The sequence below is a fragment of the Scardinius erythrophthalmus genome (assembly GCF_964197995.2).
Source record: "Scardinius erythrophthalmus genome assembly, chromosome: 16".
Taxonomy (NCBI): domain Eukaryota; kingdom Metazoa; phylum Chordata; class Actinopteri; order Cypriniformes; family Leuciscidae; genus Scardinius; species Scardinius erythrophthalmus.
In genome coordinates, this window is record NC_138236.1 from 28,035,948 (window position 1) to 28,102,689 (window position 66,742).

The 66,742-nt window shown below is 37.0% G+C and overlaps 2 protein-coding genes across 4 annotated transcripts; both read right to left on the reverse strand.

Annotated features, from left to right (window-relative positions):
* Positions 1–2,492: 2,492 nt before the first annotated feature.
* On the reverse strand, positions 2,493–37,676 carry gask1a (golgi associated kinase 1A). Of its 3 annotated transcripts, none has more exons than XM_081388862.1 (5): positions 37,384–37,676; positions 19,102–20,457; positions 7,951–8,073; positions 5,937–6,040; positions 2,493–2,895 (listed from the first exon to the last, which is right to left on the reverse strand). In XM_081388862.1, exons 1-5 carry the CDS (start codon positions 37,387–37,389, stop codon positions 2,691–2,693), a joined length of 1,794 nt encoding a protein of 597 aa, XP_081244988.1. In that variant the 5' UTR covers positions 37,390–37,676; the 3' UTR covers positions 2,493–2,690. The 3 variants fall into 3 exon arrangements, with proteins under 3 accessions (XP_081244988.1, XP_081244989.1, XP_081244990.1); XM_081388863.1 differs by having other exon boundaries at positions 19,102–20,389; positions 37,384–37,648; XM_081388864.1 differs by having other exon boundaries at positions 5,947–6,040; positions 37,384–37,648.
* Positions 37,677–40,540: 2,864 nt separating this feature from the next.
* On the reverse strand, positions 40,541–52,870 carry entpd3 (ectonucleoside triphosphate diphosphohydrolase 3). The gene is made up of 10 exons (XM_081388425.1): positions 52,651–52,870; positions 51,240–51,362; positions 50,332–50,449; positions 46,878–47,037; positions 46,001–46,160; positions 44,496–44,723; positions 43,788–44,060; positions 42,057–42,167; positions 41,784–41,918; positions 40,541–41,255 (listed from the first exon to the last, which is right to left on the reverse strand). The coding sequence occupies exons 1-10, from the start codon at positions 52,705–52,707 to the stop codon at positions 41,064–41,066; spliced, it is 1,557 nt and encodes a 518-aa protein (XP_081244551.1). The 5' UTR covers positions 52,708–52,870; the 3' UTR covers positions 40,541–41,063.
* Positions 52,871–66,742: the final 13,872 nt, after the last annotated feature.

Sequence of the window (66,742 nt, forward strand, 5' to 3'; positions counted from 1 at the left end):
ACATCTTTTTCACCTGGGTATGTATACTGAATCAAACTTGCCTATAATAATAATAATAATAATAATAATAATAAAAATGCATTAAAGTAGGCTATATTTGTATTGTAGGTCTACTAAAAACACACTCAAGTACATTTTTAATACATTTAATAGTACGTCTTTTTCACCTGGGTATGTATACTGAATCAAACTTAAGTAGCCTATAATAATAATAATAATAGGATAATAATAATAATAATAGAATAATAATCTAATTCGGGCCTCACTGAACCATTGGGTTCCTCCAGATGCTGGCTTTAATATAAGAGATCTTCCAGGAACCACTTAAATGTTAAAAGATCTTCCAATAACCCTTTTATCGCATTTAAGTTCCTCTATTTTCCCCCAAAGCACTTCGAGGTCTCATGGTAATGAAAAGGTGACTCCAGAACCTCTGAAGTAAATACAAAGTGCTTAAAGGATCCCATAAGTTCCAGCAAGAACCTCAAAGATTGTCAGTGCTCCTCCAGTAACCCTACTATAGGAAAAAGAGCTTTGAGGCACCAAAATTACATTTTGAAGTTCCTTGAGTATCCAACAGGATACTTGAGGCTCCTTTAGTTTTTACAGTGTACAATGTTTGGTCAGTAACAACCATGTGTAAATATGAGTGATTCCTCTAATAGTGATGTTCTATTCTTGAACGAATCATTCTTTTAAGCAGGTAACTGTTGTGCGTTTCCCGTACAACAACGTAACTCGCTGGTTAGTAGTTAACATAGTACGATGCATCGTTGAAGAAATCAACTAACTATACACGACTGTTTCCCGAAACCTTATTGTCGCAAATTGGTCGTTCAACCACGTTGTTTAATGATGTCACGCACCTGTTGGAGTAATAACTTATTTTGATGTATCTGTTTGAGATCGAATTAATACTAGACGTTTTGCTATAAATTACGGACATGGCATCTGAGGACTATTTCTCATTTTTCTTAGTTATTTTGTTTTATTTCCAGATTCAATCATCATCTCGTCCACACATGTGCACTCTTCAAAAACAATGCCTTAAATCTCTTGACAAACTAAAAGATGTAAATCAATTTGTATGTATTCTGGATAAAAGACACAGGCTGTACTTAATGTCAGCTTGCTTATTTTGCTCACGACAAGGATTTATTAAGTCCACATGTCATGCAAACAAGAAACTATGCTTGTAACCACAGCTCGAGGACTGGTTTCGGGAAACACTGACTCGTTGAACTATGCTGGTAACGACGGAACTTGCGACCATAGTTGACTAATCATGCACCCCAGGCCGGTTCAGGCCTGAACTGAATCAAGCTTTTAGTTCCGGGTTGATAGAGCAAGATGCACATCCGAAGTAGCACACTCCTTGAGCCAATAAGCAATTTCAGATGGGTTATTGAACCAAAGAACTGGTTTGAAATGAACTAATAAAAAGTAAAACAACTTAATCCAGTAAATCACAAACTGGAGAAGTCACAGGGCCTTTGAATATTGTTTTTGACAATGGGAGGCCAAAAAGTAGTCAGAAAGGCAGAGAACCACTGGTCTAAATTATTATTGCTCAAACAACCATGTTTAACTGCAGTGTGTGTACAGTATGTGGCCTATAAGACCAAGACAAAAACCTAGAATTATGTATGACAACTCTGCATAGGACAGCACAAATTTAGACTCAGCAGTTTTGTTCACAACTGTGCCTTTAGGCACTGAGTGCCCTGTAGGAGCCAGCAGGAGATACCTGGATAGGGCTCAGTTTCACTCCACACCACAGTTTCATAGTCCTCAGCACCTATTCTAGACTGTGTATCAGCCTTCATTAAAGATTTAGCTTGTACAACATAATTCCATTGTTTTTTTAAGCTTAGCCTCATTTTTCATTTACAGATGCAGTTACCTTTTCTGAATGCACCACAGAAAGCCTTGCAAGACGTTCTAAAGCAAAGCTCCATTTCTTCCATGTAAATTCTGGTTTTGTCCAATGTAGATAAGTGAAAGATTTTGTCAATTGTTTGGCTTCTACATTTTTTTTTTTTTCAAGTTGTAAATGAGCCAAAGATTTTCGCATTTAATTCATTATGTTCCTTGCAATTTCTTTGTAACTGCTTCTGAAATTTACTTTGGTTCTACACCAATTTTTAATTTTTTTTTGTCAGCAACATTAGACTGAGTAACCCCTTCCACTATGAAATCTCATTAATCCAAAATCCCACTCCTCATAACTGTCCATTAAATATTACATATCTTCTAATTGGCTGTAACTGTGTGCCACCGGATAAATAGATAAAGATAAATAGCTTGTTGTTGAAATCTTATTGCATCGTGTCTGCGTAGGACATAGTGTAAGTCTCTTCACAGTGATGGGCCTCTGCATGAGTCCTGCTTTGCAAATGACCATCTGGAATCTCTTCTCTCATATACTGAGAGCATCAGTTAATCAAAGTTCAACACTGATTAGAGAAATCACTCAAAAATCCATGCAAATGCACTGCCTCCTCTCATTTAAGCTGTCTCCCATAGTTTGCATAACTTTGTAAACAGCACATCAAACACACTTCGAGACATGCACATAAATTAATCTGGGCGAACCAAATCAAAGCAAACAATTTCCATAAATCTTTTGTGTCCTCTGAGAATTCAGTAATTGATTATTTACAAAATGTAAGAATCTCTTCTTGGGAGAGTTATAGACCTCTGCTAAGTCTCAGTTTCTTCTCTTGTATATGCTGGATAAGGGCCTTGGCTCTCTGTTCTATGTGCCGGATGAGAGATTTGAGTCCGGACACCTTTCCTCTGCTCATCCAGAATTCCTGATCCACAGATAGGGAGCGAAGAAGCATCCTCTCCAGACATCCTGACTGCAGCACTGAAACAGCACGTTCCGGAAACCTGGCAATCAACAAATAGTCACAGTTAAGGCCTGTTCACATCAAGAATGATAACTATAAAAATAACTAGTGGCCACACCAACACACAATATCATACCATTTATTCTAAGAGTGCAGTTATATCATCTGCCACTTTAAGAGCTCCAGCTCTTTAAAGCAGGATGGATTCTGATTGACTATCAATGTTTTCATCATTCATCAGCTAAAAAATTTTGTTTTGAAAGTGATTCCAAAGATATTGTTTCTCTGTGCCGTTATCGTTAGTTGTGGTGTAAACCCTGCTTTTCTGTTATATTATATATATATTTTTAGAACCATATCTTTATCGTTCTCGTTATAGCTATCGTCCTTGGTGTGAACGGGCCTTTACACTGTTTTTACACAGTTTTGTACATGTTGATCAGTAGAAGGGCTTATTTTTTTCTAACAATACTGTAATTATAACAATATCCTTATTCTAAAATTTGAATCAGTAAACATAACTTTTCTACTTCTTGGCTTTTTTATCCAAATGTACTTGCAATGCATTTTACAGGGATATTTCCTCAGGGTCAACAGTGTGTTGCTCAAGGTCACAATGCTAAGAAGTCATGGTTCAAACTAGTAATAGTTAACACATTTTAACCAGTTTTATACTTGGCCACACCACTCTAGCCATATGTTTATACAATAACACTGTAAACCAGGGGTCTTAACCCCTGCTCCTGTGGCCGGTTGCACCAGCTGTGTGTACGTTGCTTACAAGCCTTGTTTTGACGTAAAGGGGCACTACGTTTTTAGCATTAAACTTAGTTGAAATGTAATATGTATAAAGTAAATATTTAAGGAAGTAATTAGCCTTGTCTATGAAACTGGGGTATATAATGTTATTAATGATTAAGTCGTTTCGTATTTCATAGGAAACATATTTTTATTGTTAGTTACATGATGCAAAATAAGTTAGAATAATGGATAAACAAAATTTCAAGGCATTTCTTGAATCAACTTCAAATATTTGCAGCCAGCTATTGGATTATTGAGGGTAAGCTCTAACTAATAACTAATGATCCTTGCAACGGAAGTGAATCAATCAAAACTAACTTTAGCTGGACAATAACTTTATTCTAGAGCTGCTGTAAAGCCAAACAATCATACATTTATCTGTTCGTATTATCACTGTAAAGCTGCTTTGAAACAATCTGTATTGTTAAAAGCGCTATATAAATGAAGGTGACGACTTGACTAAGCATTGCATTATGCGACTACAGATTACTTTATGCAGAGCTTATGACCTACTTGCTACATTCTGCCTTCAGAACAAATGGTGCAACCATATATAGTACAGAGTAGTTACACATTATCTAGTAGTTTCTAAGGGTACTTAAACATGACAAAAATATGCTTAAAAACGGATACGTTTTTTCTTTGAGTTTTCTGCGTACAGACGACACCGTTTTCAAAACTATCCTCATTCAAATCTGCTGGCAGGCCATTCGATGGTGATGAAACACTATAGACTGAACACGTAAAACGGATGTGCATGATGTCATCGTCTTTAGAGATTCTCGTTTTTGTTGTTTACATAGAGACTTGGACACTTTGAGTTTTCAGGCACCCAAAACGCTGTTGTGTGGCACCCAAAACGACCCAACCCGTCGTGTAAACGAACGGCCAAAACGCATTACGTTATAACATTTTTAGATGAAAACGGTGTCGTGTAAACAGCCCCTAAGCCTCTAGTGTTGACTTTAGCTCTAATTTAAGAACTTATGAATGACTCGTGCAACCCTACCCTGGAGAGCTACTATCCTGCAGAGTTTAGCTCCAACCCCAATTTAACACACCTGCACCAGCTAATCAAAGTGTTCAGGGTTACTTGAAAATTGCTGATAGGCGTGTTTGGAGAAGGGTTCAAATCCCGCTCCCGCAAGGGTCACAGTGATTTTTTCCAATTAAGACATGTTCCTGGATCAACATATCAACAATGAAGTTGATCCAGGAACATGTTGTACTTGGTGAAATCACGTTCACCATTTCTCTCAATTTCTTCTTCTTTATTCTTAACTTTGATGTTTACCGTGCATTTAGGCTATGTATAAGGTTCGTAACCTCCTTAAAACAATATTTGAACTCCATAACCTTAGACCTATTGCTTCACGTATTCTTGAACCAGCATATCATAAAGAGCATTCTGGGATGAGCGAACGACCCTGAGCAAGCGGAGCTGAATCTTCAGAAAGGCGCTTTCCGCTCCGGAGGAAATATTACAGCTGCGCTCACATGCTCACTTCCCATAAATCCTGATGTACTCGTTACATCATGAGAAGAATGGCATCTACGCTAATTTTAGTGTTTGTGTTTATCCCGAGGTTTTCCTGTAGCCTGCCGGATCCAGGCCGTATCCAGATCTGACGAAGGACCTTCACCTGGACCGATGACAACGCAGTGCTGAAGTGCCAACTAGTCTCTCCCTATGGAGGATCCCTCTACCACTATATAGATAAGGCGTTGTCGGGAAAATTCGTTTCACGTTCCTACCCCAAAGCAACAAAATAAAATAAAATTCTTTATCAAAATTTATAAGGAAAGACAAGTACTTTGTTTAGCCTTGGCTTGTAGGGAATTCCAAACCTGCGTATTTTCAAACGCACATAACTATAGAACCCATTCTAAATGCGCATGTGAACGCCATCAGCGTTTCTCACAGGTTTGCGTTTAAAGTCTGTGTAGAGAGAATGGTGTCGTCTTAGCGGCCCCTAATTTAATAACAAATGATCGTTGCGACGGAAGCAATTCAATCAAAACTAACTTTAGATGGAAAATAACTTAACTCTGCTATAAAGCCAAAACAATCTCTGTTACCTTAAATTATACGCTTATCTCTGTAAAGCTGCTTTGAAACAATCTACATTGTTAAAAGCGCTATATAAATGAAGATGACTTGACTGACTTGACTTGACTTGACTCTAGTTGGAATTGAAGTCTCCAGGAAAGTATCTTTCCAGGATCAGGGTTGGAGACCCCTGCTGTAAACAGTACGGTAGTACAAATATTAATACTTACTCATCAATACCTTTAACAAGTCTGAAGTTGAGATTGTCTTGTGGCTGGTGAGGTCTTCCTGCATTGTCAATAAAAACCAGTCTGGATGGTTCTGTCTTCCGAACCTATAAATAGAGGTTTACATAGACCATAACTTAAAACGATTCATCGTTATTTACTGGTATATTATGTGCAGAGGCCCCAAATTGTTTGAAAAATAAAAATTCTGTCAATTACTCACTCTCATGTCATTCCAAAAACCATAAGACTTTTGTTCAATTTTACTATTTTTAATGAAGCATGAGCAATTTCTAATTTCTTCAATGCCCACAGATTTGTTCAAGTTGAGCAGTTTAATCCAACTCTTCAAAAGAGACTTGATCGCGTTATCAAAAGAGACTTGATCGCGTTATAAGACTTCAACAGATTTAATTTAGGCTTTTATTCGCATAAACATTAATTAACACACATACATATAGAGCACATCAAATGTGGTAAACAGAAGCACAACTGTATTTGCTTGGCATGTGAGAACCAACCTTTTATTGGTTCTTGCAGAAGATCAAACGTGCTTGTGTGACCCACAAGAACAAACCTCATTGATTATTGTGCGTCAAGCAAGCGCATTTGAGCTTCTGCTTTGATGAACATTAATCAATTTTTATTTTAAAGACTAAATTACATTATCATATAAAGCCATAATGTCACTTTTGAAGACCTGGATTAACCACTAGATTAATATTGTGTTTACAATGTCTTGAAATTTTTTGAAGTATCACAGTTTTGGTTGTGTGGACTTTGATGGAGGGACAGAAATCTCTCAGGTTTTAATATCTATCATTTGTGTTTTGCAAAGGGCAATTGATGACAGAATTGTCTTTTTTGTTGTTATTGAACAAACCATTTAAGTCACACTTAATTATTATTGTTTTAATTGCATTGCATTAGACACAAAATATAAAACCAAGTGACACCTGATACCAAATGCTGGACCTCTTTTCTTTTTTCTTTTTCAATTCTGTTGAATTGCGTCAAGACTAAAATAACACTGAAACATCCTGTCTGCCAAAAAGTCAGACTGGCATAAAATATGACTTTTTCACTTCACATGCACGTTTAATTTCAGGGTTAGGGTTAACAAAAAAAGACAGCTTTTATGAATTATACTAGTTGCTGTGAGCTTCTAAGTGACAGGGAGATATTTCCAAAATTGTGGAATTTTTTTGTGAGCAAGCAATTTTAAAACAGATGACTTTTGGAGCTGCATTTCTCCAGTTCTCCGAACACTATCAGATAATGACTACAGAACCAATCTAAAGGCTCCCATGGAAACGGATTGCCTTGACTCATTGTAGCTGCCTCACTTAATATAGCTGGGTTTCTAACTCACAGTTTGAGTGGGAGCTCAAACTTCACATAGATCTCAAGAGCTGTTGGAAAGTTATTACTTTTGATATTGGAAAGCAGAATGAAAGGATTTTTTTATACTCTCTCCTGGTAGAAAAACGAATGCTTGCCAGCTATGTGACCTTGTTGTGAGACCAGTCAATAAAACTAGATGAATAAAAAAGGAACTGCTTCAAGTTTCACTGAAGCCATAGTATCATTATTTATCCATGTTTACTCTCTTCAAAGTCAAATGAACTCCAGACTAGTTTAAGGACACTTGAACAAGGTAAAAAGGATTTTACGTATATTTAAAAAAATATATAAATATATCCTTTATCCTCCAAATATATATAATATGAATATATATATATATATATATACAGTATATATATATATATATATATATATATATATATATATATATATATGCTTTATCCTCTAATATAATACAATGAATTACAAGTGCACTTATCGTGTACCCTTGAATAACTGTTTCTTTATAAATAATCCATTTCACATCTATAAAATATAGGACCCTTTTCTCCACAACTGGGAGATCATATCAGATGATGTGAGGATGTTGTGTGCTGCTTTGTATTGGTATGTTATAATCAGATGATCTGACAAATATCAATATTTCATTTACCAGGATGTGCACCAGATTTAAGTCCTTTGGGTTTTCACATTTGATATGCAGGAGGTTTTCTACACACAGGTCTGATGGGTCTGGTCTGAAACCACAGCAAGACCGGTCCAGTCTGTCATTCACCTAAAAAGCAACAAATGAAAAGAAATAAAATGCTCTGTAATCTCTGTTATATGAAAAATAGACGGTAACAATTCCAGTTTGGGGACCAATTCTCACTATTAACTAGTTGCTTATTAGCATGCATATTACTAGCATATTGGCTGTTTATTTGTACATATTAATGCCTTATTTTACATGACCATATTCTACATCCCTAAATCCATACCTAAACTTAACCACTACAACAACTACCTTACTAACTATTAATAAGCAGTAAAATAGGAGTTTATTGAGTCAAAAGTCATAGTTAATAGTGAATATGTGTTCCCTAAACTAAAGTGTGACCAAATAGACACGGTTAATCTCTCTTATACTATGTCAATAGACATGAATATAAGGCTTGTAAACTACATCTTCACTTTTTAAACTATTTGTAACTTAAAAATAAAGTGTTACGGTGAACTGTACTAATCCAAGAAAGACACAAGGAGATGATCAAACTGACTTTTAATGAACACTAGGTAAAACAAAGCACTACACGCTATAACATATGGTTAACACTAGAAAACCTACTAAGGAAAACGCAACACAATACACAAGAAAATACACAATGAGGCTAATTAACAGAACTGGAGACAGGTGCCTAACATAATCAGTAACCATAGAAACAAACAAGGATCGGGAACACAGGCAAACAGGAACAGAACAGAACCAAACCAACATACTTGTGACATTAAGGTTCCAATTTGTTTTGTTTTTTTCAGCAATGCCATAAAATCAATTTTGGTTCCCCAAAGAACCTTTCAGGTAACCATTTTTCCCCTAGTGCATAGAACACTTGAGTATTCTGAATAACCTTTTTCCACTATAAAGAACCTTTTGTTCAGTGGAAAGGTTCCATGGATGTAAATATCTTCATGTAACCATAGATGCCCACAACACATACTTGTTTAATCAGTGTTATTAACCTCACAAATATTCAAATAAGAGAGTTAACACAGAATTTTCAGTGTAAGCCTACTTTATACAATCATGAGTCCTAAGTACTCCGGATTATTTTCTAACCCAGAGTAGTATGAACAGTTTTACGACTCATTCTTCCTTTAACAAGGTAAGCAACTACTTTCAGGGCAGAGAGTATTAAGAGATTCCAGTGGTGATACTGTGGTTTATCTTTTCTCACAAGATATAACAACATTCCTCCTCTTTGGTTCCTGTGTGTCATGATACCACATTGTGGGTGAGGAGTTAAGGTGAGCTGTGACCCTGTGGTGCAGAAAGTGTGTTTTACCAGCTCATTCTGAACACCTTCCTTCCCCCTCAAACTCCACAAGCCATTCTGACATATCACTGCTATATTTCACATTGTAAAGTGAACCAGGTCTGATCTCAGAACAACACTGTTTATCCACTGAAAATGGATATTTCAATAGCTGGGTAATAATTCTGCTTTTAAATGTAATAAGTTTTTTTTTTTTCCTCATGGACTTAAAACTCTTAAAATGCTTTTTGTTTTGTTTTTGCTTTTTTTTGTAAAAAATAAAAATTGGTGCATGTCCATTGTTAATGTAATGACCAAAACCTGATTCCAATACATGCAATTAAAGGTAGTTCTGAGACAAAGCATAATTTATTCAAAAATGCCAATTGGTTTAATATATTGTATAGTCTTATTGCATGTATTGAAATTCATGTTTGGGCTGCACAATTATTTGAAATAAAACCGAAATGGTGAAATGGCTTATTGCAATTTTGTCATAATTTTTTACCCTTTTAATTTCATGGAGATTGTCTTGTTAATAATTCGCTCCAACGATTTATTAATTCGTTCCCTCGATTTGATTGAACTAAAACAAGGGAACGAATTATTACAATGTGGCCACGATTTAGTCATTCGAGGCAACTAATTATTATATTGTGCACATAATTTACTTAAAATGAGGGAATGAATTGGTAAAACGTCCTGACGTATTAATAAGTCATGGGAATGAAATGTTAATTAATTGCCACGATATAGGCCTACATTTATTTATTTTTTTCATGTGTGGGGCTCCATAATGATCAAAAGTGATTTGAGACTAGGGTGGAAGGGAAGATTATCAATAACAATATAAACTTTGGCCTGTTTATCACAAAACTTGTGTCATAAGTCTTGGAATACAGCAGAACATTTTTATTTTTAATAATTTGTTTCACCACATACTTTATTTTGAACTTGAAAGAGTAAATCACAGTCAATTGTTATGGAATGGACGGGAAAGAACACCTCTATGGAAAAGAGCACCTTGGAGCATTTTGCTTAAAGGAACACTCCACCGTTTTTTTGAAATAGGGCTTATTCACCTTCTTTCCTACATTTAGATAGGTGGGCAAATGCATTTTTGTCTCAGTGCATGCATTGTTTTAGTTTGACAGGGTCAGCGCTAGCTTAGCTTAGCATAATGAATGGAATCCTTTGTTGCCAGCTAGCATGTCCTGAGTAAAAGTGATATAAAAAATAAAAAAACCCAACCTAATTACTTCTTGTGGCCTGCGTATTCACAACGAGTACAAATAGCGATGCAGATTAACACTAGGCGATTTCCTAGGCAGATATTGACTTATATATTAAGGACTATATTAGGGGGAAGCACAGGCGAAGCACTGCTACTTGGGCGTGATATCTCTGCGCCCAAGTAGCAGTGCTTCGCCTGTGCTTCCCCCTTATATAGTCCCAAGTCAATATCTGCATAGGAAATCGCCTAGTGTTAGTCTGCATCGCTATTTGTACTCGTTGTGAATACGCAGGCCACAAGAAGTAATTAGGTTGGGTTTTTTTATTTTTTATATCACTTTTACTCAGGACATGCTAGCTGGCAACAAAGGATTCCATTCATTATGCTAAGCTAAGCTAGGGCCGACCCTGTCAAACTAAAACAATGCATGTACTGAGACAAAAATGCATTTGCCCACCTATCTAAATGTAGGAAAGAAGGTGAATAAGCCCTATTTCAAAAAAAGGTGGAGTGTTCCTTTAACTTCTTGTGTTTCATGGGGAAAAAATTATATAAAAATATATAAAATGAATACATAAAATCTATAAAGGTTTGCTATGACATGAGTAAATGACGATTTTACATATATAAAATAATCGTGTCTCTTTTGTGGTTATGTTTGCTTGCCTGGCTTTGTTTGGATTTACTTGTGGATACTGTTAAAGACTGTCTTGGATCTTGACGAAGAAGATAAAGATCCAAGACAGTCTTTAATAGGATCCACAGGTAAATCCAAACAAAGGCAGGCAAGCAAACACAACCATAACATAGATGAGACCGGACAAATGAGAACTGAAAACACAGGAACTATTATACACAGATCAACTAAGCTATTTAATAATGAACAGCTGAACAGAATGACGAAATCAAATCAGCAACCATCGTGACAAACAAATATAGTCCAGACGTAACAGAACCATGATTGTTAGTATAAGAAAAGTCTTTGTCGATTATGTTGAAAATGTAACCTTAAAAATAGATGCTTATGTCACTTGTCTACATGCTGATATTATACTCAGAATAATAAGATTTTAACATCAGCTCAGTGCCTGTGACAGCTGCTGTCAGTTAGCAGTATCAGAAGCAGACAGTCGTCAACACACATTGTGTTCCTCTTGCACATCATACTCAAATCTATGCTCTCTTTCTTTACACAGCCGGAACTGCGATAACCTTAGGGCTCGCTTACGTAATGTTCAAGCCCAGTACTGCCACTGAACCATGGTGAATGCCACAGAGCATTTCTGTCGAAGACATTTCCATGTCACAGCTTCTCAAATTTTGAATCATGTAACCTTTTGCTCAGAAACCAAGAAAACCATTTTTGCCATTGGTTTGAGTGATGTTGGGTTTACATATACAGAGATTTTATACATAGCACATTACTCTATTGGTAAAAGAAGATACTTCTGTTTTGCATTTTTAATGAAACAAAATTAACGAAAATATTGTAATTTCAAATTATTTTGGTAACACTGTTTTTCAATAGTCCACTTTAGTTCCTTATAGTTGATCTAACTATAAGTAACTTTCAAATGTCAACTTATTCTAACACCGAATTTCACCATAAAAGTCTGCTAATACACTAATGAGAGTTAGTTAACATGTACTTGCAAAGTTACTTACTGTATAGTTTCAAAAGTGACCATCGAAATAAAATGTAACCATTATATTTAGCGTATTCAAAATAACAATTTGATTAAAAAGCATCTTGCATCCTTCAAAAAGAGGCAAGGAAATCTAACGTTTTGTACGAAGGAGTTCACATGGTCCATGTCACAAATGTTTGTATTTGACCGTGAAGGAATGTGGGAAGTTAAACATATACTATTAATTTGACATCACCTTTTTTTTTTTTTTGTTGTTTTTTTTTTTTGTTGCAGATTTGGACCCTGTTGTACTCAGACTTTTAACCACTTACAAACAAGTAACAAAAATATTTGAATATTGCAACTCAATATATATTATAATATATTTAAGTATCCAGCTCCCGTGTCATAGAATCTGTTGAATAGAAACTGTGAAATTGAAAAATATCTTAAAGAGGAGAAAATATAAGCCATTATGCATCTTTAGCTTAATGGTTCTCAAATGGTTTTACTTCTATCCCGGGTACTCACTGATTATTTATTTTTCGGGGTTCAAGCACGAAATGCTGAAACCCTATTGTAATTATAAGGATTCGTAAAACGCATCGTGCAGGGCAAACCGTAAGGCCTAGAGACTTGAAACCTGACCAGATGGTAGGCCTCAATTTGGGGACAACCTATCAGAGTATGACCCCGATTGGCCCATAGGTGACGCTACAGCAAGCAGACCGTTTGACCCAGACCCAAGTGTTTTACACCACTGTGATCCCCGGCTCAAGGCGGACAAAATGGCCAATTTCGATTTAGGCAGGAAAAATTTTCCGCTATGTCGAATTTTGTCCGAAACCTACTTTTGCAAACTAGTCCCTGGTTTTTGGCCCGATCGGAACCAGACCAGTCTAGGGACTCTCTGGACTCTCTAGATCAATAATTATTTAAAAAAAGTTGGACTTTTACATTTGGATGACTGTAATAGGGTCATTTAGAAAAGGGGAGTGGCAAAATACACTAAAAAGCCTATAAATCCTAAATGAAAACTCAGAACTTCACAAAAATTGGTGAGCATATGTGACATAACATCATTAACAAGCATGCCAAATTTTATGGAGATCGGGCGATAGGTGGCGCTATAACTGTTAAAAAGCTTTAAAACCATATGGTACATTGCCTGTATTGGCTGTAAATGGTCTTTTCCATCTATTATGTCACTGGTTACATGCTTGCTAAATAAAACTTAATAACTTTTGATGCTTTTGTGCTTAAAGGTCTTAAAGGCCTTAATTGCTTGAACCCCGATAAATGCTGCTTGCAGCTTTAATTTTTTTATTTTTTTTTAATTAGGATTTCCTTGCCTGGAAAAGTCAGGGAAAAGGATAAAGTTTTTTAAAAGTTGAGGAGAAATAATGGAATACTAATTTATAAAAATGAATGAAAAATTATTTTTTTAAATAAATGCATTAACAATAGCTGGCCATTATATATGTCAATAGTGTAGCGATGCATGAAGCATCTCTTGGTTAGAGTTTGCTTCCAAACCATGCTGCTGTGACAAATTTCACAAAAAATCCCCTTGATTCTGATGTGAAATCCAAATTAAGAAAATGTTCACCTCGTGTCTCTCGCACAAAATTTCAAATCATGTGAATTCATAATGAGATTACCGCGTTTCACCCATGGAAGTTCGCTGTATGAAGGTAAATGTAAACACGTGGAACAAATAATGTGGTAAAAATGACAAATGATTTGACTTCAACAACAAAATGTATGTGAAGTGTTTTCCTCCTCGCAACAAGTCTATGTAATTTGCTACCCAAGTATGATTTTATGGTTGGCTGCATTGCATTTTATGCATTATCTCATTTATGATCCTATCAGGCAAGATCTGTGGCCCCAATTAAGAACCACTGATCAAGATTTCAGAGCGGCACACAGAAGGTCTTGTGGTGACAGTGAGTGTGTCCTTCACACTGTTCTGTGCTTAAGGGTGTGAGGTTTCACATCAGTGTCATCAGAGGTGCTAAATGAATAGAGAGGAACAAGTGTTCAAGGGTCCCAGTCAGCAATTTCACTAAATCAATACAAAGCTATTAGCTGTTGGCCATGTTACAGCTATTGACTTTTCTTCTAAGACCCAATGTATTATTCATGGGCATCCATACACCCACATTTTTACAGCGCACAGTTTTCACACACAGATTATACTCACAAATCCATCAAGCACATTCATGAGCACATGCAATTACACATGCCCTCACATTCTGCCTCATCTGCCATCAAGTGATATTTTCACTCTTGTTTTGGCATGGTTTGTAATCAAGCGGGAAGAAGTGTTTTTCTTAAACTCTTAAGCCGGGCTCAGACTACAGGAGTGTTTAAACTTAACCGATTGGGAAATCTTGGCGCATCACACTCTGCAAGATATTGTTAAAGTCCCCCCTGTGGTGAAAATCCAGCTTTTAATGTTGTTTATATGTCTATGTGGTGTTTTTAATATGCTTTAAGACAATCCATGTTTAAATTCACAAGTCAACATCATTGTTGAGAATTTTCTCCTTGAAAAATGCAGTGAACCAAAGACAGTCTCAAAAACACGTTTTGAGATCGCTGGTGTTTCTGACGTCACAAACTACCTTGTAACCAATCACGTCAATGTGTGATCATCAACGAGTGGATCTCTGAGCTGGTGTGAGTGAGTGGAGACGGGGCTAATTTGCATATTCATAGAACAGCATATACTAACTGATGCATGGTTGTAGAGTTACAAACCCACCCCGGGGCGGCCCCAATGTGTCATCGAGCACATCGGGAGGTTTAAGATTTCTAAAAGATCTCTAAATGCCTCACATTATCAGATAATCTGGACATCAGAACCGACTGATGCCCTGGACATGTTTTTTCTCCCCGAATTTCGGGAGGGGTAAATCGGGCATAACTCGGCCTGAAACTCCTGTAGTCTGAGACTCCTGTAGTCTGTAGACTTAAAACAGTACAAACTCCACAAAAGAAACACCAAGTTACAACATTTAATGACATTTTTGTGCTGTAAATTGCATGGAATGTCTTAAAAACGTTCTGTGTTAAAATTAGTTAAAGAGAGCGATAATTGTACTTTTGTTAATATTATCATAAAAGCTCAAAACCACAAAGTACATTTCAACCAGTCACTTTCACTTTCAACCTGTTCATTAGAAAGGACGCATGCATGGATTTTTTTCTATTACCTATGTTCAAAATTTTAATTAAACGTCACCATGATGACAATGGTTCTTAAAAGAATTGCTACTATGTGGAGCAAAAAGTGGAGGAGAGGAAGAAAAGTGTAAAAGACATCATCTAAACCTGTTAATGATGTGATACCGAATCACAATCCTCATGTGATCAAGATTAGATATATAATCATTCACAGTGAATTAAAGTCTCTCTTGTTACTTTTCCAACGTTGCCAACATAAAATAAGTGTGCTTGGATGGATGATGCTCTGGAAATTATTATGAAATATTAATTAATTAATGAATTTGTTTGTTTGACCTTTTTTCACTTTTTATCATTAGTAGTAATCTTCATAGTTATTTGGGAACCCCCAATATTTAAATTCATGTCAACAAGTTTTTCAATGAAAAGCATTATCCCCAATTCTATATTGTTACAGTCAACTACAAATCTGTTTGAACCATGTCATGTATGATCAGTGTTGGGGAAAGTTTCCTTTTAAAAGTAATGCCTTACAATATTGTGTTTGTCCCTATAGAAGTAACTAATTGCGTTACTTAGTTACTTTTTAAATGAAGTAATGTGTTACATTACTTTGCATTACTTTTTTTCATCTAGCCTGGGCTTGCTTGTTTGTTTGTTTGTTTTTTATATTAAAAAAAAACTATTTTTTGCAAATGTAAAGGCCCTTTCACACAAGGGGCCAGATTTACTAACAGCTTGCGCCAGTGCAAACCCTCTTTAGGTGTACTGTCAGGATTTACTAAAGACACGCAGTGAAAAGTTAGTGCTGAAAAGGAGTGGACAGGGTTATTTTTGCAGCTGACCTTATTGCAAATGCATTTGTAGGAGTTTCCCTTTCAGACGCAAAATTTATGGGAGGGGAGTATTTAAATGAATCATGCAAGGTGATTTACTACGGTCAATTTACTGGTATTTACGGCATTATTTGACGATCAAAACGTGTCTTAAACCAGATGCTAATTTGCACTGCTCTTGGTAGATTGTGTTGGTCATTATGGAAATGATCCGGCTGAGTCTGTGTTCTTTGTGCGCGTCGTCAGTAGATCATGCACAGAACTTTCCCTTCCCATTGGAGCTTTTATGAAATTGCCCTCTCACGCTAATTTGCACTGTTTAGTAAATCTGGCCCAAGGTATATTTGCCATCTTTAAAATATTTCATTGTTACAGGTTTGTCTAATATTATGAGTTTGCATTTTACTGTTTTTATTAATTTTTGGGAAATACTGCATCTGTTTTTTGTGCAAGAGATGAGTAAATAAATGTAGTCTAGAACTACAATAACCATAATGTTAACACAGCGCACACAATGCCTCTAGCCTGGAAATCCAGACCTAAATCTGAAAGAATAATGGTCTGGCATCGACTAATGAAAATCGGCCAGCTCGAGGGGCGGCACCAAGTATGCATTTGAAAATCTCACTGCACGCAATTGGATAACACTACGACCAATCACAACAAGCCCCATAACGCTTAGCTACCAGCGGAGCTAACTGGTAGATTAGACTCTTACCGTATCCGGTCGGCAAAAAAGCAAAAACGCCCTTCTTGCAAAGGAACGATTCGAGCGCCGTCTTCTGTTCCTCTTTTAGATAAAAAGCCAAGTCTAACTCGTTCATTGTAGCGGCCAAAGCCGTTTCAAACAACTGGTGTTCATCCATAGCCATCTTGCAATGTTTACTAATGACTTTGACATCACAGCGCTGTCGTCATCTGTTTAGCTTGCCTCTGGCCCGCCTATATCAGATAACCCGATGTGATTGGTGCAGCTCGGATACAAGGGCATATTTAATGAGCATCATTACTCGACGCCAGAGTAAACTCGCTGAGCAAATTCAATTTGTGCTCTCGCGAGAACTCTGGATTTCCAGGGTACAATGCCTCTGCATCTTTATCCCGATTTCTCTGGGGACAAGAGAGATGTCTAAACAAGACAATATAAGATAAATGGCTAAACAAATCTTGTGTTTTTTTGTTAATTCAGATATTTTGTTGTAAATTTAAAAGTTTTGTTACTTTACTAGTTACTTGAAAAAAGTAATCTGATTACGTAAATCACATTACTTGTATGATTATCCTATGAAAATCAATCCAATCTGAAATAATCCATCAAATAATGTGACTACAGTAAGTTCAGTATCCTGTTAATTAAGTCTATAGTACGTCAGCAACACACAAGGAACATCAATGAATCCTGAGAATGACCTGTTTACACTCCTCTGCCAAGTTTGTGATGGGCTGATGGCAGCTTACCTATCTTAGAAGTCAAAAAAAAAAAAAAAAATAATCCAAGAAAATAAATGAAATACAACAATGGGTTGATAACATGTTTGTTCATAGTAGGTCATGAAGAGATAATTAAACTGAGCTAAATCACCATTTCATTAAATGCATGTCAAACACACACATTCAATTCAATGCAACACTCTAACATTTTGAACCTGCCTGTGATTCAGCTGGGTAGGAACTACAGTAAGTTCAGTATCCTGTTATCACTCATAAACATTGTTTTAAACAACTAGGTTGACTTGGTCATGAACTCACAGTGATTGCATTTTTAATTAAAAATCATTCTGAGAGCTATCATTAGAAAGCTGACAAGGAAGAAAAATCAAAAGCAGCCTTATATGAAACTGCTTATAGGTGAAGTGTGTAAAAAAGTGTTTTCTCATTTCCTATATAATATTTAAAGACAACAGGCAATTTTGAGTTTGGTTTTCAATATTGTTATTAAGCTTTTATTTATATGCAAATATTCATTTAAATTTAAAGCGTTAGAATTTACACTGTAACTTTTAAAATGATTAAGCTTATACTGTATGCTTTCTTTTAAGCTTGTTGTGAACCTATAAATTACAAAAATAATCCAGTTGAGTCTTTCAGATGCATTCTCTAACTTAAAGCAGTGCTGTTTCTTCTTATCTTGTTGTTTAATATGCCATTTGTGTAAATTTATAATAGAGATTCAACTGTGGATCAAACCCTGAATAGACAGAGAACTTTTATTGTGAATGTTTGAGAACCTGATCTACCCCTGAACCTGATCTAAACCAGTTTAGATTTGTTTGGTTGGTCAACTCCAGACCTATTCTGAAAATCTGAATTTGTTTTACCTTTGTGCAGCAGGCCTACTTGACTGAGCATCCCGACCAGCACAACATAGCAATCATGGCTCAACCAATGACTTAACTTAGAGGCAAAACTTACTGTTAGTCTAAACAATGCCAGATGGGGCAAGTGTTCAAAAAACATGTTTGAAATCTAAAATCACACACTTCACTTTTAAGAGAGTCTGTTTTGAACAGGAGAAATGCCAATGCTAAACATGAATTACTTTAAATACCAGGCTTGGCAGGTAGGCCATTATGTAGTTGGCAGGCCTACATTCTGTGACTCATAAAAGAGTTTCTAACCACAACGGTCAAAGACATAATTTAAATGCATATAAACTGGAGTCATATAACCTAGTAGACCTTTTAAACTTAAGTTAGTGACCATTTCTATTCTATTGTCTACATTTCCCAATCTTTTTTGGATTCATATTAGAAGATAATCACATTTTCTTGTGTAATTTGTAAGTTACATATGCAATTTACTCTCATAAAATACATTTTTACACATTAGACATACAGTAGGAGTTTGTGGAAACCAAATATCCAAAATGTTGTAATATGTTTTCACAGTGCCTCTTACCTGCAGCAGGAAGTCAAACAAGGCCAGCCGCCCCCACTCTGAATGATGAACTCCCACACATGTTGTAAAGTTCAATGGTACTCGAGTACCACACCTGCTCTTAAGCAGAGTCTGATATTGTGGCCAAGTAAGTGAAAAAGAGTTCTGGTCATTGTCAGCATCAGACAGATGCTGGATGCTGGGATCCCACCATACCACCGGTCTGGGAGATCCAGTTGTGTACCTGTATGGTAGAATCTCACTGTGGAATGTTCTCAACACTGCGGGCAAGCTCCGGTTCAGACCTAGAACTCTGTCCAGGTGAAAGGCGAACACCTCAAACCAGTCATTGGGGCGTTTTATGAGAGCACAGCTTCCGGTCTGGCAGCGTTTGACATGATTGTCCCCTGCAGGAGCATAAATGCTATATCTATCACTGAATCCAACCTGAAGCACTTGACCATGGCCTGGAAGCCTGGCTTTACTCAACACAGTGCCACTGGAGAGAAGCGCCATCTTTTTCACATCATCCTCACTGAGCCAGGGTAGAGTCTCTGCTTTGGTCTGGTTCCAGTTTTCAATAAAAGTCTCATCAGAGACAGTCTTACACCAGTCAGTGGCTGACTCCTTGATGCCAGCCTTTGCTGGAATCCCATCGTTGTTTTCTGCCCTGGATTTGGGCCTCTTCCTCTCGGTGGGCCCTGCTCGTCTTTCATGTGTTCCTGCTTCTCCAGGGGCCTGTTTCAGTTTTGCCACCTGCTGTGTATCAGAGAACTGCCCCACAAGCCTCTTTATTCTGTCCCCATCTGGAGTGCATTTGTGCCTGCATATCTTGTTATTTGGGCGGAGGCTTTGGATGCTGGCAGGCTGAGGGAAAGCTGGGTCATGTCTGGAGCGAAGAAGATGGATGGTTGTGTTATTACTATTTCCTAGTCTATTGGCTCGCTCTCTTTTGGCTCTGGCTGCAAATGGCTTGACTTGATGCTTGTTTGTGTTCTGCAGATATCGTTCTATTTTGTTTCCTTTACTTTTTGGATGCTTTTTGATTGATTCTTTTTCCTGAACTTGTTTTCCGGAGGAAAATGATAGTTGGTGATGGTTGACCATCAGGAGATGTTTAGCTGAATCTTTCATTTCAGGGATCTTCCAGGTTCTGCTGTTCTGTCCATATGAAGACACTGGAAGGTAAGGTTTCAGAGACCACTTCTCCACCAGCTTGCTGGGTTTGTTATTGCGGGGGCCCCGTAGATTCACCCTGCTCTCCTCAGATGGGAAGGGAGGAAGGGTGTATATCATCGCCATTGTCAGACTGAAGAAAAAAAGGAAGGCCACCACAAACCGACATTTTAGTCTGAACTTCAACCACACTCTTAGAGCCTGAAAGACACAGCAGAGAAGGTAGTGGTAAAGACAAATGGTTCAATAAAGTCAGCAAGCAAGTCGTAAATGTAAATTTACAAAATGTAAAAGAGAAAAGGTTTTGTAAACTACAACAGGAAAAGCAGTCTGGATTTCAGGAAAGGTATAGGGAAATCTTTTGAATGTTTTTAGAGGGAATTCCATTCAGAGAGCTGGATGTTGAACACACATGCTTGAGATTCATTTCACCCTTTTCCATATGTGGATAAGATTGACATTATGCCTAGAGATATTTTCCATATGTGTCTGTTCCATAGTGCACTTCAGGTTCTACAGTGTCAGACTGGAATGTAGATTGAATTTTTCCAAGCTGTTAGACTTACAGAGATAGGCCTATGCCGGAGAATTAATCAGATTGAATACAGAATGTATTCATGTATACAGAAAATCAAAATGAAAAATTCTTATTTTTTATGGAATGTTGCAGTATTTATTAGAAATTATTTGTCTGTGCACATCATCTATCTATAAATTACAGAAACGTCTACTGTCTGTCAGTCAGTCTGTGTGTCTGTCTGTTATTCGCGTATCTCTCGAACTGTTAGTCCGATGGATTTCAAACTTGACAGGTGTCTTGACAGGTCTTGCTACATTCTGACATAAACACTGACACATAAACAATGACAAAAACAGTCAGCTACACTGTTTACTTCTGAATAATATTTTTTATTCATGGCCATCATTTGTAGTAACCTATTCACAAACCGTTTGCTCAAGCATAGCATTTTTTCTGAGTTCACTGTGTAGCCTGCTCCCTGAATCGTCAAGTTCACTGTGTAGCCTGCTCCTTGAATCGTCGCGCTTATTCATTTGTGGATGTTAACTGAATCTGTAAGTCACCTACGCTGTTTACTTCTGTATATTATATCTATCTATAAATTATGGGAACGTCTTTCTGTCTGTGTGTGTGTGTGTGTGTGTGTGTGTGTGTGTGTGAGAGAGTGTGTGTATGTGTGTGTGTGTGTGTGTGTGTGTGTGTGTGTGTGTGCGTGCGCGCGTGTGTGTGTGTGTGTGTGTGTGTGTGTGTGTGTGTGTGTGTGTGTGTGTGTGTGTGTGTGTGTGTGTGTGTCTTATTCGCATATCTCTCGAACCGTTAGTCCGATGGATTTTAAACTTGACAGGGCATGAGTAGCAAGTTTGATGTTGTTTGGTTGTTTGTTAAGAAATTCAAAAGATATCGTTAAATATATATCGTTAAAAGAAGCACACACTGGCTTTTGCTGCTCTAGCTGCTGGCCACTCCCCCTCTCACACTGCACACTGAGTGAGCACAGCGCAGGACCAGAGACAGAGAGGGTGGAAGAAAGCAGCGGAGCTTAAGTAGCGTTTTCTCAGAGTTCACTGTGTAGTCTGCTCCCTGAATCGTGTAGTTCAATTTTCCACATTTATTGTATGTCATTATGTCAGTATCAGTATTTGCTTTCTACCATGCACAAATAAAAATGTCACTGAACTTTTGCTGTGTAATTGTAACAATGAGCACTCAAACACACCGAACCAACAATTACTAAAAACACACACAAAAACTGATTTTGCACAGGCACTTTGAAGCACTGCTCCCTGAATCGACGTTGCTTATTCATTTGTGGATGTTAACTGAATCTGTAAGTCAGCAATGCTGTTTACTTCTGAATATTATATTTCATTCTGGTCCGCTTAACGTTATCGCTACTGTGTAATAGTAGTCTATGCTATTCACCAACTAAACATATCCTATTCAATGCGTTCATCGCCTGGACCCAATGACAACACAGTGCTGAAGTGCCAACTAGTCTCTCCCTATGGAGGATCCCTTTACCACTCCAGATAAAGCGTTGTCGGGAAAAATTCGTTTCGCGTACCTACCCCGAAGTGACAAAATAAAGTAAAATTCTGCATCAAAATTTATAAGAAAAGACCAGTACTTTGTTTAGGCTTGGTTTGTAGAGAATTACAAACTTGCGCACATATGTTCAAACGCACATAACTATAGAACCAATTCTTAATGCGCATGTGACCGCCATCAGCGTTTCTCACAGGTTCGCGTTTAAAGTCTGTGTAGAGAGAATGGTGTCGTCTTAGCGGCCCCTAATTTAATAACAAATGATCCTTGCGACGGAAGCGAATCAATCAAAACTAACTTTAGCTGAAAAATAACTTTATTAAAGAACCGCTATAAAGCCAAAACAATCTCTGTTACCTTAAATTATACGTTTATCTCTGTAAAGCTGCTTTGAAACAATCTACATTGTTAAAAGCGCTATATAAATGAAGATGACTTGACTTGACTTGACAGTCTCTTTCACGGGCATCATTTGTAGTAGCTTATTCACAAATTGTTTGCTCAAGCATAGCGTTTTCTAGAGTTCACTGTGTCCTTTCTACCATGCACAAATAAAAATGTCACTGAACTTTTGCTGTGTAATTGTAACAATGAGCACTCAAACACACCAAACCAACAATTACTAAAAACACACACAAAAATTGATTTTGCACGGGCATTTTGCACTAGTTATTTAAATAAATTATGCAACTTCCATTCCATGCCGACTTTAACATCTAATAACAAACAGTAGTGAACAAATATACAGTTCCTTGTGAATGTTATTGCATTTGGCTTATTTTTTTTGTTGCAGTCTCTAATGTTCCTGCCCTAGCCATGACCCGTTCCAAACTGGGCGAAGCCTGTCATTTAAGGTTTAGAAGAGATACCAATCCTCCCAAAACTGTACACACAACTGTAAAAACTAAAATAATGCTTGGAAAAAATCACAACATTTAGATGAAAAGCCTAGATTTTTTTGCATTTTTAGGCAAACTTAGCAACAACAAGCAACAAGCTATAGTAGTCAAACTAAAGTGAAGCTCTTTTGAAAAATTAGTTAACTACAACGTACATTACAAGCTACTAATAAAAAGAAAAAGAAATTTAAATATGTATTACCATACTTTGCTATAATTTATAACTAAATAATTATAGTCATTAGAAAAAGTAGAGTTACTCCTCAACACACTTTGAGAAGAATGTAACATACAAAACCTTTCATTTCATATGGGCAACATTTAGCCTAATACAGCCCACAGATTAAAAGCATGTTTGATATTAGTTGTTTGCAGACATAAAAAAAAAGTTTAATATAAGGCATAAACATGTGCATGAGACCTAACTGCCATGTATTTCAATTCCACATATATTTGGATGCTAAACAGGAAAGAAAAGTCTCAATACTGTGAGATCTCTCTTTCCTGGCTGAGATTTTCATGACTTTAGCAGATCGCACATGTGAAAGACTTCCATTATGCTTCAGTTTAAAGAATATCTTGTGTGAAGTTTCACAAGGCTGAGGAGAGCATCAGTTGAGACGCAGTCTGGACAGGTTAGGGCCTGTTTGACTGCTAACTTACACAAAAAAGTTCATGTTTCTTTGAAGGCAAGAGGATATGTCAATACACTAATCCAGAGACACAGAATATCTGCCAAAACAAAAAGAAACAAAACCTTCATAACCATTAACAAATATTAGACCTCTTAAAGTGTCAAATGTGTTTGATTACCCAATGGTGAGTGAAGGGGAAGGTGACTAGACATTCAGAAGGTTAAATGAAAGGGTTGAAGGTACTGAACAACTGGTGTGAAACTTAACATGTACTGAACTTTCATCTTTCTGAACTTTCAGAGTTGTTGTATCTGTGGTTTAGAGACGACCCTGGCAAAAAGTGTCTTGCATTAAGCTCTCACTTGTTCCTTTTAACAACTAAGCATATTGACACCACAGTGCTAAACTGGCAAGTGCAAACGGCACAAACAAGTATGGCATAGACATCACACTGTTAAACAAGGCAGCAATCCAAGCACAACAAACACAGGGAGACAAACTGAGAACATGAAGAGGAATTACTCAGACAAGTACAATGTTTTGGGGAAAACATGCTCACATCCCAAAGTTATTGTTTTTCCGGGTCTTACTTACACAGACTACGCCTTCATAACTCAAAACACAGTGTATAAATCCGACACTGGTGAAATAATGGAAAGAAAGTATAGAAGTAATAAAAACCAAATAGCATTACATAAAAAACCTCCAAATGAATCCAATAAACATGTTGTCTACAGTCAAAATATGACATGGTAGTTGCATTTCACCGTGAATTATTCAAAGCAAGGTGTTTGAAATGTTATAGTAAGATGATATATCACTCTATCACTCTTGTTTGTTCTTGTCAGCTCTTTCTCTTATCTCCTCAGTTAATTTGGCACATCTGGGCTAATTTTACCAGTAGTGATAAAACCCTCACAGAAAGTTTGGCATGATCAAATATATTTTTTAACGTTTTTGAAAGAACTTATGCTCACCAAGGCTGCATTTATTTGTTAAAAAATACAATGAAAATGTGGTGTTCCCTATCAGTCGGTCACTCTCGACGTACGTCGTGACCGACAATAGGTTGTCTCTCTTCCCTCCGTCATGTAACCGAGACGACATTTTATTACAATTTAAAATAACTATGTCAAGTCAAGTCAAGTCATCTTCATTTATATAGTGCTTTTAACAATGTAGATGTGTTCCAAAGCAGCTTTACATTGATAATAGGAAATTAAAGTAAAGTGTTTTGGCTTTATAGCAGCTCTAGAATAAAGTTATTGTCCAGCTAAAGTTTGATTGATTGAGTCGGCAATGGGAGATTTAGACAGGAGATGCGCGGTTCATAAGTAGATCAAGTACAGTTTATTTTCTTCGGTATTATTTTGTGAATAAAATATCCGAGTACACATCAGCCGACCCTGCCTTCTCCTCATTTCCTTGAACCTGTGTTACAGTAGTGCTGAAACATGGGAGGCGAAGGTTGCTGCCACCATGCAGTGCGCGGGCCTCCACCAAGAGCACCATCAGGTGCTCCTGGATATAAGGGAAGACCAGGACCAGTGCTTCCGTGCCCTCTTCCAGACACACCAGGAGAGACATCCAGAGCTGGATGAATCAGGAGCTTCGATCTGCAGTACCCCATTCCACCACTGCTCATGTGCCTCTCACTAAAATGTCGACAGGACGACCAAGAGGCATTTGTGGATCTATTCGAAAAGACTGTGGAAGCATGTTAGTGGCCGTGGGCCCACTGGTCAGTGCGCCTCATTGGGAGGCGCAGGTGGCCACCCAACAGCTGCCAATGCAGAACCTCCTGGTCTACGATGACCTCAGATGGGCCATCCTGCAGCGGGTCAGCCGCAGTGCAGAACAACACCGGGGGTTAACAAACCCCTACCCTCAGTATCTCTCTCCAACCCTGCCCCTTCTGTTTATCCCTCTACGTCTCGACCTGTTCAGTTAAAAATGGCATCTGAGACCTGTTCCTATGGGGGGGGGCGGGGGGGGGGGGCTTATTCGCTGTGCACGAGGTCCCGCAAGCCTCCACAGGTTTTCCCCCCTTCAAGCATCTCTATGGACGTCGGCCTAGCGGAGTGCTTGATGTCCTCCAAGAAGCTTGGGAGGATGGACCTTCATATAGTAAAAATTACATTCAGTATATTCTGGACCTTTGAGCAAAACTCCACACATTGTTGCAGCTCTCTATGAAAAATTGGCTGTAGACCACACATTACTCCAGTCTTCAGTGTTACTGGATCCTTCAGGAAATCATTCTAATTTGCTTTTTTGGGGCTTTAGAAACATTTTTTACATAATATTTTTGTGGAAACCGATACACTCAAAAGTTTGGGGTATTTAAGATAAAAAAGAGAAATAAATACTTTTAATAAGCAAATATACATTACATTTTCTCAAAATTGACAGTGCAGAAATGTATAATGTTACAAAATATTTCTGTTCCAAATAAATGCTTTTCTTTTTAAATTTGTTATTATTAAAAAAAAATAATAATAATAATATTAATAATAAATTCAGCTTTGCCCTCACAGGAATAAATTACACTTTAAAATATATTTAAATAAAAAACAGTTATTTTAGATTAATATTATTTTACAAATTTTATATTGTTTTGACTGTATTTTTGATCAAATAAATGTAGCCTTGGTGAGCATAAGAGAGAATAATCGTAAGTATTCTAAGCTTTTGACCGGTAGTGTATATATGAAACATATGATATGGTTAAAACAACTGTGAAATTATTTTAGGATTTTCCAAAACCGGTCTCATGAGAAAAACATAACTATGTTTTTGAGGTGTCGATTTCATATTTAAAAAACAAAACAAAAGACTTCTAGAAAAAAAGTAAGCATGAAGTTCCACCCATAAACCCAATTGTCATTGGGGAGTAAGTAGATTGCACAAAAATACAAATGACGAATTAGCCACCAATTCGCTAAAATGCAAAATAATTATGAGTATGTTGGATTTTGAAGTAAACTGAAGTAAACTGAAATGACCCCCATTTCAATCAAAAGTAGGTTGCTTGTTTTCCCTAAAAAGAAACAATGCACATCTGAATGAGAGTTTGTTCTTTCGAGCAGTTTATCAAGCTATTCTTAAACGACAGGGGACAGCAAAAGAAAACTAGATGTCACACTTTCACTTTCTAGCTCCCAGTTCTAGCTCCCACTCACCTGCTCACTGGCCCTTCTCATTGAAAATAAATTGTGATCATTCGAGAAACTCTTTCCGAGCAGCTCCCTGTGCTTTCATTCACTGTCCTCTCTCACTTCAGGTGCTATGTGTCCACAGTACATCATAGAATTAGGATAAGTGGTTTGTCCTTGAAAATCTATTTATTTAAGCCAAAACGTCGGTGTCAATGGATCTTAAAGGTGAACTGTGTTTCCTTTTTTGAAAGTAAACTATCTTTTTCTATCCTAGTTTAATATGCAGAGACAACTATAGTAAAGCCATTTGCTCTGTTTGCAACATTGCTCTGTTCTTTTGAACACTCTGTCCCCACTCTAACATAGCAACATTTTCTCAACCAATGGCATGACTTTGGGGCAGTGTGATCTGTTTGGATGACCAACGACAGATCGGAGGAGTGTTCGGGTAGACATTTTTTTAAAACAGTCATTAATTTTTGTAGATCCATTTGTTGCTTCAAGTGCCACAAGAATTAAACAGTCCACTTTTAACTTGTATTAATAGTGGAGCGGCTAAGTGCTTATGTTTGGCAGAATCGTTCAGTTTATGATACAAGCGTGAAAATTGGCATGAGCAGTCTCCATGGGTCACTTGACAAAAAAATTGTCCGAGCCACTTGAAATTTCAAGATGGCGGCCAATTTTCAAGATGGCCGACACCTTAGTGGAGCAGTTAAGTGATATAATGGTTTATTTGGTGATACAAGTATGAAAATTGGCATGAGCAGTCTCTGTGGGTCACTTGACAATAAGCCACCTACAGCTACTTGAAATTTCAAGATGGCGGCCATTTTTCAAGATGGCCACCACCTTAGTGGAGCAATTAGGCTTAAGAAATCATTTAGTTGGTGATACAAGCATGAAAATTGCCATGAGCCTAATTGCTCCACTAAGGTGGTGGCCATCTTGAAAAATGGCCGCCATCTTGAAATTTCAAGTAGCTGTGGGTGGCTTATTGTCTAGTGACCATCAGAGACTGCTCATGCCAATTTTCATGTTTGTATCACCAAATAAACCACTATATCACTTAACTGCTCCACTAAGGTGTCGGCCATCTTGATAAATGGCCGCCATCTTGAAATTTCAAGTAGCTGTGGGTGGCTTATTGTCTAGTGACCATCAGAGACTGCTCATGCCAATTTTCATGCTTGTATCACCAAATAAACCACTATATCACTACCATCTTGAAAAATGAAAAATCTTGAAATTTCAAGTGGCTCGGACAATTTTCTTGTCAAGTGACCCATGGAGACTGCTCATGCCAATTTTCACGCTTGTATCATAAACTGAACGATTATATCACTCCACTATAACCCAGAACATTCATTTAAATAAATACAGCCAGTTCTGTCAGATTTCTATACATCTTAAAATTGGCATTAGTCCATTACATACACATTAGTTTCTTGGCATCAAATACTATCCAGAAAGGAGGAGTTGCTGAATTTCCAATTGAATGAAAAGACTATATAGAAATGTCAGACTACTTTACATCATCTATCTCTGCCAAGAGCAAGACAAAGGAAACAAACAAATTGTCAGCGTCTGAGTGGTTATTTATGACAGCTGCATGAATGATCTGAATGAACATCTCATGACAACAGAGAACAAAGACTCACTCAATTCTATTGTCACTGTACATTCATCTGTCTATTACATTTTTATATTTTCAAGAATTAGTTAGGTAAATTGGTTAAGATAGTGTATCTACATTTTTTTATCATTGTGCATTTATCAACCTATTATGTAGTTTATGTTTAGGGTAGGGGTGAGATTAGGTAGCCAAAAATATCTTTATAGAATGTTTTGTTTTCCTTTAAAAATCAAACAAACAACAACAAAACAGATATCATAATGCTTACACTGAGAAACTATGTAGCCCCCTCAGACTAAACAAAAATTGTAATGTCAGCATACCAAGATCTTCCATACAGTACCATGACCGGCTGTAAGGAAAACTCTGTTTGATGTATGATCTTTCATGCATTGTGCAAATGTCAGCATTACCCTCTATCCGTATAGGAGGTTCGGCTATATCATTGCATGCAGGAGGCAAATGGTTTAGGGGGAGAGAAAGGTGTGATGAGGGGGAAAGTGAGAGAGAAAAGACAGAGGAAGAAAAAGGCATGAACCATCTGCTCTCTTGTCTGTCCTACCTCAGAGTGTCATCAGTGGAGTGTCTTTTTTATTACGGAGCAGATGCTTTTGACACTAGTGTCATCCAGAAATATATAATGTGCAGGTCTCTGTGTGTAGGATGAAAATGTGTCACTGACAGTCTGGCTGCTGCAGTCATTTATATTCACACACAAAACAAAACAAAAACAACAACAGAGAAACACAGCCACATAAAAAAAATATGTACAAAATACAGAAACAGGCTCTTGTAACCCATCCTTTGGTAAGCTAATAAATACACAACCAAACATGTAGAGATGTACACAACCAAACACTAGTATCTGTGCACATGTAGATGCAGGGCTACTCGCATTAATTTAGATACCACAAATAGATGTCATTAAGCGTACATTCAACATCCATTGCACACACAAAAACAAACACTGTCCACAAAACAAAATGTGAACAAATATTCGATGATTACCCAGCAAGCCATTTTGCGTTTAAATAGCCATTTCAAACACATCCCAGACGTTTAGGCTAAAACAAGGCAAAATTTGAGCTGTCGGTGAACATCTTATAGACGTTTAACCATAGCCCAAGAATAGACTAGTCATCAATTAGATAACAATGAAATGAAATTAGTGAAGAAATGAAACCAAATCACTGTTTACTTTGCTCACATGATGGAATATCATACATCTTCCAAGTTGTTTTTGGCAAAAACGACATGTAACCAAATTCAAGGTTATTTTGTTAGAAGTGGGTTACTCATAGCCAGACTATATCTATAGCCAGACTAGGTCTATAGTAAACCTAGATGGTGAAATGACGGCTATTGCTTGCTGGATAATAACATCTATGACAAAACAAAAACAAACAATTGCCATAATGGGGAAACCCCGAGACGTTCCCTTTCGAAGTAGAACTTTGGCGTTGCGTCTTGGTGCTGACGCCATGGGGAACGCCATCAGCGTGACCGGTGTCTGAGGCATGTGTAACCTCATGCCTATATCCATTGGCAGTGTCGGCGAGTACAAAAAGGTGCCTATAATACACATCATCAGCTTTTTTTTTCAGGAGCCATTTTGTTTGCAGCATGTGATCATCGAAGACAAACTATGGATAAACCAAGCAGCAAGTGCTTTAGAAAGTGTGCGCATCTAATCAGTTTTAATTTTGACAGCCATTTCTGATTTAGGTATAGTTTTCATTTGCAGACAAAAATTAGTCTTAGTCACATGTTAGTCATTTTTGTCTTTCATAGTTTTAGTTGATGAACCCTTCTATCGTTTCTCTTTAATCTGAGAGGCGTTACTGTGGCTGCGGATGCCATATGCCCCAGGAGCCTCTGAAATAGTTTCAGTGGGGCCGCCGTCCTGCCCTTGAGGGAGTTCAGGCAGTTCAGCACCGACCGAGCACATTTAACCATGAGGCGTGCTGTCAGGTTGACCAATTCCATGTCCATACCAAGAAAAGAGATCCTTTGAACGGGGCAGAGTGCAGCCCCTGCATTAGCAGTGGATCAGAATGACCCTCGTCCAAGTCTTTAAGGGCTTGAAATACATGCAGGAGAGTCATGGCATGCAGGGCAGAGGCGGCCTGTCCAGCGGCTCTGTAAGCCTTGGCCGTAAGAACAGACGAGAACTTACAAAGCCTTGTAAGATGTGGATTACCCCTAGAGGGCAGCAACGCCCTTAGGACACAACTGCATTGCTACCCAGCGCTCCACCGGGGGGATCTCCACGTACCCCTTAGCTGCCCCACCATCGAGGGTAGTGAGGGGGGAGGAGGAACCAGCTTGGTTTCGGGCAGAAAAAGGTGCCACCCACGATCTGGTAACCTCATCACGCACTGGGGCGGGGCGCTGATGGTCAGCGTGAGCCACCCCAAGAAGCCAATCCTTCAGCCTCGAGCTTTCGGACACAGTGGAGGCCTCAATTCGAGCCCAACACTTTCAGCGGCCCGGGAAAGCATAGCTGTCAGCTCTGGGTCAGACTCGATAAATGCTTTTTTCCCCGAAGGGGGCAACACAGCTGTGTCTTCATGCCCGTCTTCATACTCTAGCTCACCCTCCGACGCCGCAATCGACATCCAGTCTTCCACCGGAGCCCCGAATGAAACGCTTGGTCCCTAATGAGAAGGACCAGCAATCTTATCCGGAAGCCTTAAAGCTTGCAGTGTGCTAGAGTAGTGGGGGGGCCACGGAGATTGGATTGGTGGGTAGTGTGATCCTCAGGTCACCCTGGCCAAGTAGCCCTTTTCTGATTACCAGTAGAGGAACTAGATCGGGGTGTAGGTACAGTCTCGACCGCAACACTGTGATGTCATCTTACCGCAATGGGTGCATGACTCATCCAAAAACACCACCTAAGCACGCTTTACGCCGCCTTCACACTGGCAGTTGAAATCAGTTCCGATACGGCTTTGAAACGACCGGAAGTCATTAATTTCCTATGGAGATTCGCAGGAGGCATGCGAATGGGTCCGAACCGGGTCCGAACGAGTGCGGTGCGAAAAAAATCATGTCAGTTGGTCATCCAGATGCGTTAAAAAAAATTTGAACTCTTGCGAAAGGCTACGGACGGTTCCTATCTGACAATTCCAGCGGAAATTAGCGTTGCTATGGTACTGATAAACAAACCTGAATTCTTAACTTTTAATAAAATAAATAATGATTTTATAGCGATAAGTTGTCATGTAATTTTTTTTATTTTCATGATTTTCTAATGTTATTAGGGCAGTTAATACAATTAAAAGCCCTTTATACCACTATATCACATTTAGCTGACCTGACATGTCAACGTCCTGGGCAACTTTCCTCCACGCAGCAGCCTTCCGATTAATGTCTCTATAACCCTCATCAGAGAGATCATACAGAATTGTACATTCTGACACTGACCAAACCAACCGTTCTAATCTCTCCGCCATTTTTGTTCTACTCGCTTCCGAAGCTTCCGACGCTTTTCAACGGTGTAGTACGACGTCCGCTGGGGGCGTATTGCGTATTACGGAGCTGATTTCAACTGCCAGTGTGAAGGCGGGGTTAAGCCCTGACACCTGAGGCAGCAAACGTGACTGTCTGACAGAGCCAGGTAATGACCACATCCATAAACACATGGGTGGAATGATATCTTTAAAAAGACGCAGTGTAACACCATTGCTTGCTCTTTTAGGGAAATACGCTCTTTCAATGCCAAAGTGCACAGGGGAAATGGTCGCGGTACAGCTCGCAGGATTTAGTGCCGCCTGCAGTGTGCAACAAGCTCTTGAAGGCTTTCAAATCTCTTTGAAGTCACAACCACAGCTGCAGTGCCATCACACCAACACCGGATGCAGAACTTCTCCCGTAGAGCAATCTCAGACACTCTTATGGTGACTGGCAGAGAACACAACCACTTGGCTCCGAAGTGAAAAGCTGAATGTGCATTGCACGCTCTCTTCCTTATATATCCATTTCGTGGGGTGGAGTTCGCAATGCAAATCATGCAGGCCAATGTGCATTGGCTCGTTTAGTTTAGTTTAGTTAATGTCGAACATGACTGACTGAAAGGAAACTTTTATCTTTAATAAGGCTGCACAACAATGCTGGACACAACAATATATATCTATGGGTAAAACATGCATCAAATGACTGATACATACCTCATAGTTTCAAATAGAATTTTTTTTTTGTAAAGTTTTCAAATTTATCCGGATTAATGTGGATATAGCCTTGGATGAAATACCGGGAAGCTGAAGCCCCGTTAAATAGAGTATAGAAAAACCTAAACCAATAAGTACCACAAAGTAAGTTTGTCTTAAAAAAAAAATCAGGCATATCTACCTCAGACAAATTCAGATCCGTTTGCTGGATGAACCAAATGAATTCAGTGCAGGCTATAGATTATAGCCTCCAGATATAGCTAAACACAAATATCATCATCTTTCTTGATTATTTACATTTAGTCTCCCCCTTACACCGACTTGGTCCAAAAGCTCAACAAAATTGTGTGCAGGTGCTGTTACTCCATGGCAATTTGAAAAGCCATTATTATAATGTCAGAACTTCCTCGAACAATCAATTCTAATTCCCTCGGTGACTATCTCACTCTGCCATGTGCACTGCTCATTGGCTGCCTCTGATTAACAGGCAGACCAATAACACTGCAGACATGACTTCTAGATAATATGTGAGTCAGATTTATGTCTCAATTCATTGTAAAAAAAAAAAAAAAAAAAAAGTAATCAACTGTTAAACAATCAGTTGTTTAAAACTCAAGTTTTTACATCACCACATCACCGGTGGATGATGGTCACAGAGTAAAGAAAAACTTAAGCTTCAGCAATCTTGTTTATTTGCTTTTTATACGCTTCTAATATATTATATTCTGATTTGTTGCTCAAGGTCACAGTTGAAAATGTTTGTGCTGCTTAATATTTTTGTGGAAACTGTGAAACCGTGATTTTTTTTGCGTTTGATTATTTTTTTATTTATTCTTTTGCATTAATGTTAAAATGATAACAGCATACATTTACATAAATGTTCTTTCTTTCCAAAAAAACTAAACAAAAATATTGATGACCCCAAACTTTTATGTTACAGTTTTTCTCGGTCACTTTGGTGCATTTCTCACATCACTATTTACATTTGCACAACAGTTAATGCAGTTCTCAAAACAATTAGTACAAACTACAAAACCTAGTTGATAACCTGCAAAAGCGTGTCACTTGCTCAAAATGGATAGCCCATTCCTCAAAAGCAAGTATTCATGTCAATGAAAGTGTCAGTGTCATCAAAATGAAAAGTCCTGACACCATTGTTTATGAACAAGATAGTCAAATGGCTTTGTCATGTTTTTATTTTGACAGTTTACTCTGTAAATGTTTTCCAATGCAAAAAAGTCAGATCTTGGTGACACTACCTGAAAATGCTCAAGACAGTATTATATACTATTTGCACAGCCATTTGAAAAATACAGTAAAGTTACACATTACTGTATTTAGTGAGGGAACTGAGTACAAGACACTGAATATGTATGTTTCACATTTTTACTGCATATGCTCTTTGCAATTCTAATTTGTTCACAGCATTGTGCAAAAGAAAAAAATACACCATTATTTACAACAAACTTAAACTCCCTTTGGGTAGAGCTGTGCACAACTGTAAACAATATTGCAGTACATATTGGAACTGAACATACAACATACATAGTGCTGTAATCATTCATGCACATCCAGACGTTCCTCATAAGTGAAAGCTGAGATTCACCTGAGAGAAATTGTTCAATTTAGGAGAGATTTTCAGAAAAAAAAAGATTTAAAAAAAATGTGTAAAATTTGCTTGACAGATTTTGACAACTAGTTCAACATTTTTGTATGTAATGACTCAAGCAATAAAATGAGGACTATTAGTTTTATATGGAATGACTATTCAGCATTCACAAGTATAGTTAATTTTGACTGACATGGCATAAGCAAATGATAATGTTATAAAACAGCAGAGAGTTGTATGAAAGCATTTGATGCATGTCCAAAAGCATTTGCAATTTGTTGGAAGGAATGAGAAACTGCTACTATGATGTGCACAAATGACTAAATGTTGTGGAGGTTGAACTAACTGTTGTGCAAATGTAAATAGTGATGTGAGAAATGCACCAAAGCGACTGAGAAAAACTGTAGTAAAAGTCCTATGGTACTTACAAGATACTTCAATGTACTTCAAAGAACATTATTGAATTACCATGATACAAGCAATAGTAATGTACGTTTTCCCCTTACCATGATAATGGTAATACCATGATAATAAATGATTATTACTACTTTATATAAAATCCACCGATGTTAATTAAAGGAAAGAAATAAGCCTGGTGTTCTTAACTATTGTTTGGGAATCTGGGACAGCAATACTTAAAGTTATCTGTAGAAAATACTGCTCTCTCATAAGCTAAGCAGTAACTGGCAAACAGATGGCATAGAATATTTTCAAAAATTGTTCCCTTTACAAGTCAATTCAAGATGTTCAGCAATGAGTCACATTTAGTTGATGTTCCAACACAAGGTCTGAATAAAATGCTGAACGTTTCAACCTCACCTGCAAATGAAGCAGACTTCACTAAATGATAGTGATGTTTTGGTTTTGTGGAATGGTAATACCGTATTATTTGGGTTTTCAGAATCCATAAATCTGTGACAAATCTGGAAAAACACAGTTTTGTTTTTATAATCTAGTAGAAAAGTCATGCCAGCTATCATAAAACAACACAAACATAACTTCCAAAATAATTGGAACTCTTAACAGATGTGCATTAGATAAATGTTCTTTGCTTTGAAAACATCTGGCTATCCCAAAGCTTGCCAACAATTAAGAGATATATGCTCATGTAAGATTAGAGAACACAAATTGATGAGACATAAGGCTATAGACATGTATAAATCAGACAATACATTTAAAATAGTTTATTGTACACACAACAAGGACCACAGATGGACAATTGCAGATGCTTTTAGCATCCTGGTTTCAACAATCCTGAAACCTGTAATTAAACACCATCTCCATTCCAACAAGACAGTTGGAAGTTTCGCCAGAAGAAAACTCTAAACTCTTGCCAAAGTAAAATTATAAGTGCCCAGAGTTTCCGATTGTTTTAAAAAGGAAATTGGCTAGTAAAAAAAACTTAGCTTAACCGACAGTCACGTTTGCTGCCTCAGGTGTCAGGGCTTAACCCCGCCTTCACACTGGCAGTTGAAATCAGCTCCGTAATACGCAATACGCCCCCAGCGGACGTCGTACTACACCGTTGAAAAGCGTCGGAAGCTTCGGAAGCGAGTAGAACAAAAATGGCGGAGAGATTAGAACGGTTGGTTTGGTCAGTGTCAGAATGTACAATTCTGTATGATCTCTCTGATGAGGGTTATAGAGACATTAATTAGAAGGCTGCTGCGTGGAGGAAAGTTGCCCAGGACGTTGACATGTCAGGTCGGCTAAATGTGATATAGTGGTATAAAGGGCTTTTAATTGTATTAACTGTCCTAATAACATTAGAAAATCATGAAAATAAAAAAAATTACATGACAACTTATCGCTATAAAATCATTATTTATTAAGAATTCAGGTTTGTTTATAAGTACCATAGCAACGCTAACTTCCGCTGGAATTGTCAGATAGGAACCGTCCGTAGCCTTTCGCAAAAGTTCAAATTTTTTTAACGCATCCGGATGACCAACTGACATGATTTTTTTCGCACCGCACTCGTTCGGACCCGGTTCGGACTTTCTATTGTCTTTCTAGAGTTGCTTTACAGCAGAAGTTGAATGTCTCATATTTAAAGTTGGTTAGTTCCCTGTAATTTACTTTGAGGCTGCTTTGAAGCAATCTGTATTGTAAAAATCTCTATAGGTACAAATGAAAGTGACTTGACTTAGAATAAAAACAATCAAAATAAAACACTAAAATATTACATTTCATTTCAGTATTAAATCTTTAAGAAAATATTGGGTGCGGCTGACTATAAAGTTTGGGAATCCCTGTAATGAAGGACTCAATGTTCTAACAGCAAAGAGTGTCCACTATGTTCTAAACTGTGCCTAAAGCGGTGGCCCACATCAAAGATAACCTTAAATAATTTGACCTCATACAAGACTAGATTTATCCTAGTGGTGCAATGATAAGCAGATAAAGACCACGTATGATTTTTCATCACCTTCTCTGCAAATGATAGCAATGCAAATGCATGGTAACTGCAACCAAACCCTCACAGGCAGAACGCAGTTAACTTTGTGTCTGCTGAGTAAGGGAATTTAACATGGTCTGCTGGGGAGGGCTGGAGCTGGGATGAATGATTCAAAGAACTCTCAATGCTGTAAAAGTTGTACAACTCTTGGATGCATCTTGCATAACTGACAGAGTGTTTTCTGCAGAGTGTAAATAAGAGGTCTGATCGCAATACACACAATGTGCTTTAGTGCCATGTCCTGCAAAGCGCACTACAACAAATTCTTTTGATCTGTCTCAGAACTATTCTTTTCCACTGAATTCAGATACATAACATGCATTCCAACTTATCCAACTTAGGTGAGAGTTTGCATTGTGAGTTAAACAATTAAAAATCATCTCAGACAATGAATGCTTACAGGTATTTGATAATTCGCTGAAGAACATGACCTGTGCAACATAAACTCTAGCAACTTTAAAATGTATAATGATGAACAGTTCTCAATTGGACACTTACCATCATAAACACTAACGTCAGCAGCCTAATGCTTTGGCTGTTCACTCACAGCATCAGCGCCACATCATCTTAATTCCTGCACTCCTCATTCAAACACACTATTATTCCAGAACGGAAAGCTCTCATCTTAACTGGACCATACGTGAGATGCATCCAAAGTCAGATTGTTTAGTGACTTTCCCTTGGTTTATTCTTCAGTTTCCAATGCAAAGTCTCCAAAGTCTCAGAACAAAGCACTGATCTCTAGCAACACGTTGCAGGAGGATGGTGGACTTGAGAAGGGAAAGCAGAGTGGAGGTTTGGAGAGGAATGTGCTGTGTAACATGAGAAGTCTTAAAAAAAAAAAAACATACTGAGGAGATTTATTGTCCTGGGCTGGGCGCCTCTACAGTTTACGCCGTATTGCTAACGCACATAGTTGTATGTGATCTTCATTTTATTTTTTATATAAACAAATTCCTCATTCAAATCTCATTAAATTGACTGTTAACTGTAATTTCCACTGATGTTATTACTTCTGGAGTTAATGTTTTACAACATTTCTGTGGCATCTTGGTGTTAATATATCATAAAAAAAAAGAAAATGATGAAACATTCTGAAACATTGTTTGAAGGAGATCCGATATTAATAAATTGTGATTTCATTGTACTAACAATAATTGTCCCTATATGGGGAACTGGCGGAAGAAATGAAGGCTTTGGAAAATTGTTTCACTTAAATTTTACGAAGAAAATGATTTCTATCAAGTATATTATTCATTATTTCACATTATGTGTCATGGTCCTTAAAGATTTTGTCTAGAAATGATTTATTGGACCTTGAGAACTTATTGTGGGATTATACTGTCCTCTTCTGGTAGAATAGTGATTTACAGTAAAAGCAAAGATTGCACACCATGCTAGTTCATGGGACCATGTTGTCACTAGTGTACACTTCACCTTTTTTTCTATTTTCAGACATGAAATTTCATCTGTTTGGAGTAAAAAGTTCACTTGTCATTTCTATAACTGTGAGAGAATGGATTTGTTGTGAAGTTTGTGCAAAACAGGTTTTTAGTTAACTAAAAAAAAAAACATTAAAAAAATCCTTTTCATTACTTGAAATAAAATGTTAACTGAAATAAAATATAAAAACCTTAAACTTATTTTTTTAAGCTAGTTGCCAAGGCAGCATTTCTCATTTGCATTTAGTTTAACTTGATGTACTAAAATAACTTAAAAATAAAATGAATACAATCTACATAGACATGGACTTATAAACATAGTACTGATAAACAATAAAAAATATTTTAAAAATATTATTATAAACTATAAACTATAATGTATAATAGTATAATAGTATCAATAATAAAACACCTTTGACTAGGGACGCTTTAAGCCTTTTTAACCTAATAATATCATGGTGAATTGTATCTTGTCAGATTAACTTTACAAGTACGTACAGTACATATGTATACTCTGTATACATTGAAAAAAAAAACTTTTTTACTGTTTTGTTTAACTTGCTTACTGGAGTGTTGTAAGGCACTATTCTGTGTAAAGTGCTTTGGAACAATATGTTTTGATAAATTCACTATAAAAAATAAATGTAATTATTACTTTCTAGACATTATGAATTGAAAACAGACATGAGGGTTTCAGAAGATGTTTAAAAAAAAAAATCTCCAGCTGAAGTCACACAACAAAGTTTTTTTGTTAGGGCCAACAAAACTAGTAGTCATCATCTGGACTATTTCATGGAGAATGTCATATATATATATACATATATATATATATATATATATATATATATATATATATATATATATATCTGATTTGCAATGGGGGTTGAATATTTTTGATTGCAACTGTGTATATATATATATATATATATATATATATATATATATATATATATATATATATACAGTGCAATGCATAAGTGAATACACCCATGCTAAAGTTGACTAAAAAGAGGAATAAAAAATCATATTTTGGAAATAGAACTTAATGCCTTAATTTAAAAAAATTGGAAATCCAACCTTTAAGGACACCAATTTTCTTTGTGAATGAATAATGTATCGTAAATAAATAAATGTTCTTCCTTAAAATACAGGGTGCATAAGTGAGTACACCCCTATGTTAAATTCCCATAGAGGCAGGCAGATTTTTATTTTTAAGTATTAAAAAAAAAAAAAAAAATTAGGATATTATGCATCCTGATAAAGTTCCCTTGGCCTTTGGAATTAAAATAGCCCCACATCATCACATAGCCTTCACCATACCTAGAGATTGGCATGGAGTACTTTCCGTAAGATCATCTCTCAATGCAAATCAAACTAGCTTTTAGGCTAACTGAAATAAAACCATGCCAATCTCTAGGTATGGTGAAGGCTATGTGATGATGTGGGGCTATTTTAATTCCAAAGGCCAAGGGAACTTTATCAGGATGCATAGTATCCTAAAAAAAAAAAAAAAAAAAAAATACTTAAAAATAAAAATCTGCCTGCCTCTATGGGAATTTAACATAGGGGTGTCCAAACTTATGCACCCTGTATTTTAAGGAAGAACATTTATTTATTTACGATACATTATTCATTCACAAAGAAAATTGGTGTCCTTAAAGGTTGGATTTTTCCTAATTTTTAAAATTAAGGCATTAAGTTCAATTTCCAAAATATGATGTTTTATTCCTCTTTTTAGTCAACTTTAGCATGGGTGTATTCACTTATGCATTGCACTGTATATATATATAAATCAATCAATCATTTGAGATTGATATATATATCAATCTCAAATCTCAAATGATATATATATATATATATATATATATATATATATATATATATATATATATATATATATATATATATATATATATATATATATCATTTGAGATTTGAGATTGATATATATCAGTCTCAAATGATATATATATATATATATCAAATACATATATATATATATATAATACATTTTATGGTTGGTTTTCTTAATGTTTTGTTTGTTAACAGACAGAACCCTGGCAGAAGCATTACCAGACACAAATTATCCCCAAAGTAGTCCCTTCCTTGTCTCCCTTACATACATTTTTGTCCATTTTAAATAACATTACGAATGCCCAGATCACAAGTTAAAATGCCTAATTTCCCTAGCAATATAATCACTAGTCTTCACTGCCATAACAACCATAACATTTATTTAGATACTATGACATTTCATCCAAAGACAATGTGTGCTGAAGAGCACATGCAGAAATACATGTGTGAGATACATAAGGCATGATGCTAGGGATAAGACAAACATTAGATACAATACACAATCAAAACATTGACATGACCATAGATACTTTTTACTGTATATAAGCTAAAACCTTGTCTTCTGTGTCTTCATTCAAATCCACAGGACAAGAGCTTGCCATTGTATTCCTGGACTAGTAAGACCTGTACCCGTTTTTGGATAGAATGACATTTAATACAGGTTTTTAACACATTTGGAGTTCACATCAGGCATCTTCTTTTAACCTTAGCACCGCTAGACATTTAAGACCTTCAGGTTCCAAAACTAAAATCCTTCTCTAGCAGGTACATCTGCATTGACACATCAGTGTCTCTCCTGGTTTCCAAAACCTCCCTAAGTGGGACACTGGTCCTACAGATGAGAACTCAGTACAATATAGATGGGAACTCAGTACAAACACCTCAATAACAGAAGCGTGCCAGAGCAATGGCAAGGTACGTGAGGGTGATAATAGTCAGTGCAGAGAACAGGAGGAGGAGTCCAGTGAAAAGAACGTTGTTTATGGGTAACTTGATGATTTTCCCTTCGGCTGGGATCATGTTGGAAAGTGCGAGCATGTAGCCAAGGGACCAAGCTATACTGGTCTTATTTACCTGAAACACAAAGAGACAAATGAAGAGGTCCAGTTCACTGCAGCATTTTGGATAGACAAAGCTGATTTGCTGGAGGGGGAGATGATATAATTTGGCAGATATTTCACATTACAATCATGCACTGAGACTGGAGGAGACTGTTCCATAGAAATCATGTGCTCAGAAATACATTTGCTGTGAAAAGGTTATAAATTAATATTTTAAGTTCAGGTTAAAGTCAATCGACAACGTTTGTCACAACAAATATGAGGTTTATGGTGAGACACTTACAATGGATGTAAATGGGAGCAATTTTTGGACCATTTAGAAGCAGAAATGTTTAGAAAAATATGTACATTAAGTGTTTTGTTACACTTTTTTATATACATAAAAAAAATGACATACAGGTTTTTATGTGCAATAATATCATGGCATATATATAGTATACAGTATATATATGGCATCATTGTTTATATACATATATACACACACACAATATATAACCTATATATTCACACAATCTCATTATAAACATGAAACACAATGCACCTCTTTCTGAAAATTGAGATTTTTCCAGTTGCCTATGTTGAACTTGTAACCATCTGCAAGAATGGTATGCACATAATTTGCAGAGTAGCAGTAGGACTTCAGATGGATGTCTCTGATGCTGTAGTTTTGCTTGAGCTAAAGGAGGGGGAGGGGGGACATTAAAAGGTAGGTTTATTGATTGTACACATCAATCATAAATGTAACACAAATAACCACACCCATCCAATCTATATTTTCCTGCAAGTCGTGATTATGCAGTTGGCTGGTACTCACACTTTTCCAGTCCATTGAGCAGAACAGCTTCATGTTCATGTTAAATAGCTCCATACTTTTGGAACCCTCTACTTTAAGAGCCCAAGCAGTCCAGTAAAACCCTGCATAGGCCTAAGACACAAAAATAAGTGCTTTAATAGATCCAGATGAAAGAAATATAGCTTGTGTATATGGCTATTACAATATATGGCTGTAACATTTGGTCACATTAACATGCAAGAAACAATGACATTTGATGTTATTGGGGTTCCTCTGGGTGTGAAACTCCAGCAGTCCAGCATTAAAGGGTTAGTTCACCCAAAAATGAAAATTCTGTCAGTAATTACTCACCCTCATGTTGTTCCAACCCCGTAAGACCTTTGTTCATCTTCAGAACACAAATTAAGATATTTTTGATTAAATCTGAGAGCTGTCTCACTCCTCCATAGGATTCTAAGACACTATAACTTGCTGGCCCAGAAAATGCATTAAAGACATCATTAATATAGTCCAAGTGACTACAGTGGCTCAATCTTAAGTTTATAAAGCGACGAGAATACTTTTTGTGCGCAAAAACAAACAAAAATAACGACATTATTCCAGAGAGAAGGAAATGAATAGTGGAATAAAGTCGTTATTTTTGTTTTGTTTTGCGCACAAAAAGTATTCTCGTTGCTTTATAAACTTAAGATTGAGCCACTGGAGTCACTTGGACTATATTAACAATATCTTTAATACATTTTCTGGGCCAGCAAGTTATAGTGTCTTAGAAGTCTATGGAGGATTGAGCCAGCTCTCAGATTTAATCAAAAATATCTTAATTTGTGTTCCGAAGATGAACGAAAGTCTTACGGGGTTGGAACAACATGAGGGTGAGTGATTACTGACAGAATTTCCATTTTTGGGTGAACTAACCCTTTAAAATCTGTCCAGCAGATTTTAATGCTAATCCTAATTAAACGCACCTTAATCAGTTAATCGAGGTCTTCAGGATTACTAGGCTATGTCTGAAATTACTACACTACCCTTAAACAGGGAACAGCCATTTGTAGTGGTGTCCGAAACCATAGTGGACGTTATCGAGTGCAGTTATTCAATCTCATAATGCACCGCAATAACGATTGTACAACTAATGTACACTCAACGGTTAGAGAATACCCATAACGCACTGTAAGGGTCGTGCCGAATGAATTCCCATGTCTCGAATCATCACCCATCACCCAGCAGAATCATCCATCCATCCATTTTCAAAACCGCTGGTCCAATGTGGCAACAGCATAATATCATACAGATATAAATTGCTTTTTAATTCATTATTAAATTGTTTACTTAAGGTTTATACATGCTATAGTTTCCATGACAGAGTTCAAGATCAATCTTTTCATTATTACTGGAGTTGCTAGTTTGTTAAGTTTTGATTATTTACGGCAAGCACAATCTATGCAAAAGCAGCTGCCCTTCTGGCACACTAATCCACTCGTTTTTATTCACTCCTTCAAGTGCACTATATTAGTGGAGTAATGTATGGAATGGTGAATGAGGGTATAGGGGGGCGATTTCGAAAACAGCTGGCAGGTGTTTTGGAGCTGGTTGGAGCTACACGGCAGGACAGTGGCCCTCCAGGAGCAGAGTTAGATAAATATGACATACTGTGCAGGTTTGGAATGATATGAAGTTGAGTAATTAATGACAGAATTTAAATTTTTTCGTAAACTGTTCCTAGTTTTATCTTAACTAAAGAAAAATACCTACCATGAAGTCTCCACTGAGGTTTGGTTGATAAACTCCATTAAAGGAGCAGTTTTCAGCTCCCTGGCAGGACGTTAGGTCAAAGATACTCCTGACCAAGACTTTACACTGTTCAGGGTTACTCTGTCCAAAGAAAGTAATATTTTGCTTTGGGCTATACGTCACAGGAGCGTAATTTTTTGTACATTCACTTCCAAAAATATCCTCTGCAGGCATAGAGATATTATAACCAGAAGGATAACAGGGGTGCTTCACATTAGCCCATTCGCTGGATTCCTAAAAGGAAAACAATTCAAAGTCTTAATACATGTTATATAGAATTGTAAGTAACAGGTTAAGCTATTTCCAGGAAGATTTCACCTAAGAGCAAATCAGGAAAATTTAACGTAATCCATCCCTCTATTTCAACCTAACATTAAATGACTGAAGTATTGACGTGGCTTGTTTGGGGAAATGTTAAGCATAAGCTACGGGTTTAATTGCGTCGCTCAGCATCAGCAATAATGGATTTTCTAAGAAAGGTTTTACACAATTTTGTGATCAATATCTTAATGTAATTACTGATGGAGCAAACATACAATAATACTCAATCTAAAAGTACAAAATAGTCTGCATCCTAAATAAGGTTTATATTTTGGTTTAGGTTATAGGTTTATATATTATACACATATTTTGGTTGAAGGAGCATTTAATGACATGAGCATACTGTACCGTTGAAAGTTTGGCCAAAACTCTTTTCTCAGCTTCATTTTTCCCGTAGCAAAGGAAACTGTGTGTGTAGATATTATATGCATAGCCATAGAGTGAAACCGTAATGATATCTTCTCCTTTGGCATCATCAGAAGTAGCAAAGGCAATCTGGGTGGAGGCTCCACCCAAGTCCAATGAACCAACAGTCTTAGCCCCACGAGGATGTACCCAGGCATTCCAAAGATTTTTCTATAAAACAGACTAAAGTTTAACATTTTAAAATTACAATTAAGCTCTGTTGTCCAATTCAGGTTTAGATTCAATATTGTGTCATAAGATGACTGAAATGTATGAACACAACCGGACTCTGTTTCATAATGAATACATACAACTGGGCTAATACTGCAGTATGAGGCTAAACTCAAAATCTTGCATTGACAGGGTTTAATTCCCACTGAAGTTCCTTGAAACGTACAGCGTTTTTCAATGAGGTGACGTAATTTCAACTGAAACAGGAAGACACGGTGGGACATATCGAGCAGCTCCTTCCCTATTTTTAAAATAGCCAATAGCATTTTGCTTATATTACAGCTCGGCCAGAGCCATTGAGCTCGGCAATGCCACATTTGACAGCTTATGACAGCCACAGTCTAATACATTCCCCTTTAGATTTAATATGAAATTGTTACTGAAGCAAAACAGTGATCATAATCATGCAGAGGATGTAGTTTGAAAAGTGTAGTTTGTGTAGATGTGTCATTTTGAAATTTATGTTGGTGCATGCATGGCACCATTGTTATCTCTTCCACTCGTCAGTGCTGTTTCTAATGGCGAATCTGTTTAACCGTTTCTCCTCCTAGTCTCCTCCATATCGTTTTAAAATGTAGCATTCTGTTCAGAATTCAAATGGGTTCGATATGTTTTGTGGTCATACGATCCACTCTGTGCTATCGTGTCTCTGAACCAGAGCAGACGCTAACGCAAAACCAGACTTCATTCACCCCAATGGAAAGCATATTTACACTGTCTGAATTGTTCCCTATCCCCTATATAGTGTACAATTCGCCATTCACCATATAGAAAATAGTAATAATGTGAACAAGTGACCGATTTCAGCCACAGCTTCAACGCCTATTTATAGAGTAGGGGGCGGGACACTTCAGAGCATTTGATTGGACAGAAAATCTGATGAGAAGCTGAAGTGCAGAGTGATGTCATCAAAATCATTAATCATATTGGCAGAAGTGAGAGACGGTAAGTTTTTAATGCTTATATCTTCTAAATGCCAATTTCGTCATTGTTATTGAGCACATTATAGATAGATAACCTTATAGATAACCTTAAGGCTAACATATTCATACTAAAAGTCAAAAAAATTAAATTTTGATTTCATGGGGACATTAAACATTTATGTTGTTGGAATATATTCATTTAAGATGACACTGTAACCAAACAAATTCTGAGATATTCATTTAGTTCCAAAGACCAAAATAAAAAAGGTTCAGTAAAGCAGCCCATGAACTGACCTCTAGGAAGTTCCCCATTAGGTAGTTGACGGTGATCCAACCATAAAGGCCTTCTTCCTGTCCAGAGATGATGGAAGCATTTTGGAAATTAAAAGGAAGAGAGCTAAGGTAGTTCCTCATGTCTTCCAGGATAGTGTTGGATTTGTCTTCATTTTTCATACTGTGTAAAACAGATTGGGCAAAGATGCAGCACACATGGCGTCAGTGTCAGGTTAACTCTGTGTATATATTTGCATTTATACATAATCATTTATTTGAGAAATAACACAATCATTTAACCACTAGAAACAAGTGCAAAAAAATGTATTTTGCTATTCACCTTATTTTATTGTAAGAGTGGACAGCAGCATTTGTAAATTGAATGTTTCTGGCTTCCAATTTCAACAGCTTCCTGTTATTTTTAGCTGTACAAAACAGCTTGTTATGCTGCTTGAAAATGCAAGCTCTCTTATTTCTGACCATATTATTTCATTATGCATTGTCACAATTATAAACATTCTGGTTTGTTCTGGTCTGTTTCCTTGTTCAATTTTCCCGCCATTCATCAGTTTCCATGGACACTCATTAATAAACACAGCTGTATGTCATTATGTTCATCACCTTTGTTTATCTAAGTTCCTTACCTCCTTTCCCTCATTGTCTGGTATTGTTTGAGTCATGCACACTGTTTTATGTTAGTAGCTCGTGTTAAATAAATCTTGTTGTTATTTTGAACTACTGAATCTGCCTTCATCTTCATTGGATATAGGCATTACTGTATGATGAGCTCTCAGTATCATAGCAAATGGCTCTACTGATACATAAATATATTGCGACGCAAAGGTAAGAACATAACCAGAAAATATGATCAAAAAGAGGAATGAAAAATCATCCTTACTGTAGGAGCCTCATCCCTGCTGTCGCCCCAAGGAAGACTGGGGTGGAGTTATATTGATGGGAGGGAATGGCCTTGGTTATCTTTCCCATGCAATGTTTTAAACTTTCCCATGTCTTTTTGTCCTGTTCCTTGTCTACACCAAGATCTGAAATTCCGGGGCCTTGAAAAGACATCATATTATATAAGTTCTGTTATCAGCCTATGTACAGTATGTATATTTTTAAGTCACATTATTATTCTATCACTGTATATTATACTTTCAAACCAAATACTAATTATGAAATCACAGCTGGAAAAATGAAATGACTTCATATGACACATTTAAAGCTACAATCATTTTCCAAAGTTAGTTTTCTACATTTGACCTTTTTTACGGTGTTGTCATTTATAACTGACTTTGTCCTATTAGGGTATATGGTTTTTGGCAAATTGTCAAACTTCACACACATATTAAAATGCAGTTTCACAATCTGAAAAGTAGTGAAAAGTTCTTGGTGTTTCAAAAAAACATTAAAAAGCATTGTTAACATTCCATTTCATCTTGTGCTGCTATATATCATTTGGAACTTGCATGTGAAAATGTCAAAAACTTGGCACAAATTCAGATGCAACTTTGCTGCCTAGAAAGTAGTGAAACCATATCTAATGCCTGGTACACATTGTACGATTTTGGGTTGTCCCATACAAAAGATAACCAATCGTGGTGATTTCTGTGGCTGTGGTCTAAATAGTAATCCTACGTCGTACAGTGAGAGAGGTTCAAAGACAGCCATTCAAAGACAGCCTGCAATCATTTTCTGTGTCAGAAATTTAGCATGATCATCTCAGTGTGTTTGCTGCTACGACCTACGTCTGACTAGCCAAATAAATGCAACATAAAATGGCGTATTGATCAATGAGACATGGCGCTAAAACTACTTACCTCAAGTTCCATTTGCAAATTTGGAATGCCAAGTTGGCCTCTTTTCCCTAGCCATGATCTCGTCCATGTTCTCCTCTTTCGCCTCCTCCCCTTTTTTTTCAGCTCACATAAAAACCAATGCCTAAGTGCGATTGATTTTGCTCTATTTGTTTTACCACTAGCACGTGCTGATTACATTGTATTCTTCCATACTAACTTGCAACGTAGTCTACGATACAATGGGTGTCATCATTGTACAGTCTACATACATGTCGTACCCAAGTTTATTAGATTCATGGCGTACAGTGTGATTTGTAATGATCTTATAGGATTGCCGAAATCGCAGTCTATAGCAGGCATTGGGGTTTAAAAATTTAAATTAAAATAAAAATCTTTAACATGGTTTCTTTCTTGGATTTTCAAATCATCAAGTGAAAATCAACAAGACTCTTCTCTTTCAGTGTACCCCCACACATATCTCGATTTTGATTTGTTTAGTCGTCATTTGTGGATCATTTGCTTGTCATTGTTGAGGCCAATTGGCAGTGGCATCTTTCCTGACCTCTGGTTGTAGTATGGATAACACCTTCCAAACTGGCATAGGATAATGTACCCAAATGCCTGGCTTCCACAACGATCTGTGACTTATATTCTTCATCTCTACCCTCACCCTCACTGCTTCAACTTCTTCCTTTCTCACTACGACCTTATTTTCTGATGCATTGCCGTCACCATTATCAATACTTTCTGGAAAAGGCACAGCTTTTCTTATCTGTCTTCTATAAAACTTACTAACAAAACAGGCAAAAAGGCTATTATACTGCCTGCCAGTAATGAACAATATTGCCAGCTACGCAGAAAATATGTACCCTCTAAAAGGACTGTCATTTATGCATAACACACAGACTTTTTGGTCTTTGAGTTATTGATTTTACAAAATTTGCATTAAAAATGACCAAAAACTTTAGAAAACATGTTTGGATGTTTTTTGTGTATTTCCTAGTCTAAAATTAATTCACAATAGAGCCTTGACAGCGTGTGCCCTAACATGTGCTAATGTCCAACATCAAAATAAAGTGTTAGTAGATATTAAGCAACGAGTCTACTGATACTCTAATGAGAGTTAGTGGACATGTAGTTGCAAATTTACTAATGTCTAAGGTGGACCGTTGAAATAACGCGTTAACATATATTTAAAAGTGTAAGAATTTGGTAGCAAGGTTGCGAGTAACATGGCTGTATATTTAACCTAAATGAAAAGAACGCTCCCTTTACAATTGCTGGAGCTGTCAATCAAACAGCGCAAGTTTATCAGTGACTGATTTCTGGACTTTCGCCAAAACTTATGGTAATAATAAACAAATTTCTTATTTACAAAGTGTTTGCAATGTTAGTTACGATGAAAGCATTCGTGAAAGTGCAGAAATCGAGTTGCAATGATGAGATCACTGCATTCATGCAACTCAATACATCTGTGATCGGTTACAATGCTCATCCACTGCAACCTTTTATGTCACGATCTAAATATAATATAATACTTATCAGGCCGTTATAAGTTTGCAGCACTAGCAGTAAATGAAGAGATGTCTTATCGATCCGGGCTGTATCCAGATCAGATGGAGGACCTGCGCCTAAACACGACCACAACACATCCCTGAAGTATCAGCAGAGGTTGTGTCAACTGGACTCCCCCCGTGAAGGCCTCATCGACACGACAGCCACCGGCACTGATCCTCAACAAACCCGTCTCCATACCGGTGTGATGACTTCGATGTTAAACCAGATAGAACTGGATAATATTCTGATTGTTCCAATCCAATCTGACTTCTGACCTATAATGCTGCCTGAATCATAATCATACACTGTTCGTTCGTTGGCCAGAGGAGAACTGGTACTCCGACTGAGCCTGGTTTCTCCCAAGGTTTTTTTCTCCATTCTGCCACCTGATGGAGTTTTGGTTCCTTGCCACTGTTGTCTTTTTCACCTTTTTTCACCTTTGTTGCCATTGGCTTTTGGCTTGCTTAGTTGGGGACATTAAATGTAACATTTAATTTAATATTCAACAATAATATTGATCTGCCTGCATTGACACCATTATATGAGAACTGAACTGAGGTGGACGATGACATCACGGTTTTCTCCAGAGCGGAGAAATATATATATATATAAATATATAAATTAACTAAATTAATAACTTTTTTTACAACAAAATGAAACATCACCAACCTTACTTAAGCTGTACTGTGACGCTATTTTCTTCTGGAAACAAACTTTGTTGCATTTTCCTGTTATCTCTGTAAAGCTGCATTGAAACAATCTGTATTGTAAAAAGCGCTATATAAATAAATGTGACTTGACGGCTTTAAACCTAGTGCTTTTCACACCAATTTGAATTTTAGAGCAATAAAACAAAATTGGTATTTGTTAACCAAAGTATACAGAATTCGTGGAAAGTGCCACCAACATCTAGTTCAGCTTTTGGCTACTATATAAAGAATAAGCCACCATGTGTTTATGTTAACCATCCAAGGTTTTATGTCAGTTGATTTGTACCTTCAACCTGACACTTTGTTGTCTGGCTCACAACCCCAGTGTTGTTTTCTTTTTCGGCAGGCCACTCATAGAGATAAATGGTAGTCCTGGACGAGCCTGCATCCAAAACAATACCATACTGGAGAAAGAGAGAGCAACAGAAGTGAAGAAGGACATTACTGTAACCAAAGATCAAACTCTAAAGATCTTGCAAAGCCATAAAGAGCTCATTCATTTGCACCGTTCACAAAATACATTGCTGAATAGCAGTTGCCCAAATCCCAAGGTCTAAATCATGATCAGACATGTCTATTTGCCCTTAGCTCTTTTGAAAAAAGAAAAAGCACGTTCTTCTTTGGGAACATTTTCAAGGACTTTATGAGTCATCAAAAGGATCATGTATCTCAATATTAAGGATGCAGAATTGTATGGAATTAAATAACTCCGTGAATGGTGATTATCCATTGAAAGTTGTTTTGTGTTTAGGAAAATAGGTTTCCGTTCCGTGTTACAAAAACAGTATTTGTTTTCACGGAAACTGAATGAAGCATAATCCATAAATCATGTATAATACACTTTCAGCACATTTTACCTGCCATTCATCTGTAAATGAATAGTGGCCCATGTCATAACATATGTGGGATGTGAGATGTTTGTTTTTCCAACACATAATAGAAATATTAAAAATACAAACGTTACTATTTCCTATATAATTAACAAGAAAATCAGTATGATTAAACAATAGGAATGAATAATTTAAGGGAAAGTCATTCTTGAACATATATTACTTCCCACGTGTGACTGGTAAACACCAATTATGCTTTTATGTCCCAGAATTTTACACACTCTAAGAGGTACACAATAGGTCTGTTTAATTGGATTCCACTTGTACGGTTTGTATCAGGCATGCTCAAATTTAAGAATTTTACCTTGAGTCCACGGGATATATAAGTCTTCTTATGAGTTTGCACAACTGCTATAGAAATGATGACCGCTATGCTGGCCAGCATAAATGCAGCGGCTAAAGCTACTGCCACTTTTGCCATCCTCACCTACAGACAAAAACATGAATAAATCAAATTCCCATTGATTCCCATAGCTGAACACTCCTTATGCTCTTCACAACATTAACGTGTCTGAGACATGAGCAATAATCTTTTTTAATCTGAATGTGGTCATAAAATGCATCATAATTACTCAATTACTTTTTCACTTTAAAAGTAATGTGCCAGATCATTGGCAGTTCTTGAAGAGTGACTAGATAACACTTGAGTAATTAAGGATGCATTTTATGACCACGTTCAGAGTAAAAAAAAGACAATCTTCAAGAACTATTACCTGGACCATTATTTTAAAATGTCTCAGCACGTTAATGTTGTGATTAGTAATTAATTGGCAATTCTTTATCATTTGCCATAGTTAGTAGTCCAAAAATGGATCACTGTAAAAGGTTAAAATGTGCAGTTGTAACGTTGAGGTGAGCTTTAAATTTAAAGTCCACTGTTGTAACCTTCAAGTTTATTCATATTAAATGTAACATTTGATTTTAACATTAATTTAGATGTTATGACATGAAGCACATTTTTATTTTAACTGACAAAATAATTTTAGTGTTTTTGATAGTAAGAGGGTTATTTGCTGAGCCCAATAAAGATTAAAAAGCTTTACTTTTTAAATGATTTCACTCTCAGCATTTGCTTGAACCAGTTAAAAACGTGCGAATACAGACATATCTACTTTTGTGTACATACTTTTATGTTGTACATTTTTGAAAACTCTTTCACACACTGTCAAGCTCGCACGCACTCTGTCAATCGTTGGCTTGTCATCTCATGTGAAAATCATCCGAAGCACACCCAGTTTTGTACCTTCCTCAGCCAGTATATACACATATCCTCATGGAGACTTTTTCCATTACCCATATTATGGTTTCAGTTTCTAATTTGATTAAAGAAAGTGGTTAGCGGTTTGAACTCAAAGACTGATGCATACAGTATCTTTTTAAATAACAGCACAGAAACTGGATAAGAATGACATCCAAAACTGGTAACCATGCCATTGCTTTTAAAATTACATATATTATATATTTCTTATATATTATTGTACTATAAATATTTTATAACATTATATATTTTTTAATTTATTAATTATTTAATTGCTTTTTTTTTTAGAGAAATGGCAGATTGCAGAAACACAAATCAATAACATTTTATAACAAAATCAATTAATCTGAACCCACATTTGGTCCATGATCTGATAAGAAAGCAAACATCAAATACAAAATACATTCATGCTTGCAACAATCAGGGCATTAATACAGTAATAAAAAGTGTTGCCTACCCCTCTGCGCGAGGCTGCTGTCAGGTGGTCAGAAGATTGGGACTCCTTATTGATCATTCTGTCCAGACGTGCAAGACTGAGAATGTGTAACTGTGTTTGGATGTGTGTGAGCGTGTGTGCATATGTTTGTGAGTGAAAAAGCGTGCTGAAGAGACTGAATGGGAGAGGTTTGGCTGTCACTCCCAATAAGCAGGACCTTTCTATTGAAGTTCATTACAAAACTCCACCCATTCAGATGGATTTTAATAAACAAAAGACCATGCTGAAGAGACAAAATGGGAGGGGTTTGGCTGTCACTTACAATAAGCAGGTCCTTTCTATTAGAGTTAATTGGAAACTCCACCTATTCAGATGGATGTTGTTAATAATCCAAAAGCCATTGTTAACTTTTCTGAAAATAATGAATAATTATTTAGCTATTTATGCATTATCTTTGTGGATGATTTTTTAATCTTTTTTTTTTTTTTAATTCATTAAATGACTAAAACATAGATTCTTTTTTAAAATGGAAGCACTTAAACATGTTTAACATTCCCACGATGCTGTACAGACAAATTTTGATTCCTTTCTGGATGCGTGCTGTTACATACAGTATATCCTTATGAATATAGCAGTTCCCATTGTAAATGAAAATAAATCAATATCAGTAACAAAAAATATTTCATTCAATAATGTTAGAGTACAAAATAATGACTAGATTTGTGGGAAATACAGTCAACGTAAAGACAGTTTGCAAGAGTAGATACTGGCAATTTAGCGGTAAAATATATTCTCTTTCTGCCCACTGCACATTAGGTGTTTTTAAAAGCTTGTAATATTATTTGAAAATCCCCCTTTTAATGGGTTATTTTGTTTGCTTGGTCAGCTGGATATGTTTATGCCTGGTCCTAATGGGGCACTTTACAGCAACCTGAGAATGAACGAAAGAGCTCTGTGGTGATCAGTGCTTATGGAGATCCCTTTATTGGAAAGTACGGACCGCATGAGAGACATACTGACACAGACATTACATTAACTCTCTGCTAGAACGGGATCCATTTTCAAAACAGAACCATACTTTGCAGTGTGATTTAGGTTGAGTAATGAATCCTTCAGAAAAAAAAGAAAAAAAAAAAAAAGGAAAAAGGAAAGACCAGGCAGGAACACAATAACTCATAACTTGATGTAGATCCAGTCTTGCCGCCAGGTAGAGGTTCACAGAACCAGAGGCTTGACACAGGGGTTAGAAAGCTGCGCCAGTCAGGCTGCCAGGCAGTGGCCAGGGAACTCAGGATACTGGGCAGGAACACAAGACAAGATATAGCAACACTTAAGAGAACCAAAAATAAACTGATAAGATCAGTGACTTGAGAAACAAAAAGTAGAGACATAAATATAACAAAAGCAAATGAAGGAAAAAAGTAGGAAAACTAAGGAATAAAAACTAGGATCTAAGATTAAAAACTGGAATTGCAAAAGAAAAAGCAAGACTTCCACTAGACAGGGAAAATAAGAACTGAAGAAAATAGGCATGCTTACACTATGAAGTGGAACCTGTTCGATGAAAGTCAACGAACTGGAAGTGGCATTAATTAATAATCGCATTAATTATCACGGACGTATCGCCTGCGATAATTAATGCGATATGGCTCAGCTTGTCAGTGAACTACGGCTCAGTGTAGTAAATGCCGCTCCATCTGAAAGCAGGTGATGGCGATTTACTACTAATCAAGGAACTGGCTTTACTGACGAGATGCGCATAACAATGTCATGCGATATATCGCCCAGCCCTATTGGACTGTCCGCTATCGCTGCACATCACAATGCAGTAGATGGTAAGTAAAGCCGCGTTTCCACCGCAGGAACTTTCCCCAGGAACTAGGAACTTTGGGCTGGTACTCGATGTGTTTACACCGCAGGAACCAGGGTCTAAATGAAGTTCCGGGTAAATATTTCCCCCTCCGATAGTCCCTGCTCACGAGGTAGTACTTTTTCAAAGTTCAGGAACTTTCAGGGGTGGGACTTGTGCGCTGCACAAGCTGATTGGTTGTGTTCACGCCGCATTTTGGTTGGATGACTCCACGCAGCATTTTCTTTATTTTTAACCTCCCTTTTAAAAAGTGGCTTCATGCAGTAAAGTTGTCTGTCTGCAAATATGGAATTTAATAAAAAAAACTGGGGGACTGGCGACGAGTTTCAGGCTTTATTATTTGGGTATTTGTGGAAGAGGAAACTTTCTGCGCGTTCGTCACAGCCATCTCACGGCCAATGTCCGCAATAGCTGATAACATACAATTTTATATCTAACGTTAGCATTACGAGCTCTGAAAACGCTTTATCAGTGCTCGTCTCTTTTATGCCACAGCTTTTAATATTAAGTCATTATGTTTACACATTGTCATCTATTGCAAGGCAAACCATGTTACAAATTTACTATAACAGGATTGAAATAGCGCATTGAGGTGTAACAAACAACTATTTACAAGACTGTCACTATTTATGATTGATAGACGGGGTTCAGGCTTTTTTTAAGAGTATTTACGCAAAAGGAAATTTTTGCGCGTTATTCCCAGTCATCTCACAACGTACCTTGTCTTAATTTTATACGCATACAAGCTTTCTGAACACGCTTTAGTATCAGTGCTCGTCTATTTTGTTATGTTAATTACCTCGTTAGTAAACCAATAACTGCAACACAGTTTGAATCTCCTCCAAACTTATAAATGTGGCGCTCAAAACTGATTACTGTCCGTCGCAGACTGGGAGGAGCAGTTGCGCGCAGTTTACCTTCCCGGTACTTTAGACCGCGGTGTAAACGCAGAAAGCAACCGGTCTGGGGCAAAAAAGGTTCCTGGGAAAAAAGTTCCTGGGACAAATTGTTCCGGGTAATTTCGGTGGAAAAGCGGCTTAAGTGGGAAAACACGACCTGATCATCAAGCTCCTGAAAGGCGCGAGGAGGCAGAATCCTCCCCACCCTCACCTTGTACTCTCTTGGGACCTCACCTTGGTCTTGTCAGCCTTGCAGAGATCGCCCGTCGTGCATGCTGTGCATTAACAAGCATTTAAACAAACGTTGTATTTACAAACTTTGCTTTTTTATTGCAGTTAAATACATTTCTTTGAATTTAATTTAATTTTAATTCAAGCTCCATTCAAATTTGAATTGTGTCACAGTTGGTTGCAGAGTAGTTGAGGCAGGAACAGTCACTTTATTTAGCAATACACCTAAACAAAAAAAAAACACCCAGAAGCACAGGAGAATACAGGGACACAGGAGAAACACAACAAACTAAAAATAAATGAGAATGGACAAAGGTCAACTCAAACTGAGGGCTATATTTTCATAGAGTAACTAAATGGCTAAACAAGTAATGGGTGAATCAAATCAATCAAACAATAAGTTACCACAACAACAAAGGAAAACATACTTAGTAACCAAGACAATCAAGGAAACACAGGAAATAATGAGAAGCAAACTAAAACAACAACCGAACATTTTCAAACTACAATCCGCCGTCCCTTTTGCTAATTGTGGTCTAAATTGATTTTTTAATTCAAATTTAAAACTTTAACTGGAATTTTAAAAAGATTTTCAATTAAATTCTAAATCAAATTCTCAAAAGCTTTGAACTACCAACAGTGCAAAGCTTGTAATAAGTTAATTGCACCTTTTCAACCAGTTTTCTTACTGTTTAAGAAAAAAAATAATTTCAAGAAAATTTTAATTCTATCCAGATTAAAGGTACATGTAGAATTTTGTATAAAAAAACACTTGCATTATCCTAAATGTTTCCAAGAATTTGTAAATTCAGAGAAATTCACAATTTAGATAGTGCCCGTCCCTTGTCACCTGTCGATGACGTAATATCCGCGTTATCGCTGGTTTCCACTTGTCCTGCCATAGTAACCATGGCGACAGACGTGGACAACTGCGTAACGTCTAGCGGAACATTGTTGTTGTTTCGTTCAAACATTATGGACAATGGCAAACAGACTTTAGGACAGGGGTGCCCAATCCTGCTCCTGCCGATCGACTGTCCTGCACAGTTCATCTCCAACCCTAATCAAATAGACCTGCCTTTAATTTTCAAGTGATCCTGAAGACCTTAATTGGTTGCTTCAGGTGTGTTTGATTAGGGTTGGAGATGAACTGTGCAGGACAGTCGATCGGCAGGAGCAGGGTTGGGCACCCCTGCTTTAGGACAAAAGGAGAAATAAAACGAGGATCAATATCGGCGTGGCGTTTTCGAGATGCCGGGAGCTCCGCGTCTGTGACAAACTTCGACTTGACATTGAGCTTCACGAGTCATGACTTGACAGAGACGCCACTCTTGTATGTACTTTATTAGACAGGTGAGCAAATGTACATAAAACGAATTAATGTAATATAGCTCAACATGATGAAATGTTAGAATATGATCAGTATGTTTTTCTAATGTTGATCTAGCAGTTGCTAGTCTCATAGAGCCAACAAACTAACATATAGAATAACATTATAACTTTGAACACACTCAAATACAATTTAGTATGATAGTGTAGACCAAGTGAAACAGCGCTGCGTTACCTCACAATTTTAATTTGTTACATAAACTGACCCGTTTATTAACTCAGCACTTGCAGGTATAGTTCGGTAGAATGAAATGTCCTCATTCCTTTATATCTGTGGGACTCAGGTGTGGCGCTGATATCTGTTTCTCATTAGCAATAGCGACCTGCTTCATTCCACAGTCATGTTAAAAAACATCAATGTATTCACTCATCCATAAACATTATTTCCCATAAATATTATTAGATCCATCGGCATGATGACAAGTTCCATGATTCCACTCATTCACTGCGTCATCAATCTACGCCTTCGTTATTGTAAGAAGTTAGCGACCCCTAGCGCGAAAAAATAAATAAAATAGATGTTAATAGATGCTTCAACCTTCTTGTGACAGATCGATAGACCTTTAAAGTGGATCTAACAGCAGTGGAGATTCTCCTCCTCTCCCAGGGGGATCTGTCCCTTGAGGCCCACACACAGAAGTATTTGGATTTGGTAACTTTGGTCCATTATGACGACACCAGTCTCTGTGTGTTTTTCCGGGCAGGTCTCAACGCAGAGACCAGAGCACGCCTGGAGATGGGTCTCGGGGGAACTTCCAGGACTATGTAGAGTGGGTGCTTGTCCACAATGGATCCCCTTTTACCATCGCGGAGGGAACCAGCATGCCAGACATCATGCCTGCGACCATAACAGTCTCCGGGTGATCAAGATTAACCCTTTTGGGTCTGAGGTGTTTTCTGGGCCCTGGAGGTGTAGGAAACTCAGAAGCGAAGACCAGGAGACTTGGTTGTATCTTCAGCAGGATTCTTTATTGAGAACATGAGCTGTCGGTAGCTGCCGGATACATGAAGTATCCAGGTTTAGGAACCCGCCCTTGACTCTAGAGTGTTACCAATCCTAATCCAATCAGCATAACTATTCAACGACTGGGACAGGGGCTCCAAGAGCCATTAAAGACAAAGGGTGAGAGTCTCAGTAATCTGACTCATTTAACTTAGAATAGAGAGAACAGGACTGGCAGGAATCTCTTGCTGGAGCTGATATCATCATCATAACCTTAAATGCTAAATTCAATGTATTCTACCTTAGTTTTTCATGTTATGTTATGTAAGGATATAAGATCAGCAGATCTTATACAGATTCTTAAATTTGTAACTCCACAAGGTGTTCTGACATGCTCTGACATTTTGTGCTTATTTCTGTTACTTCATGGCTAAAGTCTGATTACGCTGTATTCAGCACAAACTCTGCTACAATAATATATCAGCAGCATGTATGTAAAAGTTTGAGATAATGACGTTTATGCATGGTTTGTGAAAAAAATAATAATAATTTGTCACTGAAATAAGGTCATAAAACCCATACTGATTATTTCTTCACAAGACTTTTGAAAATGGTATCACGTAGCCTAGAATATTTGCTCCAAAACTATGTGAAAATCATCCTGCCTATTCATTCAGATAAAACAATATATTGATTTAAAAATTGTAAGACATGTTTTGTGTAAGAAAGCTTTATGGCGTGAATCATCATGAATATTAATGTGTATCTCACACCTGAGATAGACAAAGACCCTCCCATAATGGTCATATCTGTGTGGGACTGTGAGAGAACCAGAACAAAGAATTAGGAGAGATATAAAAAGGAATATAGCTTTTTGATTGTTTGGATTTATTTACAACACAGCATAATCCAAAGATACACAACAAAGGACAAAAAAAGCACATTATTGAACACACGGATCTAAAGACAGAGACTTGAACAGTCACACACCTTTGTGCCATTCCTGAAACATAGTACATATCTGTCATTTCCAAGGTTTTGAATTTTCATTTTACCATGTTCATGTACAGAGACTCATGTGAATGTTTAAGTCTGCAGGACTCATCAGTGGCATCTGGTCCCTGTAAAAAAAAAAAAAAGAAAAAAAAAAAAAAAAAAACCCAACTGTGAACATGCTGATATAAAGAGAAACTATAGGGCTGCGTGATTTTGGGAAGAAATTTTAGATTTTTCTGGTTAAAATTGTGATTTAAAATGTACAATTTTTTTTTTTTTAAATAATATATATATATATATATATAAATAATGAACACCAGATTTGTTGTGCCTTAGGCATATACTTGTAGGGCTGTATAAAATATGATCTTTTGATCTGTTTTCCTGTTCTGTGATCTGTCTGTATTTCTAGGTTTTTTATTTCATCCCTTTCACCTGTTGTCTTGTTAATTACTCGTTAGTCTTGTCAGCTGTGTCTCGTTTTCCTGATCTGTTCTGTGTATTTAAGCCCTGTGTTTCAGAATTTTCCTTGTCTGTCGACGTTGTGTTTTAGTTGGTTGTTCTGTTCCTGTTCTTTGACACATTCTTTGATCCTGTTTGTGAGATTTGAGAGTTGGTTTAATAAGCATTACTGCAATTAGAACCTGCATCGTCTCTGCTTCAACCTGTTTGTGACAATAAGTAGGTTGTGCTCATAAAAATGTTGGTAGCTTAAACTTCCAAATTAATCAGACAATGTCTTTAAGCTCACTATAATATCACATTATTTACACTGTGCTAATTTTAATTTCTGCCTAATTCATTTCACGTTACATCTGTAAATCTTTATACGTTTACTATTATTACTTGACCAAGCTCTACAAAAGTGTAGTGTTCAGACCCAGATCGTAATGGATAATAATTTTATTTGTTCATAAAATATTTTGAATTCTCTCTATTGAGGTTCTTCTGTCCTCCACTGCAGAAATATGGGCATCCTCGCCACCCTGACGCCTCACACATCTAGCCAGAAATGCCTGAGAAGATTAAACACACCTTAACACTGACTGGAGATGAAGACAGTCAAACTGAATTAGATTGTTCTCTTCGTCATAGGGTGTGCTGAAACATGTATTTTTAGCTGCTGGAAGTGTGATTTGACACTCCATTAGCCAGAAGAAGCCGGAAAGTCAGTTCTTCGCAATTGGATTAGGATAGAGAAGAGAGGGAAAACAGGCATATTAAAGCCTTTCTCACTATGCTATAACATTGTTTGCAGTTCTTGGGTTCACTGCCACGTACACAGGCCTTGCATCTATAAATACCCTTGCTTGTCAATGGTGTTTAATATCAATAATGTGATCCACCATGTTGACAGCATGGTTTACTGCAGATTTTTGTGTTGCTGTTTGTATGAGTGAATTAATGACATCAAGATCCACTTCATCCCTTTTCCATTTTTTTTGTTGTATATTTAGTTTTTTTGTTTAAAAAACTGTTTGTTGATTTGGTGGGAATGTATTTTAAGTTTATATTTACAGTGTAAAAAAAAAACTTTCAAAAATGATAACACTGTAAAGTGCATATAAAATAATTGGTTGGATTCTTTACATTATTTAATTTACAAAATATATATATATATATATATATATATATATATATATATATATATATATATATATATATATATATATATATATATATATATATATATATATATATATATATATATATATATGGTAACACTTTATTTTAAGGTGTCATTGTTACAGTGTAATTATATATTTAAGTACTGAGTAATATTAACCAACTACATGTACTTACAATAGGGTTAGGGTAGGATTAGGGTTTGGTTGAGGGTTAGTTGCATGTAATTATGCATAATTTACTGTTAATACTATGGTAAGTACATGTAACATATGTAACAAGGACACTGTAAAATAAAGTGTTACCATATATATGTATATTTAATACAATATACAATATGCAAATATTTTCTTCCCCATGCATTTTGCCACTTATTTGCAATCATTCAAATTCATGTTCAGTGTAAAACTCTCCAACTGTGTATACAGTCTCCTTTACAAATTATGTATAATGAGTGTGATGGTAGACAGAAGAAACGTGTTCCTTTAATTCTATTAATATATCATACACAACCACTGAAATATATAATAGCACTTGATTCAATTCGCATCTCAGTGAAACTCAATACCGGCTTACCGCCATTAGATAAGGAGCCCGGAGTCGATGCAAAGTTTAAGTGTGAGGAAATATGAATGATTAACTCATTCATCATAATATCCCTGATGTTTTGATAGTTGAAGTGTTTAGAAGACTTCTTAATAACATGTATCCCCTAATAAGGCTAAAATAACACTTATCTCCAGATAAACATTGGTCATTTGAATCAATTAGGGGGTGAATAGCAATAATAATCAAGAATGAATGACCACAATTAGGATCTACACAAAGATTATTCTCAATTAATTATTAAGAAACCTTAAAGGGTTAATTCACCCAAAAATGAAAATTCTTTCAGTAATTACTCGCCCTCACGTTGTTCCAACCCCGTAAGACTTGCTACAGCTACAGCTTACAGCAGCTACAGCACTGATAATGTATTCCTTTAACTGTACAGTACATAAATATTGTGTTTTGTTGTTACATCTTTATTAGTTATTCTATCAAATGCTTTCAGAACACATTAACGCTTCCATTTGGCATCTGAAAAAGTAGAGGCTGGGATGTGTGAGATTCCTCTATAAGCAATTAGTAGAGCAAGTGCTCTTATGCTTTACAGCTGACAGACACTGGCCACAAAAAGAAATACTGTCCTTTTTACATCCACAGCAGTTAATCAAATAGCACAGATTCAGGAAGTGAGGACAACATTGATGTAGCTGTACACAAATCATTCCTTTCTTATGTCTAAAGAGTTATCATGTCATGTTTGTGGTGAACTGCACATCTTCATTACCCAGAGTGCATTTCCTCAAACTCTTTAACAATTAAGGGCAGAAGGAATCTAAGTGTGCTGGGACATCCCTGCATGGGATATTTGAAAAAAGGCGTTTAAATGAGTGGCATATGATATCCTGTCATATTCTAGAGATATAATGTGAGAGGACCAGACGCTTTAACAAACAAGCCAATGGACACATTTATTCTAAACTTTCAGATGACATTTATATAAAGGGATGATCAACAGAATGAATGATACATTTTTGGTATGCACTATGCACAGACTTACCATCTGCTAATTGTGCTTTCTGTGTCCATACTTCAAGTGTGACATCACAATTGGACACTTGTCCTTTTTTATAGACTGGGAGATGAATAGTCTTTCTGGAGACCCTCAAAGTCAAAAAGTAGATTTCAAAATGCCATTTACACAATTGAACATTTGTGTGTAATGTGTGTGATTCACTATAATCATCTGCCAGGGATGCTGTCTGGCCACCCAACTTTGGAAAGTGTTGCATGCAACTACCATTAGGCTAATTTGGTGCATTAAAAGGAAAATAATAATAATTCAGTTAGCAATTCATCACATATATGTGTAACATATGAAATATATCCTGTACTATCCTCCAATATGATACATTTAAGGATAGTTACACCCAAAATTGAATTTTGCCATAATTTACGCATTTCCATGTTGTTGGTCCAAACCTGCAAAAAAACATGAGATTTTTTTTTTTTTCACATTATCTTCTCTTGTGTTCCACTGAAGACAGACAGTCAAACAGGTTTAAAATGAAGACGTGTGAGTGGAATCCAGAGGGTTGTTGTTTGAATTGTTTCGTTTTATTTTTCGGGTTTTCTTTTTGGGTGAAATATCCCAGTCCTTCATATCATCAGAAGTGTTTAGAAGAATTTGATATGAAAGAAATTCATATGAAAGTTAATGAAAGAAAATCAGCAAATATCAATATCAATTAATAATTCAACAGTATATACTGTAGATGTCAGGGCCAGGGCCATACTAGCAGACTAAACTCATTAGTGTTGTATCACATCTGTACATCCTCTAATTTAATTGTAGCTTGTGTGGTCTGGTCCATTAATCAAAGTGTAGCTGTTAAGTGTGCAATGAGATAGGCTTGTAGCAAAGTGCATTAGTGCATAATATCACAACTATTGTGATCTCTTCCCATTAGAACATTCCTCTGTATCCTTGCATTGTTAATCAGTTGTGAGACAGCTCAAACTTCAATGCATGCAGGAATGGTAAGATATATATTATAGCAGTTCTTAAACTGGTGGCTTGTGATCCAAAAAAAAAAAAAAAAAAGAACTGCAGAGAAAGCTGCAGATAAAAAGAAAAAAAAATCCATATAACCAAACCACATAATTGTTGGATAGCAAAATAAATAGGCTTATCAATAAACGGTGCGATGTTAAAAGGGAGGTGAAAGTGATTCCCATATCTTATCAGATGCTACAGTATTTTACAACTAAACAGGGGGCACACTTAACGACTGTAAGGCCGATTGTGAATGTAATTTGATACTTACGACTGATCATGCCCTAATGCGCCAGAGACAGTTCAATCAGTCGGTGTTCACAGTTGATGTTTAAAATCTGCTGCAGTCGTTGGAAACACTCTGTAAGTGTGCTCAGTTCAGTCTTAGAATGTTTCAGCTAGTCATTAAGTGTGTCCTTGGCATTAGGCTCATTGGAACAATATGCCTCTATAACTACATTTTTGCGAAAAGTCCAAAAATGAACCTAAAGGGTAATTTCAGGTAAAGTGGCTTATCTGTAAACATGCAATTTAGATATCCACAGCTTTTCTTTTCTTTTACTTTTGTTAACTTTAAGGTTATATTTTTATATTTTTATTTGAATTCAGTTCATATAATGTGTTATTTGTGTGGTATATACCAACATACATTTTGAGATCATGCTCTCTAGACAATTTAATTTAGGTAAAGTGGGCCAAGCTCTGATTTATCAAAAAATATCTTATTTAAAAACATAGACAGGCAGGTCTAAACACAAATCACAGACAGGGCTAAAATTAAACCAGTATTAGGCCCTAGTTTAATTATGACAAAGTAGCTTTTATAAACGTTCCTTAGAAAAATTAATTTCTGGTGTAACTACATCTTGAGACAAAACAATGGCACTGACATATTTTAAGATATATCAGTGCAAGTTGCTTTCAGCAAAACAGCTCAGACATGCATTTTAGTCTGGGACTATAGGCTTAAGCCTTGTCTTTGAAACCGGGGGATGGTTTATATGAGTGTAGCCGTGTGATATGGCTGAATATCAGCACGGCTGTGATTTGGCCATAGGTAATCACATCGTGCTGATATACAGCCATATCGCACCGCTACATTTGTGATGTTGCGTTTATAGGCTACAACAGTTTGACAGCACACATGAGTAAATAAATAAGAAACAACAACAGTGTCTTTAAAAACAATCTTTTGTGCAGAACTACTTCCTTCCGTCAAATCTCAAGTTGATACTTTAACAGTTGAGCCCAAGCCTCCGTTACTAATTCTAAAATGCCACTTTAGAACTATAGTAACGAAGGAACATTGAACATTGAAGCTTGTTGTATGAGAGAGAGAGATCGACTAAACGAGTGTATTACCTGCATCTGATATAGCATTCTGAAGGGGGGTGGATTGGAATCCACTGCTGCTTCAATGTATATGTAATGAGTGATTATAATCAAGGTATTAATCAATATTTTTCCTTCTAAATATCAAATGAGTTGAATGACTTCTCTGAAGATTTTACTTTGTTATAGAAGTTACCAGTGTGATCACTGAAATGTTCTTTTCATGTATTCTTTAATGTCAGTATTTGATATCTGAATGCAGTAACAGTACTTGCTCATTTAGCCAGGCTTCCAGAAATGAAATAGGGACATGTTTTGTGTTTGAGAAAGATCTTCAACGTGTTAAAGCAAATAGGGGTCATTGAAGTCTATAGTTTAAGGGACCATTTCTCAGTTAAAGGGCCCTATTTTAACGGTCTGAAACGCAAGTATCAAACGCGAAATGCAAGTAACTTTGTGGGCGGGTCTTGGGCGCTGTTGCTATTATACCGGCGGGATAAATGACTCTTGCGCCCGACGCAAATCTAAAATGGGTTGGTCTGAAGTAGCTTCATTATTCATAGGTGTGGTTTGGGCGTAACGTGAAATAAACCAATCAGAGCGACATCTCACATTCCCAAGCAGGCACGCTTGTTCTATAGCGGTTTGCTATTATAATGGCGGATTTGTCAGGCAGGCACGCGCCAGCAGCGGTTCACAGCCGAGGAGACCGACGTTCTCGTCAGGGCCGTAAAACACAGCGAAGTGACAATGGAGATAGGAGAAACCCACCCAAATTAACTTCGGTTAAACAGACGTATAAAAATTTGGGTACAGAGCTTGTGTTAAACAGAGCTTGACTAGATACCGGCGAAAGACAATAAACATGCTTCACACAGGTTGCAGTCAGAACACACAATCAATTGTTTATATGGTACAGGTGCAGCTTAAATATAAACATCGCATGGCATGGTCACATGACAAATACACCTGAGAGGAATCCACAATAATTGGGGGCATACTCATTTACCAATCAATCAATTAACACCCCCACTTGCTCACACATTATTCACAATAATTTACAAACAAAAACAAAGAAACATCATGGAAACCAACTGCATTACATCTTGGCTTGGCTATAACCCAAACAAAAACGTGGAAAAGGTAAGTAACTTCACTTTTGTACAGGTAGCTGGTTTAGTCATTAGGTCAGCAACCATCAGATCTGTTGGGCAATACTCCAAAAACACTTCACCATTGTTTACAGTTGATCTCACAAAATGGTATTTAATATCAATATGCTTACATCTCTGTCTGCTAACAGGATTCTTTGCCAATGCAATTGTACCTTGGTTGTCTTCATAGATCATTGGTACACCATACTGATGTTCAAGCAATTGTGTCAAGTACAAACACTCTTGAATAGTGGCAGCCAATGCCATGTACTCAGCCTCACATGTTGATAATGCTACAGTTGGCTGCTTTTTGGTCTTCCAAGAAATCAGAGGACCATTCTTACATAGGCTAACACAATAACCAGATGTACTACGTCGGTCATTTGCATCACCTGCCCAATCTGCATCACTGTAAGTCACCAACCTTAACCCTTCATCACATTTCCTGTAACAGAGCATCTTGTCATGTGTACCTTTCAGATATTTCAGTACATGCTTTACAGTTGTCCACTGCTCTTCTGTTGGCTCACTGAAATACTGGGACAGTTTGATAACAACATAACTTAGGTCAGGTCTAGTGCATGAGGTTAGGTAGATTAGGCTACCCACTGCCTCTCTATATTTCCTGGGGTCACTCAGCTTTTCATCACCATCATTGTAATTCAACTTTGGTTCACAAGGTGTCGACCTGGGTTTACAATCTTGCATGTCAAACCTTTCCAGCAGTTTACCAACATAACTCTGCTGTGACACAGTCACACCCCCATCACACTGGTCAAAAGTGATACCTAGAAAATTCTTCAGTCTTCCCAAATCTTTCATCTGGAATTTCCCAGTAAGCATCTCTTTGACAGTTTTTAAAGCTCTCTCATCACTGGCAGCAATAACCAAGTCATCAACCCATATCAATATTATCACTTTCTCATGTTCTGTTTCTCTCTTGTAAACACAATGGTCAGCTGGGTTTTGTACAAAGATGTTTTCACACAGATAGTCATGTAACATTTTGTTCCAGTTTCGACCTGATTGCTTTAGCCCATACAATGATTTCTCCAGTTTACACACCATTTT

What these genes read in the sequence shown, in the direction of transcription:
- gask1a (XM_081388862.1), bottom strand. An exon ending in TGTTTGACTTCCTGCTGCAG is followed by an intron (nt 8,074 to 19,101) that starts GTAAGAGGCACT and finishes GTTGCTTTTTAG; the next exon opens with GTGAATGACAGACTGGACCG. An exon ending in CTTGTTAAAGGTATTGATGA is followed by an intron (nt 2,896 to 5,936) that starts GTAAGTATTAAT and finishes GTTGATTGCCAG; the next exon opens with GTTTCCGGAACGTGCTGTTT.
- entpd3 (XM_081388425.1), bottom strand. Translation starts at nt 52,707, where the DNA reads ATGATCAATAAGGAGTCCCAATCTTCTGACCACCTGACAGCAGCCTCG. An exon ending in ATATATCCCGTGGACTCAAG is followed by an intron (nt 50,450 to 51,239) that starts GTAAAATTCTTA and finishes CTCTTTCTCCAG; the next exon opens with TATGGTATTGTTTTGGATGC. An exon ending in TAATGGGGAACTTCCTAGAG is followed by an intron (nt 44,724 to 46,000) that starts GTCAGTTCATGG and finishes TCTGTTTTATAG; the next exon opens with AAAAATCTTTGGAATGCCTG.